Source organism: Ornithodoros turicata, chromosome 1, assembly GCF_037126465.1.
Source record: "Ornithodoros turicata isolate Travis chromosome 1, ASM3712646v1, whole genome shotgun sequence".
NCBI classification, from domain to species: domain Eukaryota; kingdom Metazoa; phylum Arthropoda; class Arachnida; order Ixodida; family Argasidae; genus Ornithodoros; species Ornithodoros turicata.
Window position 1 is genome coordinate 50509798 of NC_088201.1, and position 72089 is coordinate 50581886.

At 47.4% G+C, this 72089-nt stretch overlaps 2 protein-coding genes across 2 annotated transcripts; both read left to right on the top strand.

Annotated features, from left to right (window-relative positions):
* The first annotated feature begins 22825 nt into the window (after positions 1 to 22825).
* Positions 22826 to 26682, top strand: LOC135398848 (uncharacterized). The gene is made up of 4 exons (XM_064630371.1): positions 22826 to 26045; positions 26158 to 26214; positions 26304 to 26403; positions 26521 to 26682. The coding sequence occupies exons 1-4, from the start codon at positions 25966 to 25968 to the stop codon at positions 26614 to 26616; spliced, it is 333 nt and encodes a 110-aa protein (XP_064486441.1). The 5' UTR covers positions 22826 to 25965; the 3' UTR covers positions 26617 to 26682.
* Positions 26683 to 37086: 10404 nt separating this feature from the next.
* Positions 37087 to 50605, top strand: LOC135398856 (uncharacterized). The gene is made up of 7 exons (XM_064630383.1): positions 37087 to 37275; positions 39268 to 39338; positions 42806 to 42832; positions 43212 to 43286; positions 46144 to 46191; positions 46273 to 46311; positions 50464 to 50605. Exons 1-7 carry the CDS (start codon positions 37164 to 37166, stop codon positions 50542 to 50544), a joined length of 453 nt encoding a protein of 150 aa, XP_064486453.1. The 5' UTR covers positions 37087 to 37163; the 3' UTR covers positions 50545 to 50605.
* The last annotated feature ends 21484 nt before the right edge of the window (positions 50606 to 72089 follow it).

Consider the following 72089-nt stretch of genomic DNA (forward strand, 5'->3'; position numbering starts at 1 on the left):
GCAGCACAATGTACTGGAAGTCGAGTGCATTAGGGGTGGACGGTATGTGTCTTATCAATGTTCTGTAGTTTCATGATTCTGTTCAAGGCCTTTCATCTACCCGTCCCCTATTGCACTCGACTTTCAGTGCATTTTGCTGCTTGGGACACTTAACTGTTCAACGATAACCTGTGTAAGATTGGACAATGATAACTATAAATGATGACTAACAATGATGGGTAATTTACGTAAGGCATGCTGCCCACATTCAAAGACCGCACAAACGTCAAATAGATCCGATTAGTTCCAAGCGTAGTCTGCAGGGTTTCTGCGTATTTCAAACCGAACTCTGAACAGCAATACGCCATCAGCGATGTACTCTTGGATACATCGAAGCTGAAGTCACGGCTGAGCATGACGGGCGTCGTGGTGTTAGAAGTTGCGCGTTCGGTGTCAGCGATGTGTCGTACGATCGTATGTACCAACTGGTTACAACCACAGAACGATTGGAAGAGGAAGGTTTCGATATTGACGCCAGCATGGACGTAGACAAAGGCTGCAAGAAAGTTGGGTGGTCTGACTGAGACCTCGACGAAGCTTATGTCGTCGATGTCGATTAGCTCGATCTGGCTGAGAGTGTGAGCGATGTGCACACATGCAGGGCACACAGTGGCACTCTTGCCGCTGTTGTAGCTCGCTGCAGTGGCATCACCCCGCGCGATTCTGGAGGAAATAGACAGTTTGTTAGCAGAGATTGTGTTTCTCGACACCTGCACCTCGAATCGATCACGCTCGATGTGGTGGTTGTGGGACATCCAAATCTCGTTGCACATGAGGTAGTCTGGTTTTCGGAGGATCACATCTGTGCAGATCTCTTTGATGCGTGCTACTAGACTCTGCCCAATTATGCTGGTGACTATGATAGCCATCACAGTTATATCGACCACAGCGGCGTTAGAGAAGGATTCGAGTGTACTGGTTTGCGTGGCCAGCTTGTGATTCACTAAACAGCAGTACTCATCGCGCAAGTCTTTCACGTCTGAAGTCGTACTGCCGAGACTGTTGTGGAATTTGAAGACTCCTCTCCGGTTCGTGACACATATCTCGCCTATAGATGTCGCTCTTCTCAGGGTGATGTACACGACTTGTCTCCGCGGAGACTTTTGGTATTCAAACACGATCTAATCAAAAGTGCCATACTGCTACTTGCGTATCGTGGCAGCACAAGCGGGCACCAGAGGAACTCTATTAGTCTGCACATGACGTAACTGCCTAGCGGTGCGCTGATAGTTCGCTCGCATGGCTATGGGAGTCCAAGTTGGGCCCAACGCAGAAGCACTTGAGAGCAGGAGCAGTCGCACCTTCACTCTGGCTGTGGCGTGCGTAGTGGCGTCTGGGAAAGCGAGACACAAACGCACGAGGCCTTAATGTCCATCTGTATCCCTGCATAACAGCGCGGCTTCGATGTGCTTAAGAGTGCCGATCGCTCTGTCGACGACTCCCTCCTCGATGTATATGTAGACACTCGCTTCACAAGGTAGGGGAACGCACCACACTACCCCATTCGTTCCGTGCAGTTTATGCTGACACGCAGCCGTCAGAGCATCGTCTCTGTAACCGGTGAACAGGTCCGCGGTCACACTTTCTGGCTGGATTGTGATAGCCCGAGAGTTATAGGCGTGTACATTGTGGTTTTAATGAAAGAGACGCATCCCGTTGGGCACGAAGCTAGAGACTGGCTAGAGCGGAGGCGCTACTCGATCGCACTTATCTCTTCCGGAGTTCAGCGACACTCGTTGTCTATCACGGTGAGTGGGCCGGAGAAGCGGGTCTTGGTCTGTCTCACGACATGATCCAAAGGGTACTAGTGCAACGTGTTGGTGGATCTCATGGGCTCTTCGCAGTCTTGCTTGCCAATTACGTTGCTATCCTTTGCGAACGACTAGTACACTGGTCTTATCATTTACGATTTCGAAGTCATCATGGTTTGCTACAAGTACGGTATGTTGAAAAGACAAGTTGCCTCCTTCGCTGCCGGTGAACGTGTGCATGTGAACCTGATTTTGGTACAGCTCGCCGGCGGACAGAGGACAGATCGTTGACCAGGTAGTCTCAGGCATGGAATCGCCTGTCACGTCGTCTGGGTCTCTTTGGAGCCACAGCAAATATGCGAGCGTGCAGGCTTGTGATTTCGGAACTGTATGGAAAGTGGAAAGTTCCTGTCTGTATGTTCCTGTCTGTAAACTGTATGGAACAGTTGGAAAGTTCCACCCGGTGCACGTGGTAAAATTGTTGAAGGGCCGATTGTACTGACCCTGGATATGTTCAGGCACTGACCCTCATTCCACAGCATAGTGTACTGGCGAGCGGCCAACGCCTCCGACTCGTGTTCGCTCAACGCCTCCTCGACACCCGCGCAGCTGTCCATCCTTCGGGTGTGCTCTAGTCCGCTCCAAATAGCCCTCTCGTTAACGTCGTCCAATGCTGTAAAGTCCACGTTTATACCGTACTGGGGACAGAGAGGCTGATCCCTTAGGTATCTAACCCACTGCTTGACAAACGAAGCCACTCCGATACGTAGAACGGTGTATAAGGCTCTTGTTGGTATTAATATCAAGAATTAACGTTGAAGGCATAATCACCTTCGAGCCTGCAGGGTAACTGCATGACCATGCTATTCACATCTACAGGCGCAATGACAACTAGCCGCATGATAGCATTCTTGCCCTCGTTCCTGAACCCCAATATTTGGATGAAAGGTAGCCGCGGAGAGATGAGTCCCGTCACGATCGAATTCAACGGTGGTAGGTGGTCTGGCTTAGGTGGGCACTTGAATCCATTTGTCGCCGACTTGGCCGGTAGCTTTCCAACGTCCAGTGACTTCTTCAGGTCACAGACACTGTGAGGCATCCCTCACGTCGTCGCTGCTCCCAGGAAACGCCTCCAGCAACACATCGCACTGACTGCTGGTGACTGTACTGAAATGGAATTGGAACGAGGGCACATTTGCATAAAAGTTCAGAATGAGTCTTTCACTAATTCTCAATAGCGGTGGAAGTGCACTGCCAAGGCTATTGAGAATGAGTCTGGGACTCGCATTCAACTTTTATGGAATTGGAACGGGTGTACATTTGCCTTAAAGTTGAGTACGAGTCTTTCACTCATTCTCAATAGCCTTGGCAGTGCACTTCCACAGCTACTGAGAATGAGTGAAAGACTCTTACTCAACTTTTATGCGAACGAGCCCTGATGCCATCACCTACGCTACAAGCGTGCCCGTACTTGTTGTGGGTGCAAGTCAACTCGTGTCAAATCCTGGTGTTTTCTGTGCTTTTCGTTCGTCTCCTCTTTCTCATGCGATAGCCTTCGCAGCTTTTCGCATTGGTCATAGCCGGAGCCACGCCGGAACAGTACCGTTTTTTAGTCACAGACAGTCACGGACACAGTTTATTAGACAGGGCATTTCGAGCTGATGCCCTTGTCGCCACAGACGAGTCCTGCCCTTTGCTACAGGTAACCTCAAAGTGTACCCTATAGTGCTGTGTACTTTTGGTAACACGAACGAGACAGCTGCGCTCAGCACGAGGAGAGAGTGAATCACATTTTGACACCAACTTCGAGGTCAAGCGCGATCTGGTTATGACTTTCAACCTTCGAGATACAACAGATTACCACGTACAGGGAACGCGGGGCCCTTTTCTCGTGAGCCCCTGTCCACCGTTCTTGCCACTTCGTCTTTCTTCATTTTGACCCTTTCTCGTCGTTCTTATTGCCATGATGGGTGGGGTGAGGTTTAGGTACCTGCCTCTAGGCTTGAGTTTTGAAAATGACAGTTTTCAGGTCGCTCGGTTTTCCAGGATGACACCTTATTGCCGACTTTAAATGTGTATTCACGTCAAAGGATATGTGTGTTGCAGATGTGGCTTCTTTCTGTCTGCGGAGAGGCGTACTCGGGAAATGATGTTGGAAGTTGCTGTTTACGTGTATGAGTTCTAGGTGCTTGCGATACCACTGTAAGTACCTGACTTCTTGAGGGGCGGCCATAGCGTGGATTGCGTGACGTACGTAGTCATCGTTGTAATTACCTCATTTATGGCAGGGACTGCCACGTGTTGGAGTACGTTACTGAGTGTGTTTTCAAGGGGCACTACGCCTAGAGGGCGAGGGGGTATTTTTTGCGTATTGGCTGGCTGGAACCCTCCTTTTCTTCGCTCGTGAAAGTGGCAGTAGGTGTGCGCTGAAAAGTTGATCTCTGTAGACGGTGCGCGTCACATGTGGGCTCCTGAAACCTTTACACAGTGTGTTTACAGTGCAACAAGTTTTGTGCATGTTGAGTCAGTGTACGCATTAATCTATAGATTATTTACAGGTCGCTGAAATCGCGATTGCGCTGGCGGTAGGCCTGGTTCGCACAGGTGGCTGTTGCCAAAGTGCTATCCCCTGTACGGAAGTGCCTGGGGACGTCGGCGATATCTTTTCGTTCGGGAATCTCTCACATAAAACTATTCCCCCAATCCCGATCACAGATTCCTTCTTTCAAACTGGTAACTTCTTGTGTAAAAGGTTTACATCATGGAGAAGAATGGGGGCTGCAAACATCCAATGAGATTTAGAATGCTGAAAATCATAAGCTGTAGGGAAATTGCGACAGAAATCGCTGTGCAGATTGTCATTAAAATGTGATAGCATCGAAGGGTATTCTCCTACAATGGATAGTACAGGTCTGTGGAGTGTCTGACATACTTGGTAACCACTAGCTCGTCTATGCCCCTCATGAAGGCACAATATATAACGCTTTCCTTCAGGAATTCCAGGAACCAGTTTTTCTGAAGCTTCTTTGTGTCTGTAGTGAAGTCAAATGACATTCATGAGCCTGTTCGTTCCTTGAGGTTTTCTAATAAGGTGATGCTTGTGGAGTAATTGAAGAGTTTGGCTTGAAGGGATCCTGTTGATCGTGTCATTAGAGGATCCCGATGTAATGTAACCCAGCACGATCAGGGTGTGGGTGTCCTGTATGGTCGACTTCAACAACGCATATGAAGATAGATCTGTAGCGCAGCTATCTAAAGATGACGACGAGCGCTCAGCTAAGGTGAGCGCGAGGAGCGACAATAAACCTTCCAAACCTTCGCAGGCTGCGGTAGTCCCTCCGCGTTGCCTGCCTCAGACCAAAAGCCAGACACATCATGAGGAAAACTTACACACACTGGCTTAACGCAACAATGAAACAAAATGTAATATGACGTTTCTGGTGATAACGGAACAGGCATTTTGTTGTTGCGTTAAGCCGGTGTGTTTAAGTTTTCTTCGACAACGCATATGTGGAGTAATTCGCCAAACATCCTGGCACTCACCATGGTACATAGAACGTCCAAATGAAGGCTATTGAGTGATGCTCGTGTGTTTTGCATTGTAGGCAGGCCTCCGCGACTACCCAGAGCAAAGTTATCCGATCTTGCTGAGAACGGGAGGCGTACCATTCGTACCCTTCGTACGATTCGTACCGTTATCAACCAAGCAGATCAGGAGAAAGAGCAGTGAGAATGGTCGATTTTGAAGAAGCGCTATGATTGGTCAATAGAAATCAAGAAATGGTAATGTTGCACAGAAAACAAGGGCTCGGAATGAAAACAATCAGTGGGAATAGACGGTAGAAACGAAGGGCTGGGAACGGACGGTAGCAAACAGGCGCTATAGGAATGGTGGATAGAATGAGAGCGCTAGCAACGTCCGATAGAAAACAAGCGCCAGGATCGGCGGCGACCTGCGTGCACGTCAACTCACAACGGAACTGGAACGAAGCCATGCGGCCGCTAAGCACATCTCGGCCGACAACAACGACGACAAATATGTCACTCGAGGTCACACGACAGATCAGCGCGAAGGCCTCAGGAAGCCCGATGTGTCGAGGCTTCTCCCTGGGTCCTATACCTGTGGCCACAAGTGAGTTTCTACGGGCTCCTGAGTCGCATCTCTCTCACGCCTACGTTCGAACGCTATCTCCCATAGCTCCTTTCAGTAAAGGTTCACATCGTTATGATTTATGTCTCCCCAGCTCCCCATTTCCTGAGTGAATGTGACGCCCTACTCAGTGCAGGCTCCAGGGAGTTCGCTGCCTCCATGCTCCTTGCTGGGTCCTATTCCAGTGGTGAGTTTAGGAGGCTTCATGAGTTGGACCTGTTTCTCAAAGCTACGTTCAAATATTATCGCCCCTATATAGCTTCTTTCATGAATCATTCACAATGGGGTAATGTTTGTACAGCTGCCGGGGTCATTAGTGAATGTGACAGCTCTTTCCCGTGCAGGCCTCAGGAAGTTCGATGCCTCCAGGCCTATTCCAGAGGCCGGTTCCTCCAGAGGTGAGCTTCTCAGGCTTGATGAGTTGCATCTCTTTCTCACGGCTACGTTCGGATGCTATCGCCCCTAGCTTCGTTCATGAAACTTTCGTTCATGAACTTGTTTGGTAAAAATTCTAACCATGCAGCTTCCCCGTTCCTGAGTGAACGCGACGCCATCCCTGGTGCAGGCTCCAGGGAGTACGACGCCTCCAGGCTACTCCCTGGGCCTTATTCGCGTTGCCCGTTTCTCCAGAGGTAAGCTTCTAAGGCTTCATGTGTCGGACCTCTTTCTCACGGCTACGTTCGGATGCTATCGCCTCTAGCTTCGTTCATGAAACTTTCACAAAGGGGTGAACTTGTTTGGTAAAAATTCTAACCATGCAGCTTCCCCGTTCCTGAGTGAACGCGCCGCCATCCCTGGTGCAGGCTCCAGGGAATACGACGCCTCCAGGCTACTCCCTGGGCCTTATTCGCGTTGCCCATTTCTCCAGAGGTAAGCTTCTAAGGCTTCATGTGTTGGACCTCTTTCTCACGGCTACGTTCGGATGCTATCGCCTCTAGCTTCGTTCATGAAACTTTCACAAAGGGGTGAACTTGTTTGGTAAAAATTCGAACCATGCAGCTTCCCCGTTCCTGAGTGAACGCGACGCCATCCCTGGTGCAGGCTCCAGGGAGTACGACGCCTCCAGGCTACTCCCTGGGCCTTATTCGCGTTGCCCGTTTCTCCAGAGGTAAGCTTCTAAGGCTTCATGTGTCGGACCTCTTTCTCACGGCTACGTTCGGATGCTATCGCCTCTAGCTTCGTTCATGAAACTTTCACAAAGGGGTGAACTTGTTTGGTAAAAATTCTAACCATGCAGCTTCCCCGTTCCTGAGTCAACGCGACGCCATCCCTGGTGCAGGCTCCAGGGAGTAGGACGCCTCCAGGCTACTCCCTGGGCCTTATTCGCGTTGCCCGTTTCTCCAGAGGTAAGCTTCTAAGGCTTCATGTGTTGGACCTCTTTCTCACGGCTACGTTCGGATGCTATCGCCTCTAGCTTCGTTCATGAAACTTTCACAAAGGGGTGAACTTGTTTGGTAAAAATTCTAACCATGCAGCTTCCCCGTTCCTGAGTGAACGCGACGCCATCCCTGGTGAGGGCTCCAGGGAGTACGACGCCTCCAGGCTACTCCCTGGGCCTTATTCGCGTTGCCCGTTTCTCCAGAGGTAAGCTTCTAAGGCTTCATGTGTCGGACCTCTTTCTCACGGCTACGTTCGGATGCTATCGCCTCTAGCTTCGTTCATGAAACTTTCACAAAAGGGTGAACTTGTTTGGTAAAAATTCTAACCATGCAGCTTCCCCGTTCCTGAGTGAACGCGACGCCATCCCTGGTGCAGGCTCCAGGGAGTACGACGCCTCCAGGCTACTCCCTGGGCCTTATTCGCGTTGCCCGTTTCTCCAGAGGTAAGCTTCTAAGGCTTCATGTGTTGGACCTCTTTCTCACGGCTACGTTCGGATGCTATCGCCTCTAGCTTCGTTCATGAAACTTTCACAAAGGGGTGAACTTGTCTGGTAAAAATTCTAACCATTCAGCTTCCCCGTTCCTGAGTGAAGGCGACGCCATCCCTGGTGCAGGCTCCAGGGAGTACGACGCCTCCAGGCTACTCCCTGGGCCTTATTCGCGTTGCCCGTTTCTCCACAGGTAAGCTTCTAAGGCTTCATGTGTTGGACCTCTTTCTCACGACTACGTTCGGATGGTATCGCCTCTAGCTTTGTTCATGAAACTTTCACAAAGGGGTGAACTTGTTTGGTAAAAATTCTAACCATGCAGCTTCCCTGTTCCTGAGTGAACGCGACGCCATCCCTGGTGCAGGCTCCAGGGAGTACGACGCCTCCAGGCTACTCCCTGGGCCTTATTCGCGTTGCCCGTTTCTCCACAGGTAAGCTTCTAAGGCTTCATGTGTTGGACCTCTTTCTCACGACTACGTTCGGATGGTATCGCCTCTAGCTTCGTTCATGAAACTTTCACAAAGGGGTGAACTTGTTTGGTAAAAATTCTAACCATGCAGCTTCCCCGTTCCTGAGTGAACGCGACGCCATCCCTGGAGCAGGCTCCTGGGAGTTCGACACCTCCAGGCTACTCTCTGGGCCTTATTCGCGTTGCCGGTTTCTTCAGAGGTGAGCTTCTAAGGCTTCATGAGTTGGACCTCTTTCTCACGGCTACGTTCGGATGCTATCGCCTCTAGCTTCGTTCATGAAACTTTCACAAAGGGGTGAACTTGTTTGGTAAAAATTCTAACCATGCAGCTTCCCCTTTCCTGAGTGAACGCGACGCCATCCCTGGTGCAGGCTCCAAGGAGTTCGACGCCTCCAGGCTACTCTCTGGGCCTTATTCGCTTTGCCGGTTCCTCCAGAGGTGAGCTTCTAAGGCTTGATGAGTTGCATGTGTTTCTTACGGCTACATTTGAATGCTATCGCGCCTAGCATCTTTCATTTTTGTCATTGGGGTGAACTTTGTTTGGTCAAAATTCTAACCGTGCAGCTTCCCCGTTCCTGAGTGAACGTGACGCCATCCCTGGTGCAGGCTCCAGGGAGTACGACGCCTCCAGGCTACTCCCTGGGCCTTATTCGCGTTGCCCGTTTCTCCAGAGGTAAGCTTCTAAGGCTTCATGTGTTGGACCTCTTTCTCACGGCTACGTTCGGATGCTATCGCCTCTAGCTTCGTTCATGAAACTTTCACAAAGGAGTGAACTTGTTTGGTAAAAATTCGAACCATGCAGCTTCCCCGTTCCTGAGTGAACGCGACGCCATCCCTGGTGCAGGCTCCAAGGAGTACGACGCCTCCAGGCTACTCCCTGGGCCTTATTCGCGTTGCCCGTTTCTCCAGAGGTAAGCTTCTAAGGCTTCATGTGTTGGACCTCTTTCTCACGGCTACGTTCGGATGCTATCGCCTCTAGCTTCGTTCATGAAACTTTCACAAAGGGGTGAACTTGTTTGGTAAAAATTCAAACCATGCAGCTTCCCTGTTCCTGAGTGAACGCGACGCCATCCCTGGTGCAGGCTCCAGGGAGTACGACGCCTCCAGGCTACTCCCTGGGCCTTATTCGCGTTGCCCGTTTCTCCAGAGGTAAGCTTCTAAGGCTTCATGTGTTGGACCTCTTTCTCACGGCTACGTTCGGATGCTATCGCCTCTAGCTTCGTTCATGAAACTTTCACAAAGGGGTGAACTTGTTTGGTAAAAATTCTAACCATGCAGCTTCCCCGTTCCTGAGTGAACGCGACGCCATCCCTGGTGCAGGCTCCAGGGAGTACGACGCCTCCAGGCTACTCCCTGGGCCTTATTCGCGTTGCCCGTTTCTCCACAGGTAAGCTTCTAAGGCTTCATGTGTTGGACCTCTTTCTCACGGCTACGTTCGGATGCTATCGCCTCTAGCTTCGTTCATGAAACGTTCACAAAGGGGTGAACTTGTTTGGTAAAAATTCTAACCATGCAGCTTCCCCGTTCCTGAGTGAACGCGACGCCATCCCTGGTGCAGGCTCCAAGGAGTTCGACGCCTCCAGGCTACTCTCTGGGCCTTATTCGCTTTGCCGGTTCCTCCAGAGGTGAGCTTCTAAGGCTTGATGAGTTGCATGTCTTTCTTACGGCTGCATTTGAATGCTATCGCGCCTAGCATCTTTCATTTTTGTCATTGGGGTGAACTTTGTTTGGTCAAAATTCTAACCGTGCAGCTTCCCCGTTCCTGAGTGAACGTGACGCCATCCCTGGTGCAGGCTCCAGGGAGTACGACGCCTCCAGGCTAGTCCCTGGGCCTTATTCGCGTTGCCCGTTTCTCCAGAGGTAAGCTTCTAAGGCTTCATGTGTCGGACCTCTTTCTCACGGCTACGTTCGGATGCTATCGCCTCTAGCTTCGTTCATGAAACTTTCACAAAGGGGTGAACTTGTTTGGTAAAAATTCTAACCATGCAGCTTCCTCGTTCCTGAGTGAACGCGACGCCATCCCTGGTGCAGGCTCCAGGGAGTACGACGCCTCCAGGCTACTCCCTGGGCCTTATTCGCGTTGCCCGTTTCTCCAGAGGTAAGCTTCTAAGGCTTCATGTGTTGGACCTCTTTCTCACGGCTACGTTCGGATGCTATCGCCTCTAGCTTCGTTCATGAAACTTTCACAAAGGAGTGAACTTGTTTGGTAAAAATTCGAACCATGCAGCTTCCCCGTTCCTGAGTGAACGCGACGCCATCCCTGGTGCAGGCTCCAAGGAGTACGACGCCTCCAGGCTACTCCCTGGGCCTTATTCGCGTTGCCCGTTTCTCCAGAGGTAAGCTTCTAAGGCTTCATGTGTTGGACCTCTTTCTCACGGCTACGTTCGGATGCTATCGCCTCTAGCTTCGTTCATGAAACTTTCACAAAGGGGTGAACTTGTTTGGTAAAAATTCAAACCATGCAGCTTCCCTGTTCCTGAGTGAACGCGACGCCATCCCTGGTGCAGGCTCCAGGGAGTACGACGCCTCCAGGCTACTCCCTGGGCCTTATTCGCGTTGCCCGTTTCTCCAGAGGTAAGCTTCTAAGGCTTCATGTGTTGGACCTCTTTCTCACGGCTACGTTCGGATGCTATCGCCTCTAGCTTCGTTCATGAAACTTTCACAAAGGGGTGAACTTGTTTGGTAAAAATTCTAACCATGCAGCTTCCCCGTTCCTGAGTGAACGCGACGCCATCCCTGGTGCAGGCTCCAGGGAGTACGACGCCTCCAGGCTACTCCCTGGGCCTTATTCGCGTTGCCCGTTTCTCCACAGGTAAGCTTCTAAGGCTTCATGTGTTGGACCTCTTTCTCACGGCTACGTTCGGATGCTATCGCCTCTAGCTTCGTTCATGAAACTTTCACAAAGGGGTGAACTTGTTTGGTAAAAATTCTAACCATGCAGCTTCCCCGTTCCTGAGTGAACGCGACGCCATCCCTGGTGCAGGCTCCAGGGAGTACGACGCCTCCAGGCTACTCCCTGGGCCTTATTCGCGTTGCCCGTTTCTCCAGAGGTAAGCTTCTAAGGCTTCATGTGTTGGACCTCTTTCTCACGGCTACGTTCGGATGCTATCGCCTCTAGCTTCGTTCATGAAACTCTCACAAAGGGGTGAACTTGTTTGGTAAAAATTCGAACCATGCAGCTTCCCCGTTCCTGAGTGAACGCGACGCCATCCCTGGTGCAGGCTCCAGAGAGTACGACGCCTCCAGGCTACTCCCTGGGCCTTATTCGCGTTGCCCGTTTCTCGAGAGGTAAGCTTCTAAGGCTTCATGTGTTGGAGCTCTTTCTCACGGCTACGTTCGGATGCTATCGCCTCTAGCTTCGTTCATGAAACTTTCACAAAAGGGTGAACTTGTTTGATAAAAATTCTAACCATGCAGCTTCCCCGTTCCTGAGTGAACGCGACGCCATCCCTGGTGCAGGCTCCAGGGAGTACGACGCCTCCAGGCTACTCCCTGGGCCTTATTCGCGTTGCCCGTTTCTCCAGAGGTAAGCTTCTAAGGCTTCATGTGTCGGACCTCTTTCTCACGGCTACGTTTGGATGCTATCGCCTCTAGCTTCGTTCATGAAACTTTCACAAAGGGGTGAACATGTTTGGTAAAAATTCTAACCATGCAGCTTCCCCGTTCCTGAGTGAACGCGACGCCATCCCTGGTGCAGGCTCCAGGGAGTACGACGCCTCCAGGCTACTCCCTGGGCCTTATTCGCGTTGCCCGTTTCTCCAGAGGTAAGCTTCTAAGGCTTCATGTGTTGGACCTCTTTCTCACGGCTACGTTCGGATGCTATCGCCTCTAGCTTCGTTCATGAAACTTTCACAAAGGGGTGAACTTGTTTGGTAAAAATTCGAACCATGCAGCTTCCCCGTTCCTGAGTGAACGCGACGCCATCCCTGGTGCAGGCTCCAGGGAGTACTACGCCTCCAGGCTACTCCCTGGGCCTTATTCGCGTTGCCCGTTTCTCGAGAGGTAAGCTTCTAAGGCTTTATGTGTTGGACCTCTTTCTCACGGCTACGTTCGGATGCTATCGCCTCTAGCTTCGTTCATGAAACTTTCACAAAGGGGTGAACTTGTTTGATAAAAATTCGAACCATGCAGCTTCCCCGTTCCTGAGTGAACGCGACGCCATCCCTGGTGCAGGCTCCAGGGAGTACGACGCCTCCAGGCTACTCCCTGGGCCTTATTCGCGTTGCCCGTTTCTCCAGAGGTAAGCTCCTAAGGCTTCATGTGTTGGACCTCTTTCTCACGGCTACGTTCGGATGCTATCGCCTCTAGCTTCGTTCATGAAACTTTCACAAAGGGGTGAACTTGTTTGGTAAAAATTCTAACCATGCAGCTTCCCCGTTCCTGAGTGAACGCGACACCATCCCTGGTGCAGGCTCCAGGGAGTACGACGCCTCCAGGCTACTCCCTGGGCCTTATTCGCGTTGCCCGTTTCTCCAGAGGTAAGCTTCTAAGGCTTCATGTGTTGTACCTCTTTCTCACTGCTACGTTCGGATGCTATCGCCCCTAGCTTCGTTCATGAAACTTTCACAAAGGGGTGAACTTGTTTGGTAAAAATTCTAACCATGCAGCTTCCCTGTTCCTGAGTGAACGCGACGCCATCCCTGGTGCAGGCTCCAGGGAGTACGACGCCTCCAGGCTACTCCCTGGGCCTTATTCGCGTTGCCCGTTTCTCCAGAGGTAAGCTTCTAAGGCTTCATGTGTTGGACCTCTTTCTCACGGCTACGTTCGGATGGTATCGCCTCTAGCTTCGTTCATGAAACCTTCACAAAGGGGTGAACTTGTTTGGTAAAAATTCTAACCATGCAGCTTCCCCGTTCCTGAGTGAACGCGACGCCATCCCTGGTGCAGGCTCCTGGGAGTTCGACACCTCCAGGCTACTCTCTGGGCCTTATTCGCGTTGCCGGTTCCTTCAGAGGTGAGCTTCTAAGGCTTCATGAGTTGGACCTCTTTCTCACGGCTACGTTCGGATGCTATCGCCTCTAGCTTCGTTCATGAAACTTTCACAAAGGGGTGAACTTGTTTGGTAAAAATTCTAACCATGCAGCTTCCCCGTTCCTGAGTGAACGCGACGCCATCCCTGGTGCAGGCTCCAAGGAGTTCGACGCCTCCAGGCTACTCTCTGGGCCTTATTCGCTTTTCGGTTCCTCCAGAGGTGAGCTTCTAAGGCTTGATGAGTTGCATGTCTTTCTTACGGCTACATTTGAATGCTATCGCGCCTAGCATCTTTCATTTTTGTCATTGGGGTGAACTTTGTTTGGTCAAAATTCTAACCGTGCAGCTTCCCCGTTCCTGAGTGAACGCGACGCCATCCCTGGTGCAGGCTCCAGGGAGTACGACGCCTCCAGGCTACTCCCTGGGCCTTATTCGCGTTGCCCGTTTCTCCAGAGGTAAGCTTCTAAGGCTTCATGTGTTGGACCTCTTTCTCACGGCTACGTTCGGATGCTATCGCCTCTAGCTTCGTTCATGAAACTTTCACAAAGGGGTGAACTTGTTTGGTAAAAATTCGTACCATGCAGCTTCCCTGTTCCTGAGTGAACGCGACGCCATCCCTGGTGCAGGCTCCAGGGGGTACGACGCCTCCAGGCTACTCCCTGGGCCTTATTCGCGTTGCCCGTTTCTCCAGAGGTAAGCTTCTAAGGCTTCATGTGTTGGGCCTCTTTCTCACGGCTACGTTCGGATGCTATCGCCTCTAGCTTCGTTCATGAAACTTTCACAAAGGGGTGAACTTGTTTGGTAAAAATTCTAACCAAGCAGCTTCCCCGTTCCTGAGTGAACGCAACGCCATCCCTGGTGCAGGCTCCAGGGAGTACGACGCCTCCAGGCTACTCCCTGGGCCTTATTCGCGTTGCCCGATTCTCCAGAGGTAAGCTTCTAAGGCTTCATGTGTTGGACCTCTTTCTCACGGCTACGTTCGGATGCTATCGCCTCTAGCTTCGTTCATGAAACTTTCACAAAGGGGTGAACTTGTTTGGTAAAAATTCTAATCACGCAGCTTCCCCGTTCCTGAGTGAACGCGACGCCATCCCTGGTGCAGGCTCCAGGGAGTACGACACCTCCAGGCTACTCCCTGGGCCTTATTCGCGTTGCCCGTTTCTCCAGAGGTAAGCTTCTAAGGCTTCATGTGTTGGACCTCTTTCTCACGGCTACGTTCGGATGCTATCGCCTCTAGCTTCGTTCATGAAACTTTCACAAAGGGGTGAACTTGTTTGGTAAAAATTCTAACCATTCAGCTTCCCCGTTCCTGAGCGAACGCGACCCCATCCCTGGTGCAGGCTGCAGGGAGTTCGACGCCTTCAAGCTACTCTCTGGGCCTTATTCGCGTTGCCGGTTCCTCCAGAGGTGAGCTTCTAAGGCTTGATGAGTTGCATCTTTTTCTTACGGGTACATTTGAATGCTATCTCGCCTAGCATCTTTCATTTTTGTCATTGGGGTGAACTTTGTTTGGTGAGCTTCTAAGGCTTCATGAGTTGGACCTCTTTCTCAGGGCTACGTTCAAGTGCTATTGCCCCTAGCCTCTTTCATGAAACATTCACAAACATTCACAGTTTGTTTGGTAAAAAATTTAACCATACAGCTACCGGGTTCCTTAGTGAGCTTGACAGCTCTTTCCAGTGCAGGCCTCAGGAAGTTCGACTCCTTCATGCTCCTCTCTGGACCCTATTCCCGTGCCTAGTTCCTCCACAGGTGAGTTACCAACGTCTCCTGAGACACACCTCTTTCTCATGGTGACGTTCGAATAGCCTCCCCTAACTTGTTTGATTAAAGTTTTACAATAGTGCGACATGTGTGTGATTAAAATTTTAACCTTGGAGCTTTCCAGCTGCGCTGACTATACCCTGTGCAGGCCATAGGGATTCCGACACCTCCAAGCTCCTCTCTTGGCCCTATTCCCACGGGTGTCTTCTCCACAGATAAGTTTTTAACGGCTCCTGAGTTGCTTCACTTTCTAACGATTATGTTCGAATACTATATCCCCTAGCTTCTTTCGTAGTGGTGTCATCTGTGTCTTATCAACATTTTAACCATGCAGCATGCCATGCGTTTTTTGTGACACCTATGCCGTGCATAATTGTCACACAAAAGGCGTACGCCTTCCGTTTTGAGGCATGAGGGCAGATAACGACATTCATTTGAGTGCAGTTCATTTTAAGAGTGTGGTCAATAGAAAACAAGACCCAGAAATTGAATGACGAAATCGGTGTTTGATAGGAGAGAAGGGCTAGGAGGAGTAGATAGAGAGGAAGATATAGGAATGGTCTATCAGGAATGTCTGTAGAAAACAAGCAATACGAATGGTCAATAGCAAACGATTCCCAGGTAGGTGGATGGAAAACGAGAGCACGTAATGTGAACGAGTAATGGGAATGGTCAGTAGAAAACGAGAACCAAGAATGGTCATGAGTGTAAGCGTTCATGTTAGATGGGTCTCTCTACGAGTGACAAAGATACCCAAGGTTTGCAGGCGCTCTTTCAGTGTTGAACCTTGTTTCATGTCAATGGAGCGTCTAACGGCACACAGGTCTACAGGAAACGGGACCTGGGAGTGAAAAGAAGCAATGGAAATGATCGATGGAAAAGAAGAGCTAGGAATGGTCGATATGGAAAAAGCGCTAATGTTGGTCAATAGAAAACAAGACCTAGAAATTGAAAGAAGAAATCAGTGTTTGATAGGAGAGAAGGGCTAGGAAGAGTAGATAGGAGAGGAAGATATAGGAATGGTCAAGCAAGGTGTGGTGGTGTTCAGTAAGATGAAGATAAGAAAGCGAGGTCTGAGTGCTTGGGAATGGTGGGACGTCTCGCTTTCTCGTGGAAGAGAAAGGAGGAGTTGGTAAATAGAAGACAAGCGCTAGGATTGGTGAATAGAAAACAAGCAATAACAAATGATCCATAGTAAACAAGGAGTGCGAATAGTCGATTTTGAACAAGCGCTACGTTGATCTACAAATCATGGAATATGAATGTTCTATAGAAAACCAGTGCTATCAATGGTCGATAGAAGGCAACCGCAAGGAATGTCTGTAGAAAACAAGCAATACGAATGGTCAATAGCAAACGATTCCCAGGTAGGTGGATGGAAAACGAGAGCAGGTATTGAAAACGAGTAATGGGAATGGTCAGTAGAAAACGAGAACCAAGTAAGGTAAGGAGTGTAAGCGTTCATGTTTGATGGTCCTCGCTACGAGTGACAAAGATACTCAAGGTTTGCAGGCGCTACTAGTGTCGAACCTTGGTTCATGTCAATGGAGCGTCTAACGGCACACAGGTCTACAGGAAACGGGACCTGGGAGTGAAAAGAAGCAATAGAAATGGTCGATGGAAAAGAAGAGCTAGGAATGGTCGATATGGAAAAAGCGCTAAGGTTGGTCAATAGAAAACAAGACCTAGAAATTGAAAGAAGAAATCAGTGTTTGATAGGAGAGAAGGGCTAGGAAGAGTAGATAGAGAGAAAGAATAGGAATGGTCAAGCAAGGTGTGGTGGTGTTCAGTAAGATGAAGATAAGAAAGGGAGGTCTGACTTGCTCGAGAATAGGAGCACGTTTCACTTTCTTGGGGAAGAGGAACAAAGAGGAATGAGGAGTTGGTAAATAGAAGACAAGCGCTAGGATTGGTGAATAGAAAACAAGCAACAAGAAATGATCCATAGTAAACAAGGAGTGCGAATAGTCGATTTTGAACAAGCGCTACGTTGATCTACAAATCATGGAATATGAATGTTCGATAGAAAACCAGTGCTATCAATGGTCGATAGAAGGCAACCGCAAGGAATGTCTGTAGAAAACAAGCAATACGAATGGTCAATAGCAAACGATTCCCAGGTAGGTGGATGGAAAACGAGAGCACGTAATGTGAACGAGTAATGGGAATGGTCAGTAGAAAACGAGAACCAAGTATGGTCATGAGTGTAAGCGTTCATGTTAGATGGGTCTCGCTACGAGTGACAAAGATACCCAAGGTTTGCAGGCGCTCTTTCAGTGTTGAACCTTGTTTCATGTCAATGGAGCGTCTAACGGCACACAGGTCTACAGGAAACGGGACCTGGGAGTGAAAAGAAGCAATGGAAATGGTCGATGGAAAAGAAGAGCTAGGAATGGTCGATATGAAAAAAGCGCTAATGTTAGTCAATAGAAAACAAGACCTAGAAATTGAAAGAAGAAATCAGTGTTTGATAGGAGAGAAGGGCTAGGAAGAGTAGATAGAGAGGAAGATATAGGAATGGTCAAGCAAGGTGTGGTGGTGTTCAGTAAGATGAAAAAAAGAGAGGTCTGACTGTTTGGGAATGGTGGCTCGTCTCGCTTTCTCGGGGAAGAGAACGGAGGAGTTGGTAAATAGAAGACAAGCGCTAGGATTGGTGAATAGAAAACAAGCAATAAGAAATGATCCATAGTAAACAAGGAGTGCGAATAGTCGATTTTGAACAAGCGCTACGTTGATCTACAAATCATGGAATGTGAATGTTCGATAGAAAACCAGTGCTATCAATGGTTGATAGAAGGCAACCGCAAGGAATGTCTGTAGAAAACAAGCAATACGAATGGTCAATAGCAAACGATTCCCAGGTAGGTGGATGGAAAACGAGAGCAGGTAATGTGAACGAGTAATGGGAATGGTCAGTAGAAAACGAGAACCAAGTATGGTCAGGAGTGTAAGCGTTCATGTTAGATGGGTCCTCGCTACGAGTGACAAAGATACCCAAGGTTTGCAGGCGCTCTTTCAGTGTCGAACCTTGTTTCATGTCAATGGAGCGTCTAACGGCACACAAGTCTACAGGAAACGGGACCTGGGAGTGAAAAGAAGCAATAGAAATGGTCGATGGAAAAGAAGAGCTAGGAATGGTCGATATGGAAAAAGCGCTAAGGTTGGTCAATAGAAAACAAGACCTAGAAATTGAAAGAGAAATTGAAATTGAAATAGTGAGAGAAGGGCTCTGGAGAGTCGATAGAGGACAATATACAGGAGTGGCCACTAGAAAACGAATGTTAAGCATGGTGTGGTGGCGGTGGTGTTGAGTAAGATGAAGAAAAGAAAGTGAGGTCTGACTTGCTCGAGAATGGGAGCACGTTTCACTTTCTTGGGGAAGAGGAACAAAGAGGAATGAGGAGTTGGTCAATAGAAGACAAGCGCTAGGATTGATCAATAGAAAACAAGCAATAGGAAATGATCGGTGGTAAACAAGGAGTGGGAATAGTGGATTTTGAGCAAGCGCTACGTTGGTCGACAGATATCACGGAATGGGTATGTTCGATAGAAAACAAGTGCTATCAATGGTCGATAGAAGACAAGCGCAAGGAATGTTTATACAAAACAAGCAATACGAATGGTCAATAGCAAACGATTGCGAGGTAGGTGGTGGAAAACAAGAGCTCGTAAGTAATGGGAATGATCAATAGAAAAGGAGAAATAAGTATGGTCCCTAGAAAACATAAGTGGAAAAATTCGACTGAAAACACGCGATAGGAATGTTGGGTAAAAAGCAAGCATTAAGAGTGGTCGACAGACAACAGGTCCTACTATTGGTGGCTAGAAAACACGGTGAATAGTCGATATAAAACAATGATTGGGAATGCTCGATATAAAACAAGGGCATGTCCTGGTCGATAGAGTACAATCGCTTGGACTGGTACAAGGAAAAGAAGAGCCGGGAATGGAAACTAGCAATAGGAAAGGTTGCTGGGAAACAAACGCTAAGACTGGTCAATAGAAAGCAAGAACTGGGTTTCTTCCAATGATGCTAGTAGGGTGCTAAGAACTTTGCGGCGTATAGTCAGCGTTCATTTTGGATGGGTACCCGTCATCGTTGAAGACATAGTCATGTCTCGATTATCCGGACACCTCGGGAGTCGTCCCTTTTCGTCCGGATAATGAATTTCCGGATAACCAAACCAAGCACACTTCCGGGGGAACACGAAAAATTTTGGGAGACCTCGTCACAGCCCCAGAAAAGGAAACATGTAAAAGATCGTTTCTTCAAAAAATGTATGCCAAGTGAGCTGCTTGAAATTAGTAGGCATACCTGTGACATAATTTTTTGCCACAGCCACGGCGCCCCCTGCGCCGCAATGCTGTTCAAAGAAGGGCAATGTCTCAGTCTCAGAAAGTTGGTCCCGCGCACATGTTTTTGTCTTTTTGCAAACGCCTTTGACATAGGCCAAAAGACAGGTGACGCTCAAGGACGGCCTGGACATGACGTTCACATGTGGATTTCCCGCACTTATCGTGTGTCCGCACACACCAAAAGGGAAATGAGATGTGACCCTTTTCCGGAATAGTGCGAATACAGCACCTGCCAGGGACAGAGGACGTTGACACTTCTCCGGATAAGGGAATCCGAATGACCTATGTCCTGGAAGATCGTTCCTCGTACTTGCTGTCCGGATACGGATAACGAATTCCCGATAACAGAGGCATGACTGTATTATATTTGCAATCTGTTTCATGTCTGAGGAGTAGTGATGCTACTAGTAAATATATCGATTCAAAAATATTCCAGAAGCCAGGAGAAGTCACGATGAGAAAACAACGAAGTTGCACATCCACTTGACACAACAAACAACAATTTAATGCAGACGTTTCGTCTCCCATGCGGGGTACATCATCAGTGAAAGCAAAATGAGAGACGACCGCAACCAGCGGATTATTTAACCAGGTCTTCGAACACTTGGGGGAGAGGGTCGCGATTGGTATTACACACTGAAGGTTCTCCTCGCACGTGCCATGACTCAAGCAGTTTCCTGGGACTCCACCTTTGTTCCCTCGCTAAGGTCACAGCATTCGCGTTGTCAAAAGAGTGATCTGTTTTCAACAATGCTCGGTCTTAAATCGCGTTGCGTTTGTTGAGTTGCGAACATCACGTTCATGCCTTTATCCACAACACCCGCCTGGGACTCAGGGGGAATATGGTCTTTTGGCTTAGAAATGAGGCAGGGCTTGAATGCAGTCTTGATTTTTAACGGGAGGAGGGCTCGCCGAATGGACTCTGATACACCTTTGGCGTATGGGATGGTGACGATGCCGTGTCGGAAATCGTCTTTCCTTCGGGTCCTTGGTTCGTGCATTCGTTTTTGTGTGTTCTCAAAGAAACGTAGCGGGTACCCTCGTTTCATGAGTGACTCCTTGATTGTCAACTCCTCGGACGTATGTTGTTCCGGGCATGAGGCGAAATCTTCACGGCGCTGAAGCAGGGTTCTCACTACACTGCGTTTGTGTTCAATCGGATGCTAGGATTCGAAATTTAAGAAGTTACGGTCCACGTTGTTCGTGTGTTCACCTCTGTTTGCCTTCCTCAGAATGAAGGATATGTTACTCTGTGTAACTAGTTGCATTCTCCAGCTGCGTACTACATTACCCCTTTTCTTCTCCAAAAACAGCGAGGCATACCAAAACAGGATGTTTTCCAATGTCTTTCACCTGAGTGACAGGCAAGAACAAATCCAGTGAATGGCCTGCAGTCCACCTCTAAAATACAGCAGCCTCCATTCGATGCACCACATCATCAGGTGATTTCGTTCCTATTACAGTTCCTAGTACTTGTATAGTATGGCTGGATCACCGACTGTCGCTTTGTTGTTTGATCCTGGGTCCACGTGCATAAGGTCATTTTCCATTTTGTTATGAGACGCAGCTCTTAGCTGCTTCAGTTTTTAATTTTGTTGTATTTTAGTTATTACACTTACTAGCTGATTTAAATGCCGACATAACGGCTGTTTGAGCACAGTCCTCTCGTCCTCGACACATATGCAAGTGGGCCCACATCCTCGGCGGAGCCTGCACCGCTAGAGGACGCTCTGTCCAGGTGGCGGATAGGACAGTTCTTCTTTTATGAAGAAGGCAGACTTCTGCCAGCGGACCAACAGGCATTTCAGTTAGAATAGGACCAATTTCTGCTGTCTCTTCTTTGTTGCATTAAAAAATGGGACATACAGCAATGACTACTGGAGCTTTTACTTCCTTTCCAGGTGCCTTCATTGGTGACTTCCAGCCAAGGTTAAGTATCTTCTAATAGTAGTAGTAGTAGTAGTATCTTCAATTCGTTAAGTTTGTGCAGACACGCTTGTTGTTAGTACAATGCTCACATTGATACTGAGCTTGCTCAGTACTAAATGCCCATAACGAATTCTTGCGCGAAAGAAACGTTGGTAGGATAAGCCCTCCTAAGGAACGCAAAACGGTGAGCCAGCCGCTGCTGTAGATCAGTGCAGAAGGCTCAGTACCCGTCGAAAACGTGAACATCAAAACAAGGACGAGCAGGAAGAACAAAATATTAGGCAGTCTATATTTGTAACGTGTACAAACGAATCCAGCAACGAAGGGAGACAGCCTACAAAAACAACACCGCACTTCACAAAGCGCTTGCTTTGTTTCCAAAAACAAATACAATGATTTTATTTTGCCTGCATGTTATTTGCAACACCAGGTAACTACCAGACAGTTTTCATCGGTATCCCAGCGAGTGTTGCAATGAATCCCTGCGTAACTCGGTCACACAGGGGTGACACAAACCCGCCATTGTTGTAACTACCCCCAAGCGGTGCTTTTGGCAAAACTGCCATCTGGTCCTGGTCGCACGTCATAAAAAACGTCATTTTAAGGTCATATGACTTTGTTTACATGTCGTTTTGCCGCTTACACACATCTCTCCGTCGTCATAAAGCCAAGAGATGAACGTTTTGCTAGCGTAAACTATGCGCGGCTTCTTCCGCAACATGATAACCCATTTCTCTTTAGTTTAGGTACATCGCATCGGCTCAGTGAATCTTAACGCGCGGTCGTCATTACATCTTTGGACGTCGTCGATATTATGAGGCCATATCAAGAAACCCCAGCCATAAGAATTGATCATTTGTACGGATTCGAAGTCGTCGATCCAAGCAATTGACAAGCGATGCGACAGAAACATCCACGCCGACAAAATGCTCCCGACCTACAAGGATGTCGCTGAACTGGGTCACCATGTAGCAGTCCAGTGGGTCCCACTGTAGAATACCAGGAAATGAAGCCGCGGCAAGGCGAAACAAGCACACAACAAGACAAAGGAGAGCGCCATATCGTTTACCAAAGGCGACTCCAGCGTTCCTCAAACGCAAGACCACAGAATGCTCCAGAGTGGTCTGGAAAACAAACCTACTTACTATCTGTGCTACATCGATCCTGAGCTCACAGCATCCATCCCATGGAACTTGGATAGACCTTTCCAAACGATCCTCCACAGGAACCGCCTGGGAAAACTATATTCACAAACAATTATCGATTAAATGAGGCGGCTTTCACCATCTCCAAAGTGCTCCGCCTGCAAAAACTCCTCATCACACGCTGCACGTTATCAGCAGCACGACACCCGACATGGTTGTCAAAATCGAACTGCTGGTTCGTAAGGATCGACGTCGTATAACAATTGGAGACATTGCTGATGAGGTGAGAGTTGGTTACGGGACATGCGAACGTGTTTTGCCGACGTATCCGTCCCAAACTTCGGCAACAGAAGAACTGGCTGCTGCAGGCTGCTGGCATTTGAGATGATGGTTGGCTAGGAGCATGCTGTGTGGTAAAGTCCATTTTTACGCGTGTGGACCAATCATGGTCATCCACCAAGTGTACAAGTGTACGAAGTTGGGGTAGTTGGTATCTTGACATATTGTTGAATGCAGCAAGAAAGAACACAAGGAAGAACGAAGTTGACACCACGGCTTCATCCACCAAGCAGATAAAGAGAAGAAGGAAGAGTGAGAATGGTCGAGTTTGAAGAAGCGCTCGGATTGCTCAAGAAATGGGAATGTTGGACAGAAAACAGGCGCGAGGAATGGTCGACAGAAGACGAGTGCTAGCAATGGTCCATAGAAAAGAAGCGCTAGGATTGTTCGCAACCTGCGTGCACGTCAACTCGCAACGGAACTGGAACGAAGCCATGCGACGACAGACGGGCGAGAATTACGTAGTATGGGGACGCAGCAACGAGGGACTTGGCGGCTTCTGATCACAGCTCTATACCGACAACAGCAACGACGACTGTAGGCCACACGACGGATCAGCAGACAGGTCACCAATTCACTACGACACGCAACGGACAGGCACAGGAAACAATGAGCGGCAACGCTCCTCTCAAGACCACTCTCGCCCAAGCTTGTGGGCGAAAGAAACCACGGTGACATCACCAAACTATGTCGGATTCGTAGACGTTCACGATATGGACAACCTGTGTTCGAGAATACCCAGGTCATTAACAATTCATTTTTGGCGGCGTGCTGCAAAAGATTAAGCACGACGAATAAAAACGACGAGTCGTTAACCAGGACGTTACGACCAGGAACTATGTGTCAACGAAGGTGAGAGGGTCGTGCGCGTGGAACCTCGCGCATGGAGGACGATGTGGCCTCCGAATCAAACCCTATTCTCTGCAACGGGGCTGCACGCGGGATTTCATCGTCACTGTAACTGAGCTTGACATAGGAGCATACGCTCTCCAGCATATCCAGCATACTCAATTTTTACGCATACCACGGCGCTCGAATCACTCTCAACACGCCACGGTCACCGCGACGGTTCTCCTCGGGCTTCCAATAGTGACACCTTTCCAAGACACACGTTCCAGTACCGGTCGCGGCTGTCTACCGCACCAGATGCATCTCCTATACCCCATGCAGTCCAGCAACGCAGTCCACGTTTCCTTCCTACCTGGCATATCCTATCGGTTCTGATCTTGGCAAAGCCAGCAGGCAAACACCTCCTGACAGAAAGGTGTCATCGGGACCACTGTTCCACCGGGGACCACAGTAAGCTCCGTTCTCGACATCCACCTGCTGCATGACGTTCCTCCTCGGCACTTCCCAGGCGACAACCCTACAAGATCACCGGTAGCTCTGGAGCCCAGATTGCTTTAGCTCCTCAGTTACATCCTGTTCTACCCCCTGCCATAACCACAAGGCGTGTTCCTTATCTACGTGGTGTGCTCATTCTCCACCTCCCCGTAACCACTGCAAGCATCGGTCAGCTTCTGCGGTTGGTAGCGTACCCGTGGACGATGACGAAGCGCCACCCGGAAGTTTCCATTAAAGGGACTGAGCTCTACCGTTGGAGCCGACTGTGTCGGCTCCACACGGCGATTCCAACTTGGATGTCACACCCACACCTTTTGTGTCGATGAATCTGATAGGTCCGTATCTTCATCACACATAGCACACTGCTAGCCAACCATAATCCCTAATGACAACGTACTCACTCCTTTTGAGTGAACGAACAGCGTTGCTACCTTGGTTTGTGCAGCTACTTCAGACATTTCGTCAAACTGTTCTCATTGATCGCGGAGTCTCTACAGCTACTGCTCAGTAAAAGCAAGACAAGGCGCTAGACGGATCATAAACAGAAGCGTTTGAAATGCTAAAATGCCAATTGCTATGCATGTTGACGTTGGCACTTTACTCATCCATGGCCACAACTGTCATGGGAGGAGCCCTCTTGCAACAGCAGGAAGACTGACAGCTTCACCCAATTATTTACAGCCGGATGACGAAACAGGACCGGGAGAAATGCCGCTCCTATGTGCCTGAAGCTTTATCAGCAGTTTGGACGATAGAAAAATTGTGACCCTCTCTTCTGCGCTTAGATTGCACTGACCCCACCGACTACGACTGAATTGGAGGTTGGTGTCTCCGGCGCCTGCGGAAGTTCCGTTTCGGCGTTTAGCACCAGCGCTGCGAAAGGATGAGCCACGTGGATCATTTGGCGAAAAAATGGATGTCGTCGATGGGGTACAGCCATAAAGGTCCGAGACTGGCCCGCTGCAGCTCAATATACTGACCCCCACATACAGGAACTAAAAGAAGCTTTGAACAGCTGGTATAGAGAACAAAAGGGAACACATGAAGCTAGAATTTCAGCAGAGGATCTGAAGCGTTTTAAGCAAGGAACGTTGCAATGAGAAGGAAGGTCTACTGTGAGCAGTCCCATTAGGGGTTGCAAATATTGTGCAGATGTCAATATGAAGCTACCACTTCGACCTTGAGAAGAGAATGGGAATGCTACAGAGAACGTATTGGGTCTCCTCGAATGCGCTGCTGCGTTAGAAGGTACATTGACTTATGCATAGAGTGCCTCTATCACCAGGTGAACTACACAGCATTGGCAAAGTGTCTGTGTAAATGAGCCACCAGATACCTTTCGTGAGAAGCAAAAAGGGCAAAGCTTACAGTGGTCACTGCAGGACATTGTAGCGATCTTGGGAGCCCTGCTAGAATCATTACGGACCGAGGGCGCCGCTGCTACACGAGTTCTGTGTTCAAACTGTACTGCGCGGCACAAAACATCACACATTAAAAACACCACAGCTACCTTAAGAGACGACGGCCAAGTGACAACACGTCCTAATCCTTGCCCGTCTTTGGGGCCCTATCTTCTTCTACTTCGCAATGGCGTGATGAAAATTTCAACCATGCTGCTTCCCAGTTCCTGAGCGAACGTGACAGCTCTTCCCGGTGTAGCCTCCAGGGGGTCGACTCACATGGCGGATGGCCCTGACAAAGATGAGTTTCTAAGGCCTCCTGAGTAGCACTTCATTGGCTACGTTCGAATAATATCTCCCCTAGCTTCTTGCATTAATCTTTCACAATGGCGTGATCTGTGTCTGATGAAAATTTCAACCATGCAGCTTCCCAGTTCCTGAATGAACGTGACAGCCCTCCCTCGTGAAGACTCCAGGCTCGTCTATGGGCCCGATTCGCATGGCGGCTGGCGTTTCCACAGGTGAGTTTCTAAGGCTTCCTGAGTAGCACTTCATTCTCATGGCTACGTTCGAATTATACCTCCCCAAGCTTCTTGCATTGAACTTTGTCTGATGAAAATGTCAACCATGCAGCTTCCAAGTTCCTGTGACAAATGTGACAGCCCCCCACCGTGACTGGTCCCTGCACAGGTTAGTTTCCAAGGCTTCCTCGGACAAACCTCTTTCTCACGGCTGGAATGCTATCCCCTTTAACTTTTGTGTGTGATCAAAATTTTCAGCATGCAGCTTCCCAGGTCCTGGGCGAATGTCACAGCCTCCCTCCCTGCCCCTGCCGTTCTCCCTGAGCCCTATTCCCGTGGCGGCTTAGCTACTGCACAGGTGCGAAGGCCTCGTGAGACGCACCTTTTCCTCAGAGAAACTTGTAGCTCTGTAGCTTCACGGTAGCTTCTTTCACAATGGTGTGATGTGTGTCTAATGAAAATTTCAACCATGCAGTATTCCACTTCCTTGGCGAACGTGACAGTCCCCCGTGCAGGCCCCAGCGAGTGCGACGCCTCCAGTCTCCTCCATGTGCTCCATTCCCGTAGCTAGCGCCTCTTTCTCACGGACAAGACAACTGGGACAAGACAGTTTTGCAATAAAAAGACTGCATATATATCATATAGCTCGGACATTTTGCTTGACCTTATCAATATCCAAAGCAACCTTGATCAAATGTTCGATGCTGATGCTCGAACTGAGTTTTGCCTGACAACTCTAACGAATACCGTACCATTGTACCGTATCATCTTGGTTCCTGTGGCCTTGCGCGTGTCTCCTCACCAATCCAACCATACCACTCCTCCAACCATATCACTTTTTTTCAAAATCACCACGATCAACCAAATCACTACGATTTTTACAACGCCTACCTAAGCTACACTACCCTGGTACCTAAACTGGAATATACCACGCAATTGTCATAAATTATATCGAGACCTTCCAGAATCGCACCGTACGCTTTACTTTTTCAACGACTACAGCGACTACAGCCTACGTCGTCCTTTATCCAGACTTTCCGATTTTTCATAAGATATTTCATAACACGTTTCATAACGTTTGCACTCTTCAATGTTAAACTGAACGTCTCGATTATCAATTCAAAGTTCATTCCTTCAGGAGTAATTAGTATTACGAATCCTTCATCCCTCGCATATCTCGACTCTGGAATGACCTCCGCGGTGAGTGTGTTACCAGTGATGAGCTGTAACTACTTCGAAAGTACAACTACTAACTACTTGAATTAATAGTAATTGTAAATACAAACTAACAACCTTTTTAAAACAGTAATTACACTACAGCTCCAACTACTACAAGGTAGTTTCAATTACTTTTGCAACTACATTTTCGGTACAAATCATTCAGTCTCACTCTTCAAATAAGAACACCAATGCGGAGATAAACGTGCACTAGATTATGGCGCAAGCAGAGAGAGAGACCAGAAAAGGAGGAGGAGGAGGAAGTGTTTAGGTGTATTAAAGGAGCCGTAAACAGGCCACCAAACATTTCTGAAATAATGATACCACATGAAAGAACGCATCTCATAATACCCAAATATACATTTCATTCGGCTCGTGCCAGCTCATTAACCCGTATAACTGCTTTCAAAGATGAGTAACCAGCGAGCCTCTCTCCACAACGCATACGTCACATGGCTACGTAGCGTTTTACCGTCCAATCGGGCGGCCCAACTGCGCACATGACGTTTCAAATTACCAGCCAATAACATACTTCGTTATCAGCTGTGAGTCGGAGCGCTCAGTTTGTTTGTGTGAAACGACGTTTTGCGCTCAGTGGTTCCGAAATTCAACGACATGACATCTTCAGCATCTCCGGCTGGCGCAAACGTCAACAGCTGGGCTGCTATCACATGACGCGATTCGAACCCGGGTTCCTCCCAGTCACGACGTGACATGGCCAGCACGCTATCCACTGTAACACGCGAGCTGGTGACGCGATGCCGCGTGGATCAAATCAAAGTACGGCAGCCCAGTTGTCGGAACCATTCGAAGATGACGAAGATGTTCCGTCGCGCACCTGCCTAAGATTCCGGAACTGTAGTCCGGGATATTCATTCGCGCAGGTGGTGTGTTGCGTGCTACTGCCCAGAAAACGTAGTGCGCGTATGATACCTAAATTAAACGCATTTCTTTCTCAGTTTGAGGCTGTAACTGTTTAGATTTTGAATAGAAGAGGATTCACGCTCATCTAGTCCAATTCCGCATTTGAAATAAAATCATATGTGGAACACTCAATCGTAATTGGTGGGGAAAGCGCTACGTCAAAATGACGTAAAGTTAGAGCGCGGGGCGGAGCTAAAATGCGAAAGAGTGCAGTGAATATTTCATCCGTATGCAAGCGCCTTTTGTTTTTGAGCGTTAGTAATTGCAAGGAGTTTTCACTGACTAAGTTCCAATAATATAACACAAAGAAATGTGCACCTTTTGTACCTGTTTACGGCCCCTTTAACGCCTGTGACCACCTGTGACACACATACGTTATGCTGAACACCGTGGAATATCAAGCAGCTTGGGCAAAGACAAAGGGGCTACAAAAGGTAACAAAATGTGTCTGGCGCTAACGAAAGCCATTCACACTTTTCCTTAAACCTTATGTGTCATCTTGGCATGACTGTGTCTGTGGCGTATTAGTGTGTGTGTGTGTGTATTAGTGTGTGTTACTGTAGAACAGAAACTCATGCCACACAGACGCGCGGATGCCACAGATAGGATGCGATGAGGGCAGAACCTGCAGGCTGCAGTGAAGTTTTTGCTTCCTGCTCTCACGTTGACATCCTTATAGCAGTGTTCAATAACGAAAGTACGAAAGTCGTGTTAAGTACGAAAAATGTAGTTGAATAGTTGCAATCACCTTGTAATTACTACATCTTTTTCCGGCGTTATTAATCCTCTTGTCGTACATTTTAATCCTTATGCCATGACATTTAATCCTTTTGCCATCGGAATTAATCCTCCTTTCATTATTTTTAATCCTCCTTTCACATAATTTAATCCGTTTCTCATGCAATTTAATCCAAGTGACTATGTGTGGGCTACATGACTTTTTTTGTGTATTTCGGGACAATTCCCGTGTGTACGCATATTGCACATGCTTTTCACTGATATTGTGGGTTTCTGCACCATAATGGGATAATGTGGGACTGTCAATCTGGATTACGGTGTTGTGGGACTATTCCCATGTCATGTCGAGTATTACCCATCGTTTTCATTAAAAATGTGGGTTTCTGCATCGTAATGGGATACTGTGGGACTCTGTATATGGATTACGATATTGTGACACTATTCCCACGCTTTTCATTAGATATGCGGGTTTCTGCACTGTAATGGGATAATGTGAGACTGCCAATCTTCATTACGATATCCTGGGGCTGAAACGCGTTTTTTGCACTGTAATGGGAGACTGTTTGACCGTCAATCTTAATTACGATATTTGGGGACAATTTCCATGTCTATGGGTATTACTCATGCTTTTCATTCAAATGCAAGACAGTGTGGGAATGTCTCTCTGGTTTAGGATATTGTGGAACTGTTCCCGGGTATTACCCACGCTTTTCGTTAAATATGTGGGTTTCTGCACTGTCATGGGATACTGTGGGAGTATTCCCATGTGTGCGGGTATTACCCATGCTTTTTGTTAAATATGTGGGATTCTACACTGTAATGGGATAATGTGAGACTATTCCCATGTGTGCGGGTATTACCCATGCTTTTCGTTAAATATGTGGGATTCTGCACTGTAATGGGGTACTGTGGAACTATTCCCATGTGTGCGGGGATTACCCACGCTTTTCGTTAAATATGTGGGTTTCTGCACTGTAATGGGATACAGTGGGACTATTCCCATGTGTGCGGGTATTACCCATGCTTTTTGTTAAATATGTGGGATTCTGCACTGCACTGTGGGACTGTGTGCGTGTGCATTACAGTGCAAAAACGCGTTTCTAATGGAAAGCACTGGGAATAACCGTAGACTTGCTTATAGTCCCAGGATATTGTAACGAAGATCGACAGTCTCACATTATCCCATTACTATCCCATTATCGTTATCAACTGTGGGTTACTTATTTTATTGGGATGGTTTCATTTGGGTTTGGTTTGGTTTGGGATGGTTCAACATGAAGCCAGTGGAATTAAAACTGATTGATCTGATGCGCTCATTCCGGTGATTAATCATATCCATCGATCACGGTCTACGTTATTGGTACTTTTCACTAATTACCGAGAACCAGAAGCCGGCAAAGAGCTGCCGGCAACACTGCCTTGAGTACTCGGTAGAGTGTTTTGTATAAAAAGCATAAAATTTTAATTTCCTTGTCGCTCTCACACTGATCATGCATTGAGGCTTAAAAAAACAAAAGATAAACAATGCGGAATATTCATTGTGTTCCTAATCCGTTTATTAAAATTCAGAACCGTATACCCTGCCCGTATACATACCCTCTAGAACACTGCCCCTGCATGACTTTCAGTCTCGATCAAGGTTGCTGCAAACAAGCTTTGTCATCTACAGCTTTTTCCGGCGTTATTAATCTTCTTGTCGTACATTTTAATCCTTACACCATGACATTTAATCCATTTGGCATCGGAATTAACCCTCCTTTCATTATTTTTAATCCTCATTTCACATAATTTAATCCGTTTCTCATGCAATTTAATCCAACTGATAATGTGTGGGCTACATGACTTTTTTTGTGTATTTTGGGACAATTTCCATGTGTACGCATATTGCACATGCTTTTCACTAATATTGTGGGTTTTTGCACCATAACGGGATACTGTGGGACTGTCAATCTGGATTACGGTGTTGTGGGACTATTCCCATGTCTACGAGTACTACCCATGGTTTTCATTAAAAGCGTGGGTTTCTGTATTGTAATGGGATACTGTGGGACTGCCAATCTGGATTGTGATATTGTGGAACTATTTCCATGTCTACAGATATTACATATGCTTTTATTAAAAACATGGGTTTCTGCATTGTAATGGGATACTGTGGGACTGTGTATATGGATTACGATATTGTGGGACTATTCCCATGTGTACGGATATTGCCCATGCTTTTCATTAGATATGCGGGTTTCTGCACTGTAATGGGATACTGTGGAACCGTGGATCTTCATTACGATATTGTGGGACTATTTCCATGTCTATGGGTATTACCCATGCTTTTCATTCAAAATGCAGGTTTCTGGAGTATAACGGGATACTGTGGGATTGTCTATCTGGTTTAGGATATTGTGGAACTATTCCCATGTGTGCGGGTATTACCCATGCTGTTCGTTAAATATGTGAGTTTCTGCACTGTAATGGGATACTGTGGGACTGGCAATCTTGATTACGATATCCTGGGACAATAAGCATGTCTATGGGTATTCCCCGTGCTTTTCATGAAAAACACGGGTTTTTGCACTAATGGGATACTGCGGGACTGTCAATCTTGATTAGGGTATTTTGAGACAATTCCCATGTCTACGGGTATTGCACATGCTATTCATTAATAATGCGGGTTTCTGCACCATAATGGGATACTGTGGGACGGTCAATCTGGATTGTGGTATTGTGGGACTATTCCCATGTCTACGAGTATTACCCATGGTTTTCATTAAAAATGCGGGTTTCTGTACCGTAATGGGATACAGTGGGACTGTCAACCTTGCTTACGATATTGTGGGACTATTCCCATGTGTGCGGGTATTACCTATGCTTTTCGTTAAATATTCGGGTTTCTGCACCTTAATGGGATACTGTGGGACTGTTGATCTTGATTACGATATCCTGGTACTATATGCATGTCTACGGGTATTCCACTTCCTTTCCATTTAAAACGTGGTTATTTGCACTGTAATGGCATACTGCGGGTCTGTCAATCTGGATTACGATATTGTGGAACTATTTCCGTGTCTATGGGTATTACCCATGCTTTACATTCAAAATGCAAGTTTCTGTATTATAACGGGATACTGTGGGATTTTCTATCTGGCTTAGGATATTGTGGGACTATTCCCATGTGCGCGGGTATTACCCATGCTTTTCATTAAATATGTGCGTTTCTGCACTGTAATGGGATACTGTGGGACTGGCAATCTTGATTACGATATCCTGGGACTATAAGCATGTCTATGGGTATTCCCCGTGCTTTTCATTAAAAACGCGCGTTTTGGACGCGCTAATGGGATACTGTGGGACTCTCAATCTGGATAGCGGTATTGTGGGACTATTCCCATGTCTACGGATTTTACCAATGGTTTTCATTAAAAACGTGGGTTCCTGCACTGTAATGGGATACTCTGGGACTGTCAATCCTGATTACGATATTGTGGGGCTATTCCCACGTCTACGGGTATTCCCCGTGCTTTTAATTAAAAACGCGCGTTTTTGCGCTGTAATAGGATTCTGTGGATCTGTCAATTTGGATCACGATAGTGTGGAACTATTTCCATGTCTACGGGTATTACCCATGCTTTTAATTCAAAATGTGGGTTTCTGCACTGTAATGGGATACTATGGGACTGTCTATCTGATCACAGTATTCCATTACAGTGCAGAAATTCGCATAATTAATGAAAAGCATGGGTAATACCCGCACACATGGGAGTAGTCCCACAAGATCCTAAACCAGACAGACAGTCCCACAGTATCCCGTTATACTGCAGAAACCCGCATTTTGAATGAAAAGCATGGGTAATACCCATAGACACTGAAATAGTCCAACAATATCGTAATCCAGATTAACAGACCCGCAATATCCCATTACAATGCGAATAACCGCGTTTTTAATTGAAAGCAAGGGGAATACCCATAGACATGCATATAGTCCCAGGATATCGTAATAAAGATCGACAGTCCGGCAGTATCGCATTAAGGTGCAGAAATCCGCATATTTAATGAAAAGCATGGGTAATACAAGCACACATGTGAATAGTCCCACAATATCGCAAGCAAGGTTGACGGTCCCACTGTATCCCATTACGGTACAGAAACCCGTATGTTTAATCAAAACCATGGGTAAAATACGTAGACATGGGAATAGTCTCAAAATACCGTAATCCAGATTGACAGTCCCGCGTATCCCGTTAGTGCAAAACCCCGCCTTTTTAATGAAAAGCAGGGGGAATACCCATAGACACGCTTATAGTCCCAGGATATCGTAATCAAGATTGCCAGTCCCACAGTATCCCATTACAGTGCAGAATCCCACATATTTAACGAAAAGCATGGATAATACCCGCACACATAGGAATAGTGCCACAGTAACCCATTACAGTGCAGAATCCCACATATTTAACAAAAAGCATGGGTAATACCCGCACACATGGGAATAGTCCCACGGTATACTAACCCAGACAGTCAATCCCACACTGTTCCGTTATACTCCAGAAACCTGCATTTTGAATGAAAAGCATGGGTAATACCCATAGACATGGAAGTAGTCCCACAATATCGTAATGAAGATTGACGGTCCCACAGTACCCCATTACAGTGCAAAAAACGCGTTTTTAATGGAAAGCACTGGGAATAACCGTAGAGTTGCTTATAGTTCCAGGATATCGTAATGAAGATCGACAGTCCCACATTATCCCATTACAGTGCAGAAACCCGCATATCTAATGAAAAGCATGGGTAATATCCGTACACCTGGGAATAGTCCCAAAATATCGTAATCCATATACAGAGGCCCACAGTATCCCATTACAATGCAGAAACCCACGTTTTTAACCGTGGGTAATACTTGTAGACATGGGAATAGTCCCACAACACCGTAATCCAGATTGACAGTCCCACAGTATCCCGTTATGGTGCAGAAACCCACAGTATTAGTGAAAAGCATGTGCAATATGCGTACACATGGGAATTGTCCCAAAATACAAAAAAAAACACACATTGCGGCGGAAGCTCCGCCTTCGTCCTGACGAAGGCGGAGCTTCCGCCACAACGTTGACTTCCCCCTTAACTTTCCACTAGTAAATAAATAACTCCCCCTTTTTCTACTTCCTACATCTTCGTTGTCTGCCTCATATTTTGTTAGTACCTATTTAATTTCGCGGTCACCCGAACCCCTTTCTTCCAGTATATATATATATATATATATATATATATGCTCCTTGATTTCGTGATCGTGAAAGTGCGATCAGTCATAGTGACCCGTGTGAGACACGCATGGCGGCTTGTCAGTTTTTGTAGTCTACAGTGCGCGATATTCAGGTATCGTATCGTATCACTTCACCTGGGTTCAAAGTGACTGAGGTCGATACGCCTGGTGATCGTGAGTCGTGACAGTTAGTCGACCAACCGTCAGACCGTTAACGAAGGTCACGTGGTTTTCTAGTGGTTTCCTACGTCGTGCATTTAATGCCGTCTTCCTCAATTGACTTTGTTGTTAGCTCGCAATTGATTGACGATATTTGAAGCGTGATTGTCTGCGTCATTGTGCGTGAGTTAATGTGGTGCACTGAAAGAAGACGAGCGGGCGTTGCAACACATCGTGAAAAACGACATTAATAGTGATTGCTAGAATGCTGAAGAGAAAAGATTTATTCTTCTACGTGTCGTACTTAGCGAGAAACAAGCTACAGAGTTGCGTCAGTAGCGGTTCTCGTGCGAAGGCTGGATCGCGGAAGGGCGAGGGTATCGCGGGAAAGGGTACGCCAACCGGCCGCCATATTGCGGTGCTCAAAAGAGCGATTACAGCCCATAGGAATGCATGTCAGCTGTGACATGTTTTGCTGCATGTGAGCGCTTCCCTTGCTGCTTCGCTAAAATTTTGCCGCGGATCGCTGCAAAAATTCCTCGTTCCTCGTTCGTGTGACGCTCCAATTTTGTACTTTTAACTTCTATTATGTGATTTGCTGGTTTCGTGTGGAGTTGTATTTGTTGTGTTACGTTTCTTTTGTGGTCTGTCATCGTGTGCGCCTGTTACTTCTCGTGTTTCTCCCATTTCCTTTCGGTTTGAGTGTCTGGAGTGCTGGGGAGCCGTATTCTCAGAATTGAGTCGTGGCATTCAGCAGTGTTTGGCACGGTTGTTTATGAAACTACCTTAATATGCACAGGAAGTTTAGATATGACTTAGTGACAGGAAGGGCCGAAAAATGTGCACTAGTGCACTCAGTGACGGCAAAATGACTAGCAAAATGAATATGCAGTTGCAAAGGCAAGTTTGAAGCAGTCGACCAGGCTTGTTTCCTGTCAATCGAATATCGTCTATGAAATTCCTTTTAAATGTGGTTTTTGTTATATTGGGCAAAGTAAGCGTTGCTTAAATGATCGTCTGCGTGAGCATGCATTGAAGGTGAGGAACAAAGACCGTGTGTCAGAAGTAGCTAAACATTTACAAGATTGTAACAACTGTGAACCCTTATGGAATCGAACAATGGTGTTGGCCAGGGAGGCTGACCTTCATAGAAGGCTCATTCGGGAAACTCTTTGTATCCTCAGTTATGGGAACCGTGTCAGCAAAGCTTCTCTGACCTTTGAAGAACTTGTTAGCTTACCCCCACTCTCCCACCTAGTGTCTATTTAAATGTTATTGTGCAATAAACCTGTCAGCTGAGTCTGAGACCGTGTTTGTGTTTGTCTGTTTTTGTCCCTACCTTGTCTCGGGTTTTCAAGTCATGGATCGTCACCACCAGCTCGCTTGCTACCTAACTGTCCTTTCGTAATATTTTGAGCTTCGCAAGATGGGGGGGGGGGGGCGGTGACCGTCCGGCGAGGGCTGTGATGTCACAGTCTCGTGAGTTTCGGTATTCGCGGTGCTCATTTTCTCCACTTCTATCTATCTCCTCTCTCTTCTTCTTCTTCTTCTTCTTCTTCTTCTCTCTTCTCTGTGAAACTTTCAATGCAGGTTCACACCGGCACAAAGAACCGTCTTTACGTTTAGCCTGCGTAACCTGGGATGATCTGTCGCAACCCCTTCGAAAAACGATGGCGCTGATCAGGATGACGAAAATGAAACCGTGAACCATGTACGGCCCTTCACTGGGATGCAGTCCAGCATTCAACTGTTCTACCATTCGAGCGTAGCGCCATCTTCCCAAATGCGTAAGAATACTTCTGTCGTTGCGACATGTCAATCATATGATTTTGGGAAGATTCACCGGCTTCACGCACGGTCGGCACGGATACTGCCATATTGTCGGTTACCCAGCACAAACCGAGCTTGCCAAGTGTGGTTTACCCTAACCGAGGCTAATCTGGTAACTGCGGTTGCGTTCGCCGTGTAACTGCAGCAAACCGTAGTTACCTCGGTTAGCTTAACCGCGGTTAAGACTGCCCGTGTAACAGCCAAAATGCCAACCTGACAGAGTTTTAGCAACCCGTCTACAACGTGGCTTGCGTCGAACCGTATCAACCTGAACCAATCAGTGGGTAAGGTTCTGAGTCACACACGACTGCCACTAGGCACGATAACTTTATGTATGTATTGAGTGCTTGTCCCGTCTCCCTCACTTGTTCCGTATGTGCAATGCTTGTGTGATTCTTTTTTATTTTCCCTCGTTTAGCTTTTGTGGGAAGAAAGCACGAATTCTCTTAGTGTGAACACTTCGGCACCTAAAAATGCACACACATACATAGTTTGCAGTGTGAATGTGGCAATGCTGCTATCTGTGAACAGCGAAGCATTGATTACGATCGCGTTATGCATACTAGCTTCCGCCTTTCCGACGTAAACGTTTGGTGAACTTCGTGCTTTTCGTGCGGTTTCCTGTTCGCCCCTCCACCTAGCGGACCCCACCAGAACTGATTCTGGTCATCGCACGCCTCCGCGACGTCGCGTAGATGTGATGCAAGAAAATATCAGTGTCTATTTTGCGTCTGTATTCCTCGCCACAAAATCCTTCAGAAACTTGTGCACAGAAAGGGTCGTTAGAGCTCGCTTAATTGGCATCCGTTATTACTTAACCAATGGCTTGAACGGACTTGCGGCATGACTGCACAACAAGCTTTCAACAGGTGGCTGCCAGCACGAAGTTCGTGTGTACCAGAACGCCATCAACTCTAATTGGTCAGGACGATTTCAATAGAACACTCCAATTCCTCGAGTTCGTCGCTGAGAGGCATTTTCTTGTTCCCTGAACTCTAAACATGGCGACGGTATTGCCACTTGTAGTACTTCTAACTGCACACGTTGCTTCGGGTGAATTTTGGGCTTCGTTTTTCTCGAGACCCACTCCCGGATGCCACTCAGATGACATGGGTAAGTTTGACTTTCGGGCAGAGAATCACAAAATCGTTCCACCCATGATTGCACGCTCCTATGATCCAAGGATCAGACGCTCGACATTACAGTATACACAGAGCCACGGTTTCTGAAGTACTATACGGGGTGTTTCCTTTTATCTGCAACAAATTTTCATAGAAAGGGGAGTTGCCTTAAGGCGGTTTTACTTTTGGCATTGGATTACTCGACGGGGCTGCTACCAGGAAACCAATTTTTTTCTCAATTAGGGAACTAATTAACAGATATATTTCCATCAACTTTGTAAGTATTGCCTTTAGGGAGCACATTGCAATTGCAATATTAAACACCACACCACATGATCCGCTCGAACCACTGATGAAGCACTAAAGTAGTATGAGTGCGTGCTATAAACAAAGTGCTGGAAACAAAGTGATCGCAAAAAGAGCGACTGTAACGTCGATATCTCCGCCTTCACTTACCCTCACAGAAAAGTGTAATGGTTCACGATCTTTGTTTTCTTTTGTTTTTCTTTTTGCTTGCAAGAACTCTGCGCATCACCACTACATATCAGCGCTTATCGCACCGGGGAAGAGCAAGAAAGAACTGTGTACGGTAGGACGAAATGAAAGCGCGCCAACATCGCGTATGCCGTTTTTCTGAGGAAATAAAGCACAACAGACATGTCAAATCAGGTTCCCGTTCGTGTGGTATATATTGCTTGAAGTGAAGTGCAACGACTGTTGACGCCTTCCTGTCCACTTCAAGCAATATACATATACCACACGAACATGGAGATCATGGAGCATATCCATGAATTACCAGTTAGGGTTGACTGCGACAACACGTAGCTCGTGTCGCGGTAATTAACTGACCCACCGGGTTGTTTACAAAATTTCGGCAGGAATATAACAGTCAATTAACCAAGCCTGCTCCCTTAGCCTTTTAAGTAATTGAAACTATTGAAGTATTGAAGTCAGCGAACGACGCTTCATGACAGCAGCTGTACTTTCGGCAGCCTCATGACACGACGTTTCATTCTTTCGACGCTTCATTGGCTCATTTTAGCTCCCAGGCATGGGGGTTGACGTTTTTTTAATTAAGTTTGTTTTGAACGATGCCATTGTGAGCCCGGGGTCTTTATGTAAAAGGAGCGTTAACGTGTTATCACTGACCGCCGCCGTGCTACCATGTCGCCGTAGAGTGAAGTGTCTGTGGAACAAAGAAGACGGGCAAAGTAAGTGCAAACAGAGAAGATCGACCCATTTTCGACGCGTTAGCGACGCATATATCTGTTTTCACCTCTTTAGCTTCAGATGCACAAAGAAAACTAACTTTGGTAACTTTAATGTTGTTGTTCATTCTCGCCACCATGAGGGTGGCTGACCCTTTACTTTGTAAGTGGCTTATGTAAGCTCACACGTAGTATGTGTCAACGATCAGTTCTGAAGTTTTAAAAGTCCTACCACTTTTAAGTTAAATATATCTCGCGACTCCAGCAAATCTAGAGCATTCCTGCATGGCACGACTTTTTCGGCGAGCAACATAATGCTACGAAGCCAATAAAAGAAGAAAAAGTAGTTTTATGTTCATACACAATATGCAATGTTCCGCCCTTACCAATTAAAATATTTCCAGGCGTTTGATGCTTGTCTGTGTCGTCCCTAATTGTGGTCTGCCTCGGCCAATTCTCGTTGCTTTGTTTTTTCCGCCCGTTATTCCAACCGGTTACCGGTATTTTTTAACGGTTCAGTTTCGGTTCAGCTCCAAAATGGCGTCGACTGCTTCGGTTCAGTTCCGGTTCGGCCAAAAATAACGGTTAATAAAGGTTTTCGGTTCGGGTTCGGTTCGACTCTCTGCGACAAAGCGTGCCGCCATTACACTCGGCCATATGTTCAGAGACGTGTGTGAGTGTCATTGCAGCCAGAAGGGATGAAAAGACGACTTTCTTTGAGACATTCGGTGCTGCAGCATTGCCGTTAACACTGAATGTTGACAACGTCATTACAGTTGCATCGAAGCTGGAGCTATACGCTACCATGAGGGCTTGGGTATTTGGGAAGTGGGCATCACAAGTTAAGGTAAGAGAACCTTGCTGTCCACGTAATGGCGTGGATCTGCTGCACACGTCTTCGTACCTGTGTGTCCTTTATGAAAAAGGCGTTGGCGTTCTGTTACATATGGGTTCGTTTGCATAAAAGTTGAATAGCATAGTTCTGGATAGCTTTGGCAGTGCTTCCCGCACGAGCAGCGAGCGCGTACTCAATGCTCTCGCAAGGCCATAGATATCGAGACTCGTATTCAGCTTTTATGCAAATGGGCCGTGATCTGACCAGTGAGAACAGCACTTTACAGTAATGCCTATCACCTAACCGCTCATGTGTTGAATCTAGAACGGCGAGTCAAATTTTCATGATATCTTGCGGACACCTGAGTGACTTGCAACGGATTTTTTAGTCACTTGCGACTCGCCAATTAATTAATTAGGAATTTATTAGCAAGTAGGAAGTTTAGTTTCGCACCGTTAAGCGCCCCCAGGCAAGAGCGAAGTGGCCATGTATCTGGCTTTTATAGCAATTAGTAATGCAAATTATATTGCCAGAAACGACTTTTATATTTTGTCTACTACACCAACGCCTGCGACGGCGCTCTGGGTTAAGGTGCATGCTCACGAAAATGATGTAACTTGTGAGAGTTTTCTTTTGTGAAATACCTTTTGTTTAAAAGCCACTGGTCAACATTCCCCTTCAACCATCATATGGCCCCTATTTGGATTCACGAGCCGTGATCAGTTGAGTCTGAACCTGGAATTTTGCTAAGGTCAAAAGTGATGTTTCATTCCCATGTGTTGAGAAGCAATACATGAGCATCATTGGCACACGTCTAGGATCATTGAGAATAATCCTTAGTGCCATCTGCAATAGCTTAACCAGTGCAAGGATCTAGCACCGTCATCGCCTTCCGAGCAGAAAATAGATATCATATATTACTTGACTTTCGGGCTTCCGCAAATTCGAGTGCCCTGCTTGCCTCTGACGTACGTGTCAGAATGAAGGGTGAGGTGTTCCAGCCTAATTCAATTATGCATACATCTAACCCCGAATTGAGGAATTGCTTGGAGTAGTAACTCAACACCAAGATAACGCTTGTGTTTGTAACTGCTTTCGGTCTGAGACATTCAGTAGGTCCATTGAAAGTCAAACTTGTGCAGTGCATAGTTTCCATGCAGGTTCACATTGATGCAGGTAGCATTCTCACTGCATAAGTTTCACTTTCAGTGGACCTACTGAATGTCTCAAACCGGAGGCAGTTACAAACACAGGCGTTATCTTGGTGGTGATTTAATACTCCAAGATATTCCTTACTTCGGTATTGGATGAATGCGGAATCGAATTAAGCAGGGATACCTCACCCTTCATTCTGACTCAGAGGCAAGCACGACACTCGAATTTGCGGAAGCTCGCAAGTCAAGCAATATATGGTATCTCTTTTCTCTTAGGGATGCCAATGCTACATGCTCAGAGGTGGGCGTCCTGAAACCACTAGAATTAAGTAATTGCGAATGGCACATAATGATTATCCACCATGACCCTGGACATGTGCCAATGACGGCCATGTATTCCCTGTCAGTATAGGTTAAAAACATCAATACATATTCACACAACAGGGACTCAACATAATTACGGATTCATATTCAACATATTACAGTTCATGAATCCGAATTGGGTGAATATAATGATAATAGAAAGGCAATCGTGGATCAGTGGCCAGTCAATGGACTATAGAAAGTCAATAGACAGACAATGGCAGTTGATCATTTCCTTTCTATAGTAGGTTGTCCTATAGACAGTTGCTTCCAATCTCCCATTGACCGGCTATGGGAAGGAAGGAGGTGTGAACAAAGGTGGTCTATGGGAAGGCAATGGACCGTCTATAGCTTCAATGGACGTTTTGTCCATGGCTTGTCTATTGGCTGCCCAAATAATTTTTCACAAGGGCGCGTCGAGAAAGACGTAGAGGAAATGAGTGAAGAGCGATCTACTCTCTATAGAATCATTTGTGGTTAGTCAAAATATGACATTGTGTTCGAAAGGCCTTACACTTGTCCGCCAGGTGAAACTGAATCGTTGGTAACGGAGGTGGCGGCGGCGGTGGTGGTTGTGGTTTGTGGTGATGTTGTGTTCCCTTGCCTCACGTTGCTGGGCAAAGTCTCGACATACGGGAAGATAAAAGTGACGAAGATAACCAACAATCAGGGATCCTACTTTTTAGTGCAAAAAGCTTGGAAATCTCGCGTTTTCGTGCTTCAACGATAGGCATATGCGGTTTGATAATCATAGAGAAAAGATCTCTGAGAGTCACCTTGTTTTCTTGTGGAAGATGTTTTTTCGCTTGCTGTGCTCGACTGTTTCGCTTTCGTTACACTGTTCCTCACCCTGGATTATCTTATTGGTGTACCTTCTGCAGCAATTGCTCGGCTAGTGCTGTCCCCGTCTTGAACCTGCGGAGAAGCGACCCTGTCTTTCTGTCTGTGGAGACGATTAGAATGTGACGTCTTGGTTCCTTTACCGCTTTCATTTCGTCTTGCTGAAAAGATCGATGATACGTTACTTCCAGAGTTACGCCGCTGTCATCGGGTGTAGACATGACGTAACTTCTAAAGACAGAAATTAACACGTCTGTCACACTTGGCACTTTGTCTTCTTGGCACGCCTTACGAAGGTTTCGCAGCGTTGTGGAGCCCGTTAGCTTACGGGGAAACACGAGTACGATGCGGGTATACCCGCGGATACCCGCGGGTACCGGCGTGAGTTTGTTCTTCGCGGGTACACATTTCTGTGCAATCTCGGGTTGCGGGTAGACCCGCACTGCCTCTGCCGATTACGCGGGTATACCCACAATACCCGCAGGAGCAAAACCAACCCGTCGGCTTCAGGTGTACGACCCGATCTATAGCGAACATTTGGTCCAAAATTCTTTCCAAGACGTTTCATATCCAGACCTTCTGTGGTGTGTGAGACATTTACCGCGTTCTATGCAAGAGAGGGAGTGACAGAGTCCAGCTGATTAAGAGACCCGGAGAGTGCGGTGCGGGAAGGTTAGTATAGTGTGAGCAATGAAGAATGTGATAGGGTACCGCCCTTGGCGATGATTCATTATCTCAAAATAAAATTGTTGTTGTCGTTACTCTTTGACTGTGTTTGTCACATATAGGGCTATCTTTCAACACCACAACTGGTAGTATGCTGGCAACCATGTCAGCAGTCGCTACCATTGGAAGAGTGGCTCGCTAACGCACAGTGTCCCCAGCAACAATATATAATTTCTTGCTATGACGATCATGTGGAATAACTGAGGGTACATTGGCGGGTATGCGGGTACGCTTCGGTATGTGCTGGTGCGGGTTGCACCAATGACATTGCTACGGACGCGGGTGCGGATGCGATCGTGCTCCCGCACTTATCTCTACCTATAGGTGCATCAGGTAGATAATTTTTGGACAGCTTATGTATACTCTGAACCTTGTTTATTTTATTTTATTTTATAGGATCATGAAGCAATTAAATATGCGAAGGTGAGTCTTAAATCGACAGCAATTGTTAAGTAACAGTAAGCACGTGCACATCTTCCCAAATCAAGAAACAGAAGGTAAGGAGATTATCCAGCTCGACTTGAAACGTGTTCAGACATGCGACCTTTAAACCCACACAAAAATATTGAAATAATATGGAAATTGTTTGGGTCGAACGTGTTAGTCAGGCAGTGCACGTTTTAAAAAGGCCCATCAATTACTAGATTAAAAAGTTGCATCGCAACACTAGCCGCAGCCAGATGCCGTCATGGGTTAGGTCACCTTTGCTTTGGGGAAACTGAAAACAGTTTCTAAGCCATAGATGTTATTGTAGTTTTGCGGCGCCAAGTGGTTCTTTAGAATGTGAAGCTTTTTTCCGCAGGGTGACATCTATGACGCGATGAGGAGCTGCGCTGGCAGATATCACATCTCCTGGAGCTGCGTATACCAGAACCAGGTATGTCAAGACAGACGTGCAAGGTTTAGAAGTCCAGGGTGGTATGAAGGTGATCCGAAGCAGCATTTGCACATGTAACTCGTTGTCTATTTGTCTAACGAACTTCCGGTGGCGCACGATAGCTAGTTTATGCGTGCGAAAGCTATAGAAAAATCGTGGAAGTCATACTCAGCGTTAGAAAACAAAAATTGAAACAGAGCGATAAAAAACAGGCCATAGCAAAATTCGGCAATGGGCATTTAGGCACTCGTGCCCGTTTCAGGATGTTTTAAAAATGGAATGACTTTCAACGAAGATTGTCTCCCATTCTTCTGTCTCTCCTTTGCCCGAAGGACAGTAATTACAGAGTTAATTAATGAATTTTAGGTAACTAGTCCTCTAGCAGTCTCTTCGAGAGAATGTCTCCGTGATCGCATGTAATCCACTTGCAGAAACGCCATATATGCTGCTGCCATAACTTTTTTCTTCTAAAATCTTCTAAAAATCTAACGAATACAAGACCATCCTGCATATATAGTGTTTAGCTGACGACGCGGAGTTGTTGAAACACCTCATCATTATCACAATAGAGTTTTCTTTTTTTGGCGAAGCGGTGGAGGAACAGGTCACCTTTGCCGATGGTTCACTAAACAAGCTACGCTTATTTAGTGACTCTAGTTCGGCCAACTAGTCGATTGATTACCCTGCTCTGCGCCCACTCTCAATAACTGCTTCTCTCTGTATCTCTTTTGGACCGAAGGCTGCACTCTTAAAAGTGAACACCATGGGCCTTATCCTCCTCAAAACTAATCGACCTCGATTACTTTACGTCACGAGCTGTAGAGCGCGGCTGCCACCAAATACGCCGCCCTTAGATCCCGCCTGTTTCAATTGAAATTTATACACAGTTTTCCTTCGCAGCCTCTCGGTCCTAATCTCGGACCGTGACCCTACGTCATTTTAACGTAACAATGACGTAAAAGATTAGCTTCAAAGCTTAAAAGTAATGTAGCGAAAGGGGGTCGATTACTTTGAGCAGCAAAGGGTTTCGTGATCAGTGCGGATGTACATTTCCATTTATTGTGTTGCATAAAGTCTGTATGTGCTCGTCACAACAAGAAATTCATATCTTTCTTTGTTTTTGTTTCATAATGATAGAAAGCACCGCTGCACAACGCGCTTCACCGCGTAACACAGTTCCGATGCGCGGATCGCCGCCTCGTATTCGTGAGAGTGGCGCACTTTTCGAAGCGTCGTCAGGGGCGTCGTACAATCAATGTTCTTGCAACATAGCGGTGTGCACACAAAAAACTCATCGATCAAAGTGCACTGTTTGTTGAGTAAAACTATCAACGCTCATTTGCGTTACCATTACAACCTCCACATGCTCACGAGCAAAAGGAGCATATTGAAATGCGGCTTATCATTTCGCATATCAAGCACACGAACACACACAAAAATATTTAAAAAGCCCATAAATAAAGCTCAAGATTTAAAGCACGGACCGATTTCACATAAACGCGTTTACGGCTCGCGCCACACTGTCTGTTCGATCCTTTGCATGATCCTTCGCGGTTTTATCGTTTTGTTGCCTGCCATCAGCGCCATCTCACGGCCACATACCGCAATTATAAATGCCAAGTACAATCACGGTGTCACACAAACATTGCCGTCTTGCACACCTGTACGTCATGGAAAATGACAAACAGCAAAAAGATATTACGAGCGTGCTTTTTCGCGCATTTTCTACTAAATTTAGTTTTACGCCGGTAGAGTTTTCCGTTTCTGACACCGAAAAACCGAAGCAACAAGGCAGGCCGGGCAGATCACAGGTGTGGCCTTCGGATTCTCAGGAGGAAACACCGATAAGGCAGGTCGTTTTCCAAGATAACACGTTGGGCGATTGGTTGATAAAAGGTGACAACCACTTTTATTATTCCCGTCTTTTTCGATTGTGCATCAATGACAGAAGAGATTTAAAGTAATCGACGTCAATTACTTCGACGAGGATAGGGCCTCATGTAGCACGTTCCTAGCCAACCATCATCTCGAATGACATCGTTATCTGCCCCGATTTGTTGAAGACGGGAGGCGTACGCGTTTTTGTGACACGTGTGCAGAAATGTTAAGTGTCACAAAAAGGCATACGTCCCGCGCTCTCCACAAATCAAGCGTGCTACACACTCTTAAAATGAGTTTCACCGCATAGCACGCTCCTAGCCAACCATAATCTCGAATGACAACGTTCTCGTCCCTGATTTGTTGAAAACGTGGGGCGGAGCCTATTTTGTGACACTTATGCTGTTCATAATTGTCACAAAAAAGGCGTACGCCTCCCGTTTTCAGCAAATCAGGGACGATAACGATATCATTCGAGATTATGGTTGGCTAGGAGCGTGCTATGCGGTGAAGTTCATTTCTAAGAGTGTGGCTCTAGCTTCCTGTCTGAATATAGATTCACTCCTTTCGTTGACATTTTCGCAACGAATGAAGTTCGGCAAAACTGATTTCTGCTCGCCCACGCTCAGTTTTTTTATTATTAGTATTATGATAGGTTTCAGTAGGAACGGTACCCCGTTTACTTGAGCATCAACACATCTGCACCCGCAGCAAATCTTGGACACTCTTAGAAATGAACTTTGCACGCACAAATGAACGCATAGCACGCTCCTAGCTAACCATCATCTCGAATGATATCGTTGTCTACCCTGATTTGTTGAAAACGGGAGGTGTACGCCTTTTTTGAACATCATAAGTGGCAGTGACAAGTCATTTGAGATGACGGTTGGCTAGGAGCGTGCTATGCGGTAAAGTTCTGTTATTGGAGTGTGGCACGAACCGTACTCATTCTGCATCACGCTTTCGTTTTGGTTTTCAGTGCATCCAAGTGTTCGACTGCTTACGAGGCGTCTTGCACGATCGAGTGGTAAGTGTGTTCTTGAAACAGAGTCTGGGGAACAACGTATACCAAGAATATATCGGTAGAATAATATCTTTTACACCGCAGCCAGATGAAGCCTACTCGGACCTGACAGATGAGTTCATTGTAAGTACCACACTCTAAAAACAGAACTTCATCGCATAGCACGCTGTGTGCCAACCATTGCCGCGAGTGATAGGGTTATCGCTGTTGATTTGAGGAGAGAGAGAGGCGTACGCATTTTTGTCGCAATTATCATATATCCAAATTGCCACAAAAAGGCGTACGCCCTCCTCTCTCCTCGAATCAGGAGTGATAACCCTATCATTCGTGGCAATGGTTGGCGCACAGCGTGTTAGTGACGTTCTGTTTTTAGAGTGCAGCTGGAAAAGCTGAAATATTTGTGCATCCTCCAATATACGAATAACAGTTCAATTACGTGACTACACTCTTAGAAATGAACTTCACCGCATAGCACGCTCCTAGCCAACCATCATTTCGAATGATATCGTTATCTGCCCTGATTTGTTGAAAACGGGAGGCGTACGCCTTTTCTGTGACACTTATGCTGTTCATAATTGCATTAAGATGCATAATCACACGAGTGGCAAACAAAAAAGACTAGCACCTTGTCTCACCTAGCAACCGACGGTGAAAACCTTAGACGAAAAAAACAGAATACTCGCTTGATTCAGTTGGGCGCAAATGGTTCTTGATGATCCACATTGAGTTTGCGTGCCCGCACGCATTTTTGCTCGTACATGCGCGGAATATATGCATTGAACAGTCACTTTCAAACGATTTTGGACAAATGCATGGTACGATCATCTGCATGACTGTGGTCCTACAGCCCAAGTTTGACAGTACAGGATGTAATTCGCTGCGCCGGACTCACTACCAGAACGTGTTGGTGGCCGAGCTGGTGGTTGGTGGTGGGGTCACCTGATAAATTTCAGGGGGGGGGGGGGGTGTTGCAAAAATGCAGGGGGGGTGTAGGGAAATCCCTGGCCCTCACCACCCCATTTGGCCTGTTTGACTTCTTACGGATGCCCTTCGGGTTGCGCAATGCGGCCCGAATCTTTCAAAGGTTTATAGATTCTGTCAACCGCGGGCTCCCTTTCCTGTACGCCTATCTAGACGATCTGCTGGTGGCCAGTCGCTCTGCAGAAGAGCACGCCCGACACCTCCGCGCCCTCTTTGCACGCCGGAACATCATGGCATCGTCATCAACGCCGGAAAGAGCGAGTTCGGAGTAGCAGAGCTCGATTTTCTCGGCCATCGCATAAACAGCGCGGGAATCTTACCACTACCATCCAAGATAGCTGCCATTCGCGATTTTCCCCGCCCAACTTCAGCCACCACCCTCCGGCAGTTTCTCGGAATGGCTAACTTCTATCGCCGTTTTGTGCCTGCCTGCGCTTCTACGCTCCAGCCTCTGGAAGCGCTTCTCTGTTCACGCAAAAGTCCGCCACCGACCCTACAATGGACAGCAGAGGCTACCAAGGCTTTTGACAAGATCCGAGAGGATATCGCCGCAGCTACGCTCCTTGTCCACCCTCGGCCTGACGCCCCCACGAGCTTAATGGTGGACGCCTCGGGTGTCGCGGTTGGCGCCGTGTTGCAACAACAAGTCTCCTCCGTGTAGCGACCTCTCGCCTTTTTCTCGAAGAAGCTGAAATCACCTGAGACTCGATATAGTACCTTCGGCTGCGAGCTGCTGGCCGCTTACCTCTAGGTAAAGCACTTTCGACACTTTCTGGGAGGACGCTCTTTCATCATATTCACTGATCACAAGCCCCTTACGTACGCCGTGTCATCCGCCAGCACCAGTTATACGCCACGAGAAACCCGACATCTGGCCTACATTGCTGAATTCACGTCAGACATCAGTCACGTCACTGGCACCAACAAACCAGTCGCTGACACCCTCAGCAGGTCCGTCTCAGCCGTGGACTCTGCCAATTCCCCGTCGACGCTGTCCTTGGACACCCTGTCCGAGGCCCAATCCATGGATTCCGAACTCGCCACGTTCCGCGCCAACTCATCGTCTGGCCTGGTCATCCAAGACCTTGCGTTGCCAGGCGCGTTGAAGCTCGTGGCCTGCGACACTTCCCAAGGACGTCCCCGCCCTTTCCTAACTCGGGCCTCCCATCGCGCCGTGTTTGACACATTCCATGCTTTGTGCCATACCGGCGTCCGGGCGACGCGAGCGGCCATTTGCGAGCGCTACGTCTGGACGCGTATGAACAGCGACATCAGCCGTTTGGTGAAGGCCTGTTTGCACTGTCAACGAAACAAAGTTCAGCGCCACACTCGCCTGACGCCTTCTCCTTTTCCCCCGCCTGATCAACGTTTTGACCATATACATGTGGACCTCGTGGGCCCGCTTTCACCAGCCCAGGGTTTCAGATATATACTCACGATCATCAACAGATATACCCGCTGGCCGGAAGCAGTTCCTCTCTCCGATTCCATGGCCCCAACTGTCGCAGCGACCCTTCTCCGTGAGTGGGTCTCCAGGTTCGGAGTCCCGTCGATTATCACCACTGACAAGGGGCCCGCAATTTGAGTCGGCGCTTTTCTCCAGCCTTACCGACGCTCTTGGGACTCGCCGCATCCAAACAACCGCTTACCATCCTGCATCCAACGGTTTGTGGAAAGACTACATCGGCAGCTCAAGGCGGCATTGCGGGCATCACCCGAAACCCCTTGGCCTTGGCTTGGTCTTGCTGGGAATCCGCTCTGTGTTCAAGCCCGATTTCGAGTGTTCCTCGGCAGAGCTCGTGTATGGTATGGAGCTCCGGTTGCCCGGTGACCTCTCGTGTCACCTCCATCTACTCCTGCCGTACTCCCACCATCCGATTTCGTCACCCGCCTGCGCAGTGCCATGGCTTCCTTGCGCCCTGCACCTTCCCGTTCCTACTCTGGGCGTCCCTACCAACATCCCGACCTGTGCAGCTCTACACACGTTTCCATTCGCTGTGATAGAGTGCGAAAACCTCTGCAGCCCCCCTACACCGGCCCGCATCGTGTTTTGAGCAGAGCATCCAGGTATTACACCGTTCTCGTTAACAGGAAAGAAGAAAACGTCAACATCGAGAGCCTAAAGCCTGCTTTTCTCGACACACATCCACCTCTCGAAGTCGCCCTCTCAACTTCCTTGCCCGTTCCAGGCTTATCCCCTCCACCGACCTTACGCCGCTCCGCACTTTTAAAAATGAACTTCACCACATAGCACGCCCCAAGCCAACCATCATCCCGAGTGACATCGTTCTCTCACATGATTTGTGGAAAACGGGAGGCGTACGCCTTTTTGTGACAATTAACATTTCTGCATAAGTGTCACAAAAAGGCGTACGCCTCCCGGTTTCAACAAATCAAGGAAGGGAACGATATCACCCAGGATGATGGTTGGCTAGGAGCGTGCTATGTGGTGAAGTTCATTTTTAAGAGTGCGTGACCTGGTCCAAAAACCTAGCCCGCACTCGTCGCCTTCCAGCGACGCGCTAGGAGGGGGGGGGGGATTTGTGGCGACTTTGCCATCGACATCGCGGCGCCGCTGCCTTGAGGCGCGAGCAAAATAAACAGTCGTTCTCTTGCTCCCTTGCGAGCTACCAGGAAGGTTGTTCTAGCTGTCTCCCTTGCCGCTACACTTTCAAGATTCGGGTCCCGGGTCCCATATAGGAGCTGCGTACTCAAGCTTTGGTATTACAAGTGTTCGGAATAGCGTGAGTTAAGACTAAAGTTACGCCTGATGTAACCTAGGATGCGTGTAGCATTGTTAGAGATGTGCTGGATGTGTGGGCGCCAGGAAAGGTTAGAGGATATATAAACGTCAAGATATTTATACACTGGAACTGTTTCAAGCACCGTATTGCCCATCAGATTGCAAGTGCTTGTACCGTTATTTCGTGATATCCTCATGTGTTTGCATTTAGTTAGATTTACCTCCATGCGCCATGTTGAGCACCAGGTTAATAATGAATGCAGATCTAACTGAAGGGCGTTAATGTCGGATGCACTGGTTATTTCGCGGTAAATTACACAATCATCAGCATATAAACGAACATTACTGGACTTGCACAAAGAGGCGTTCGCCACCCTCCCAAAGTGTACATTTATCGGACCACGTGGCAGTGACCACGTGATCAATACTTCACGAACACAGAGGACCCTATAAGGCAGCCAATTTACAGATACGTTTTTTAAGAAATCTAGCTAGCAAGTACCTAAAGTTGAATTATTTGCGCTTTCCGTCTATTTCGTTCTATTTTTCAGACGAAACTTTGCAATCCGAAAGCGAAGACAACGAAGCAGCTCATATGGTACCTGGATGAAGCCTCAGAGTACCAAGACTAGACTCCGTCAAGTGTTACTAAGTTCTGGCAGAATGCAATACACAGGAATTGAAGAAGGGCAATCTTTGTGCGTAAATACTGTACGGCCGAGCAGGAACATTTAAAAATATGGACGGGTCAATAAACAACTGTAAAATTTTGAGCTTCACGGGGCAACAGACGGCTTCAGAAAATCCCAGAGAGCTTAGCGCCGATTTGAACTATGGGACCTTGCTCATAACAAAGCAGTACAAAGGTCCCCAAGCTGTTTCGGTTCCTCCCCTCTCTGCGGTTGTCCACGAGGTGTCGAGGTCAGCGAAAACGAAACGTGTAGTACAGTTCTCCTTTCCACATTCCAGACACATCCCATTATACAACGCGTGCGCTTCAAGGAGCACTGGGATTTTCTGAATTCGTCTACTGGACAAAGACCATTAGAGCTAGTGAGCTCCTCACTTACCAAAGACCAATAAAGCTAGGAAAGCTTATATCGAAACCGAACCTCCTGAAGACTCCCTCTCCAGCCTCCTGTACCTTGCGTGATGTCTATTGGGCCGCCTGCTGTCTACGTAGTTTTGGGCACGCGCTTGCTAACTTCTTCGTGCGACACGGATCACGAGCCACCTGCATCCTCGATTTCGCTGTAAAGTACTTCCCACTGGCAGAAGAGAACCTACAAAAAAGGACACATGAGAATACTGGTGAGGTGAAATCTAGTGTTGCTAGACTGCTCTTCCGTGGAGGAGCGCCGAGTCACTCATAGGGAAATATTCATTTTCTGATTATCTGTGCTACCTAGGCATGAGAAATTGCGTTCACTAAAACATACGGTATGGATCGGTAACTGTTACTGCGCTGCACTGTTACTTCAACACGTTTTTGGTGCGGAGTCTCCCTTCAAAGAGGATGCGACAATGAACGCGAAAATACTCCAAAAGCCGGGAGATGACATAACGAAAGAAAGAGAGGACTCCGACTTAACGTAACAAATAACAACTTTAAGCAGACGTTTCGCCTGTCATACGACGGGCATCATCAGTGCAAGACTGAGCGGGAGAGCCAACAACCAGTCGCTACTTAAGGAGATGACAGTATTGTTCGGGAAGGGGGCCACGGTTTTTGTTACAATGCAAGGGATCAGCGCGTATGTGCCACGATTCCAGGAGCTTCCTCGGTCCCCATCTTTGCTCGCGTGCCAAGGTCACCGCGTTATCGTAGTCGAAACAATGCCCAGTGTTCCAAGAATGCTCGCTGAGTTCGGTCTTAAGTCGCGTGGCATGTGTGGCGTTCCGGACGTCGCTCTTGTGTTCTTTTATGCGGGTCCTTCTTTTTCGTCGTATGACAGGCGAAACGTCTGCTTAAAGTTGTTATTTGTTACGTTAAGTCGGAGTCCTCTCTTTCTTTCGCGACAATGAACGCTTGGAAGAATGGACGAATGTATAAATCACATAAAGCTAAAATTCTCTCGCTCTAAATGGTGCACGCACTAAATAAAAATGTGGAGTCGCATGTTAAGTAGGACAGAGTGGGCCTTCTGAAGGGCTTCTCCACATAACACACTCCTAGCCCACCATCATCTGGAATGACATCAGTCTTTCTTCTGATTTTTTGAAAGCGGGAGACTTACGCCATTTTTGCAGTTATGATCGTTGTCACAAAAAGGCGTATGAACCAGGAGTGTTAACGGCAACTTATTAATGCAAGAGTCGTGTGTGCTCGACGCATTTTGCGTCGGAATGTCATGAGGTTGTTCACCTGACGGACTCGAAAAGTCGCTGAAAAGGGATGCGGTGTTCGACGACGACAAAGAGGATAGCACCAAAGTTGCACGTAAGTGTCCGCACGAACTTGCATACAGTGTCAACATGTGAACGACAAATGTGGATCTACCGAGACCTATAGACCGCAGTTGCATGTAATACTACGTAATTTCTCAGAGAAGCAGGTTGCGAAATTATATGAGTTTGCAGAAGCCTGAGCTTGGGCACAGACAAGACAATACAGTCACAGCAGCTGAAATCAGCAACAACTTGGGGGTTCCTGTTTCGAGACACTCTGTGTCCCTCTGGATTTCAGTGTGATCACACTCAGCCTCTTTTTTTTTCCCCAACAATGGAACTACCCAAAATCCCACATACATGGTAGCATATTGTTGTCCCTATTTAAAAGCCGGGCTGTGTCTATGAGTGCTGTGTATTCCAGTTGTAATGCAAAGTTATTACGTGCCACAAATTCCGTTGTGTTCTTAAGATACAACTGAAGTCGACTCCAACGACTACAGGCCTTCAGAAGGTGCTCGAGTACCTTGACCAGCAAGGGATGACGGTCAGCATGCTCATCACCGATTGGCACCTATAGGTGAAGTCATGAAAAAGACTCATCTATCTGTGATTCATCGTATTGACACATGGCACGTTGCAAGTGAGCCACATTTCCTTTGTAGCGCACACCGTCATAACACATGCATGCACTCCAGCCTTTGTACGTGGGTTGACAACATATTTCCCATTAGAAGGGATACAGTTGGATGCAAGCTATGCTGTTAACATTGTTGATCACATTTGTAGCTTAAATATGTAGATGCTTTTTCCACATTTCCTAGCAATATTAGCCTTAAGGCTACGGTCTCACGGTAGCCATCTTGAATTTACTTACGGACTTCCTACGGCGGGGCGCCACCGTCGCGGTTTCCGTGGATGACCCCGTTAGGGAGAATCGCGCGTGCGGACAGCTGTCCCACGCGCGATTCTCCCGAGTGGACCCTTTGACCTTGAGTCTCTTCTGTATGCCATTGTTCCCGGTGTGTATACGTGTGTAGAAGGGAGGATTATCTCGTAAAAGTCTTCTGAAACTGTCGTGCAAGACGGCGAGTTGATTTTCCTGCTTTCGTGGTTTGAGTAGCACGGGGGTAGCTGCCGCGCACGTAGCGTGTGACGAAGACTGTGCAAAATATAATATATTTGAGATATATAAAAATATATATCTCAAATGCAAAATGGTCAAACAACCGTCATAAAAAATGGACGCAAATACTAAATAATTGCAGTCAGCTGTGAAGAGTCTGTTCACGTGCCGATCGGTAGCAGTTTTATCTCAATACAGCTTACAGAAACAAGATTTCTTGAAATGAAGTATGAAATTACCACTTCTGTTGAAACTAGAAGTTCAACTCACAGTACGCACACAAAATGATAAGAATCAAAGGAATGGCATAACCGAAGTAAAATAGGGAAGTCGAGAATTATACGCTATGTAACCTCTCCGTATTCCGCATAGTAGCGGCCGTGACTAGTAGGTGAAGACAACTTTTTTTTTTTTCTATTTGGCTGCGATTCGTGTTATCGCTTTGTGAGATGACGAGAGGTGTGATCTTTCGCCACGAAATGTGGTCATTTCACTGGTTTATTTCAGTCGTCTCCATCGCATTACGCGGCGCTGATTGCCCACAATTTGCCGTGAGACGATCGTTGTATTTGCGAGTAAACGGAGGATCCGTCTACAGATTTCAGAGTTCAATCCAAGAAATTGCATTTGCATTGCAAGATAGTTACACAAAGTTAGACAAAAATTCCTCGTAGCAAAATGGATGCGACAGCACTCCTTCCCCTTGCCTACATAATAAACATTTACCGTCCTTCCATGCTCTGGTTCTTCGTTCAGTTCCCCCACATGTAGAAAACAAAGAAACTAGTTGCAAAGAAAAAGAAACGAGACAAAGACGCGCGTGCTCTGGGGGAACCGGAAAAAAATGTTCCCGGAAGAAATATCCCCTGGAAAATATGTCCCCCGGAAAAAATGTGCCCTGGAGAAACATCCACTTTTGGTACGCGTGGAATTTTTGCGAAATCCCCGGTTGCGATATTGCAGGTCTTGAAGTCCTCTGGTTCAAAATAAATACTAAAATTCCTAACCACTTACTAAGGATTTTTACTTTGAAAGCTCGACCTACTTTCACTTGCGATTTCTCGTAGGGAATACACTGCAACCAATTTCACGTTCGTTGATACAACGTGACACGGGTTCGAATCCTGTCACCAGGTGTGCTCTCTGAGGTTTTCCTTGGGTTTTCCGTCGGACTTTCCTGACGAATGTCAGCTCCCTTAGCCCTGAAGTCAACCCAGAACGCATACTAGCCCCCTGTCACCCTCCCTCCTGCTGTCCTCTGTCCACGCCTGTACACCGCGTACAGCAGTAGTTGCTTCGCAGCGCTAACACGGAAAAACATTTTCTCTGCTAATTAGCACAAATGTGAAGTGTCACAGAAAGTAGTACGACGTCCAGTTTCAAGAAATCAGGAGAGAAGACGTCATTCGGAATGACCAGGAGCATGTCAAGTTCTTTTTTAGAAGTGCGCAGAGCGACGTACACGGTGATGTGTAAAGAGGGAAATAAAATGCGGGGGGAAAGCAACAAAATTGACAGAGAAAAATATATTTCAATATGTCTAGCGGTATCACATCTCGGGAGCCCCATGACTCTACAGGCCGCATTGTTGCAAGACACAAGGAAGTAAATTCACCAAAACTGACCCACAGCGACTACCTAGGCAAAGAAATGCTATGTGTGAATAGTCATTTTAAAATGGAATTGAATAGGAATAAATTAAGCTACTCGTTGAATAACCGTAATTGGATACATATACAACATATATTGGAAAACAAACATGTACGGTACGTATATGTATGCGTAAGTATAGCGCTTACTCTTTTTTTGTTCTCCATGTGCCGGGTCTCTTCAAATATATTCAGTTCAGTAGAAGCATCAATTCGATTTGGAATTCGAACATTGAATTCCATATTTGATTAGGAAATGGAATAGGATATACGATTACTCGCTTCGGTGCTCAAAAATCCAAACATTCACACCGTCCTATATAGTAAAAAGTCAACGTCCGAAGTCAACCAGTACACGCGTACCAAAAGTGAATTTTCCTTAGGGGACATTTTTTCTGGGAACATTTCTTCCTTGACCCGTGCTCTGGGGAAGGGGATTGGCTTATATTCTTTTCTCTCTGAGCAATAGTATTCACGCCTAGCACTGACAATTGTTTTGTAACAGCCTGCTTTCCGCCCCTAACAGGCTTCCCTGTCATAGAAGTTGTCAGTGGCACTGGGAGACCGAATTTGATTCGTCATGCGCAGCGAAGGGCGCAATTGTTATGATTCGAGCCTATTGTGATAATTGCAGTTTAATTGTGATAAGTATTATAATAATAACGAATACAGTTCTATGACATTTGACAGCAGGGCTGCTTGTCCGTCGCGTAGCGAAAAGATTGCAACGAGACAGCTGTTGTACGAAATGCCGCAAGCGTTCATTGTACACACACGCATTGCTTACTAGGGGCAAAAATAGGATGCTACGATTTTTAGTTCTGTACACAACAGTTGTTTCGATCCAAAGCCAATATGTTCCAAAAGAATGTTCAAAAATAAGAAATATGTTCAAAGCCAAAAGAATGTCAGCAATACAAGCGAAGAGACACTCAAGAGCCAAGCTCTAAACAACAGTTCCTGCATAAAACAATATTTTATTGCCTAAGCGTTGTCTGGGCTCTACTCATCATGGTTACATGTTCGTCATAAAAAAATATCTTACGAGGCAGCTTGGCAGTAGCGCCGGTACATATTTCCTTCCGGTAGCCGTACCGCGCTACGTTTCGGAATGAGTACCGGCGTTTCAGAGGAGTAGCGAATAGCGGTACTCCGCTACCTAACTGCCGACCGAAGGGACAGGACGCAGACAAGCTGGTGCATAACCCGGTTCCTTCCGTTCGATTAGAAACAATGAAGCAAAAAATAGAAAAATAAAGGAAGATGATGTGTTTGGGAGACGGAAGATAATTAGCTCGTAGCCTTTTCTGTGTTCACATTCATTGCCTACCAGTGACAATTCTTTTGTAGGAGCCTGCTTGTTGCCCCTAACAGTTTTATCTAACACGCAGGATGTCAGTGACACTTGCAGCAACCGAATATGATTCAGCGGCGAGGTGCGCAATTGCTATTATTCAAACGTATTACGATAATTAGGTTCATTACGACAATTATGTTGATGATATACCGATTACAGTTTTATATTGCCTTGAGACCATGGCTGCTTGCGTACCGAAGATAGTGCTGCACGAAATGCTACAGTCGTTCATTGTACCGCTAGATTTGGTCCACAGGCAGACTACACGCAGGTATTGCTCTCTAGTCGCAAACATAGGGTTCTACGATTTTTAGTTCGTTCACAACAACGATTATGAGCCAAGGCCGGGTGGCAATCATAAGGCCGAAACTCACAAGGCCGAATTATCAAAAGACCGAAACTCAAAAGGCCGAAAAATCAAAACATCGAGCAATCATAAGGCCGAAAACCAGAAGGCCGAAAAATCAAAACACCGAAATATCACAACGCCGAAAAGTCACAAAACCGAATTATCGAAACGCCGACAAATGAGGAACCCAGGATAAGAGAACTGGTATTCCAACTGCGATAAAAAAAATAAAAAAATAATCTCTACAGATTAAATAGAATAAACTTGTTGGGAATTAATACAGCAAATAAATCGTTTCATCGAACGTCGCATTAATAAAGTACTTTCGATAACTTAGGGCAAAACAAAAAGGAAAAGCAGAGATATGAACCACTGTGTTATTGTGTGTTTATTGTACACGGTGGCAATCAGGTTCGGGTTACCAAATGTAGAGAAACACCATCTCCTCTACAATTGATTCAGTGGGTGGTTCAAGTCATTCACTGGCATTCACCTACCACACACTTTCTCTTTGTAATAGACGTGTTATAGATTATTGCTAGATTAGGGTGGCGATACGAGGTTATAGTTTATTGCTTTTTTTTTTTTTCAAATGAAAAGAGCAATTCCCTTCCAGTGGTCGTTCACAGGGATGCTTACACTAGGTCTTCTGCTTCTTTGGCCGTTTTATTTCGGTGTTCGGTTCAGTGTTCTGATTTTCGACCTTTTGACTTTCGGCCTTCTCATTGCTCGGCCTTATTATTTTTCGGCCTTTTGGCTTTCGGCCTTCTGACAGTTCGGCATTATGATTTTTCGGCCTTTTGGCTTTCGGCCTTATGATAGTTCGGCGTTCTGATTTTTCGGCCTTTTGACTTTCGACCTAAGCACACAAGAGACACGTTTCCAATAACAGCCTTATGCATTCCCCCACGATTTTCTTTTACAATTAGACTGGTGGTACAACAACCGAAGGAATGTGAACGGGCGCGCTTTCCCATTATTTGTCTCGGTCATCTGTCCTCCTCTGGCCGTGTGCCATGCTAACCCAATTGCAGCGTCAGTGGTCGGAAATCTTGTGCAAGTTGGTCTATTTCCTGCTCTTGCATAACATATTCCCAGTGTTAGAAGACTTTTGTGGGAGAAGAATCTATCCGATAACTTTTCATGAGACCGCAGGACGTTGGAGAAGGTAAAAAAAAAAAAAATGACAAGAACATATAGTGAGACTAAAGGAGTGTACGGGTCAAATTTCAGGTATGTTAGTACAAGCTACTTTAGTGGGCAAAACAAAAGACGTAACTCGTATTCCACGCCATTTCACTTCGACAAGGCGGTATCCGTGTCTGAAGTCTCAGCATCCGGCATGATCAAAGTGACATTTTCTAATATCTGTGCCAACTTATCCTGCCTAGAATAAAGTTTTCAGAGCTGGTTTCGACAGTTCTCGTGCTTGTTGTTCCTGCATAAAACAATGTTTTATTGCCTAAGCGTTGTGTGGGCTCTACTCATCATGGTTACATGTTCGTTATAAAAAAAATATCTTACGAGGCAGCTTGACAGTAGCGCCGGTACATATTTCCTTCCGGTAGCGGAACCGCGCTGCGTTTCGGAATGAGTAGCGGCGCTTCAGAGGAGTAGCGAATAGCGGTACTCCGCTACCTAACTGCCGACCGAAGGGACAGGACGCAGGCAAGCTGGTGGATAACCCGGTTCCTTCCGTTCGACTAGAAACAATGAAGCAAAAAATAAAAAAAAAAGAAATAAAGGAACAACACGAAGAAGCGTTTGTTTGGGAGACGGAAGAGAATTAGCTCGTAGCCTTTTCTGTGTTCACATTCATTGCCTAGCAGTGACAATTCTTTTGTAGGGGCCTGCTTGTTGCCCCTAACAGCGTTATCTAACACGCTGGATGTCAGTAACACTTGCAGTAACCGAATATGATTCAGCATGCACGGCGAGGTGTGCAACTGTTCAAACGTATTGCGATAATTAGGTTCATTACGATAATTATGTTGATGATACCGATTACAATTTTATATTCCCTTGATACCATGGTTGCTTGCGCACCGAAGATAGTGCTGCACGAAATGCTGCAGTCGTTCATTGTACCGCTAGATTTGGTCCGCAGGCACACTACAAGCACGTATTGCTCTCTAGGCGCAAACATAGGGTTCTACGATTTTTAGTTCGTTCACAACAACGATCATGAGCCAAGGCTAATATGTTAGGCCGAGGACACGTTGCGAGAATGCGAGAAAGACAAACAAGGAAGCACAAAAGAGACACGTTTCGAATAACAGCCTTATGCGTTCCCCCACGATTTTCTTTTACAATTAGACCGGTGGTACAACAACCGAAGGAATGTGAACGGGCGCGCTTTCCCATTATTTGTCTCGGTCATCTGTCCTCTTCTGGCCGTGTGCCATGCTAACCCGATTGCAGCAGGTCAGTGGTCGGAAATCTCGTGCAAGTTGGTCTATTTCCTGCTCTTGCATAATGTATTCAAAGTGTTAGAAGACTTTTGTGGGGGAAGAATCTATACGATAACTTTTCACGAGACCGCAGGACGTTGGAGAAGGTAAAAAAAAAAAGAAGACGAGAACATATGGTGAGATTAAAGGAATGTACGGGTCAAATTTCAGGTATGTTAGTACGGGCATTATGATATTGCTATGAACATGCCCATGCTGAGTTCATCGTACTGAGTTCATCGTGCAGTAGCGGCCATTCGCTTGGCGAGGGTAAGAGAACGGGATGAGGCAGTGAGGAAACTGTAGCAAACATAGAAAAAGAGCAGATGGAACACAGCTATTAGAAATTGGTAAATGCATATATTGTTTATGATAACATCCAAGTCGACCTGAACCGCATCACATCGTACGCTCTTGGATAGCCCCAAGTGAAAGTTGGCACCACTGTGGTAATCTGAAAAAGTCAAAATGCACAAAAACTTGGCAATGCTCTCATGGGCAGAAATGAAATATCGAAATGAGATAGACAGCAGAAGATAGTTCCAAACCTAGAGAACGCTGTCCATCCTCACCCTTTCACTCCTGTGCTGTACCTCAGACTATCAAAAAAAGAAAGTTAATCGGGGAGAGTCGTAATGCAGGTGCTTCTCAGTCTTGCCCCCAGAGTCAAGGCAATGACACTAGACTAAGACCACTGATGCCTAAGACCATACAAGGGGGCAAAGACCACAGCTTGGATTGCCTACGGAGAATAACAAATAAATAAGAGCAAGCGCACTGCACCAGTACAAAGTTACAATCACTTGGTTACAACTTACCGTTTCTCTCTCGCCAGCCGCCGACGCAGCTTGCGGACTGATTTCCGACCGCAACTCCGCGGTTTCCGAGGATTCTTGCACGGCCGTGTCATTGCCGCGCGTTCCCAGTTTGTACGAAGCGGCAGCAGCAACGATACTATGAACGTGCAGCCTACCGCAGTATCAACAGTTCAAATCAGAACACGACAGTCAGCACCTGTCAAAACGGCGTAGATGAATGCGTCCCGCAGCACAGCCAGTCGGCCCACAGCGGCACAGCCAGAGTGACGTAACGAACGCAAGTGACGCAAGGGCCACCTTTCGCAGAATACTGGAGTTGATCACACGGTAGTTACATGCTCTGCCACGATGTGGCCACCGAAAATCCTGTATAGTTTCGGTTTGGTCGGAATGTTTCGGAATGGCTTGGGAACGTAATAACCTGCGCTGTGCTCTTCCAATCATGCTGAAATTTTCAGCAATTGTTTTGCGCATAATTGCCCATCCACTGCCACTTCTAGGCTGTTGTGGTGACATTAGAACACCTCGAAACAGGAAGCCAAAGAAAGGCATTTTTTCATGTTTTTCTGAAGGCGCTTCCGGATTATCGGCGTCATATATCAATAAGAGCGAGACGGTCCACCCTCCACGTATCACAGAACAATACAACGCAACAAATTGTGCGCCGCTATCTGCTCTCCCTTTTACGCCAGTTTCGTACAAAGACCACCCATAATCGATATATTGGCATGTTCCAGGCCTTATGGCGCCGCAACCGCATGCCTGGCCGAAAATCGGAAGACGGTCCCCCCGAGTCAAGAATCATAGCTTCCGAATGGCACCAGTTTCACCACAAACAGACGAAAATGAGAGCTACAGGTCTGGTACAAAGTTGCCTCTTTTTAAGAGGGGAGTGAGACCATAGCCTTAAAGCGGTCGGAAAGGCTCCTATGGCGGTGCAAGAACGATATCTGTAACCATGTATGACACTTTCCCACAGGGTCTTTGGTAGTGTTGGTCGCTAATTCCCGAGGTATACAGCACAGGAGCCCTTTAAAGCGGTCGGAAAGGCTCCTATGGCGGTGCAAGAACCATATCTGTAACCATGTATGACACTTTCCCACAGGGTCTTTGGTAGTGTTGGTCGCTAATTCCCGAGGAATACAGCACAGGAGCCCTTTAAAGCGGTCGGAAAGGCTCCTATGGCGGTGCAAGAACCATATCTGTGACAATGTAGGACACTTTCCCACAGGGTCTTTGGTAGTGTTGGTCGCTAATTCCCGAGGAATGCAGCACAGGAGCCCTTTAAAGCGGTCAGAAAGGCTCCTATGGCGGTGCAAGAGCCATATCTGTAACCATGTATGACACTTTCCCACAAGGTCTTTGGTAGTGTTGGTCGCTAATTCCCGAAGAATGCAGCACAGGAGCCCTTTAAAGCGGTCGGAAAGGCTCCTATGGCGGTGCAAGAACCATATCTGTGACAATGTAGGACACTTTCCCACAGGGTCTTTGGTAGTGTTGGTCGCTAATTCCCGAGGAATGCAGCACAGGAGCCCTTTAAAGCGGTCAGAAAGGCTCCTATGGCGGTGCAAGAGCCATACCTGTAACCATGTATGACACTTTCCCACAGGGTCTTTGGTAGTGTTGGTCGCTAATTCCCGAAGAATGCAGCACAGGAGCCCTTTAAAGCGGTCGGAAAGGCTCCTATGGCGGTGCAAGAGCCATATCTGTAACCATGTATGACACTTTCCCACAGGGTCTTTGGTAGTGTTGGTCGCTAATTCCCGAAGAATGCAGCACAGGAGCCCTTTAAAGCGGTCGGAAAGGCTCCTATGGCGGTGCAAGAGCCATATCTGTAACCATGTATAACACTTTCCCACAGGGTCTTTGGTAGTGTTGGTCGCTAATTCCCGAAGAATGCAGCACAGGAGCCATTTAAAGCGGTCGGAAAGGCTCCTATGGCGGTGCAAGAGCCATATCTGTAACCATGATTGACACTTTCCCACAGGGTCTTTGGTAGTGTTTTCCGCTAATTCCCGAAGAATGCAGCACAGGAGTCCTTTAAAGCGGTCGGAAAGGCTCCTATGGCGGTGCAAGAGCCATATCTGTAACCATGTATGACACTTTCCCACAGGGTCTTTGGTAGTGTTGGTCGCTAATTCCCGAAGAATGCAGCACAGGAGCCCTTTAAAGCGGTCGGAAAGGCTCCTATGGCGGTGCAAGAGCCATATCTGTAACCATGTATAACACTTTCCCACAGGGTCTTTGGTAGTGTTGGTCGCTAATTCCCGAGGAATGCAGCACAAGAGCCCTTTAAAGCGGTCAGAAAGGCTCCTATGGCGGTGCAAGAGCCATATCTGTAACCATGTATGACACTTTCCCACAGGGTCTTTGGTAGTGTTGGTCGCTAATTCCCGAAGAATGCAGCACAGGAGCCCTTTAAAGCGGTCGGAAAGGCTCCTATGGCGGTGCAAGAGCCATATCTGTAACCATGTATGACACTTTCCCACAGGGTCTTTGGTAGTGTTGGTCGCTAATTCCCGAGGAATGCAGCACAAGAGCCCTTTAAAGCGGTCAGAAAGGCTCCTATGGCGGTGCAAGAGCCATATCTGTAACCATGTATGACACTTTCCCACAGGGTCTTTGGTAGTGTTGGTCGCTAATTCCCGAAGAATGCAGCACAGGAGCCCTTTAAAGCGGTCGGAAAGGCTCCTATGGCGGTCCAAGAGCCATATCTGTAACCATGTATGACACTTTCCCACAGGGTCTTTGGTAGTGTTGGTCGCTAATTCCCGAGGAATGCAGCACAAGAGCCCTTTAAAGCGGTCAGAAAGGCTCCTATGGCGGTGCAAGAGCCATATCTGTAACCATGTATGACACTTTCCCACAGGGTCTTTGGTAGTGTTGGTCGCTAATTCCCGAGGAATGCAGCACAAGAGCCCTTTAAAGCGGTCAGAAAGGCTCCTATGGCGGTGCAAGAGCCATATCTGTAACCATGTATGACACTTTCCCACAGGGTCTTTGGTAGTGTTGGTCGCTAATTCCCGAAGAATGCAGCACAGGAGCCCTTTAAAGCGGTCGGAAAGGCTCCTATGGCGGTCCAAGAGCCATATCTGTAACCATGTATGACACTTTCCCACAGGGTCTTTGGTAGTGTTGGTCGCTAATTCCCGAGGAATGCAGCACAAGAGCCCTTTAAAGCGGTCAGAAAGGCTCCTATGGCGGTGCAAGAGCCATATCTGTAACCATGTATGACACTTTCCCACAGGGTCTTTGGTAGTGTTGGTCGCTAATTCCCGAAGAATGCAGCACAGGAGCCCTTTAAAGCGGTCGGAAAGGCTCCTATGGCGGTCCAAGAGCCATATCTGTAACCATGTATGACACTTTCCCACAGGGTCTTTGGTAGTGTTGGTCGCTAATTCCCGAAGAATGCAGCACAGGAGCCCTTTAAAGCGGTCGGAAAGGCTCCTATGGCGGTGCAAGAGCCATATCTGTAACCATGTATGACACTTTCCCACAGGGTCTTTGGTAGTGTTGGTCGCTAATTCCCGAAGAATGCAGCGCAGGAGCCCTTTAAAGCGGTCGGAAAGGCTCCTATGGCGGTGAGCCATATCTGTAACCATGTATGACACTTTCCCACAGGGTCTTTGGTAGTGTTGGTCGCTAATTCCCGAAGAATGCAGCACAGGAGCCCTTTAAAGCGGTCGGAAAGGCTCCTATGGCGGTGCAAGAGCCATATCTGTAACCATGTATGACACTTTCCCACAGGGTCTTTGGTAGTGTTGGTCGCTAATTCCCGAAGAATGCAGCACAGGAGCCATTTAAAGCGGTCAGAAAGGCTCCTATGGCGGTGCAAGGACCATACCTATAAGCATGTGGGAAACTGTCCAACAGCCACATCGCCAGCGTTGACAGTGAATTCCCAAAGAACGCAGCAGAGCAGCCCTTTAAAGTGGTCGGAAAGGCTCAGATCCTTGTGCAAGAACCATATCTATAACCATGTGGGGGTTCTTTCCCAATGGGATATTGTCACTGTTGGACGAAGAAGGGCGGCACAGGAGCCCTTTAAAGCGATCGGGAAAGCTCATATCGCGGTGCAAGAACCGTATCTGAAACCATTTGTGAGACACCATCGACCTGGGATATTGTTAAAGTGAGCAGAGCATTCCCAGAAACTGGGCGCAACAGCCCTTTAAAGCGGTCAAAACGGCTCTGATCGCGGCAGAGGTACCACATCTGTGGCTATTTGGGGGCGGTCCTCCAAACCGTAATGTGAGCACCAGTCCCAACGTGAAGGTGAAGGGCACTTGAGGGTGAGGCCTGTTAAGAGAAGGGCAGATGTATGAGGAATGGACATGAGGGTGAAGTGATGGTCAGACCCTTCTGGGCGATGAGGTGCGTGATGGTGATGTCCCGTACGTGGGGCCACTGATTGCACCATATCACCAAGTAATCCGTCAGTTCAGGACGCTTCGCTTTGTTCCCGGCGCGACATAGACAAAATTGCTAAAAACATGCACACTACCCCTTTAAAGTGCACCTTGCCAGTTGGGTCACTGGCACCATATCACCAAGTAATCAGTGAGCTTAGGACGCTTCGCTGTGTTCCCAGCGCGACATAGACGAAGTTGCTAAAAACGGGCACACCAGCCCTCTAAAGTGCACCCTGCCGGTAGCTGTGTTGCTGGAACCATATCACCAAGTGATCAGCCAGCTTAGGACGCTTCGCTGTGTTTCCAGCGCGACATAGACAAAATTGCTTAAAACCTGCACACCACTCCTTTAAAGTGCAGCCTGCCGGTAGTTGTGTCGCTGGAACCGTATCACCAAGTGATCAGCCAGCTTAGGACGCTTCGCTGTGTTTCTAGCGCGACATAGACGAAATTGCTTAAAACCTGCACACCACCACTTTAAAGTGCACCCTGCCGGTAGCTGTGTCGCTAGAACCATATCACCAAGTAATCAGTCAGCTTAGGACGCTTCGCTGTGTTTCCAGCACGGCATAGACAAAATTGCTTAAAACCTGCACACCACCCCTTTAAAGTGCACCCTGCCGGTAGCTGTGTCGCTGGAACCATATCATCAGGTAATCAGTCAGCTTAGGACGCTTCGCTGTGTTCATAGCTCGACATAGACGAAATTGCTAAAAAAGGTGCACACCAGCCCTTTAAAGTTCACCATATCGGTAGTTGGGTCGCTGGTACCATGTCACCGAGTAATCTGTCAGCTTAGGACGCTTCAGCTGTGTTCCGAACGGGACATAGACGAAATTGCAAAAAACGTGTACACTAGCCCTTTAAAGTGCACCCTGCCGGTAGTTGGGCCGCCGGCGTTTCCTGCCCATCAAGTAATCACACGGAGAGTTATGATGCAAAAAGTTGTCGAAATTGCCGAAATTGTTGCATAGTCTGATGCATGCTTGGGATACTGGCCAGTTCTTGTATAATATCCTGCATACATTTTCTGTAACCTCTACTTACAAGGGGAACCATTTTACAGGTGGTAAGTACGGCTGGAATTTTTATACATGAAGTTGCAGAGTGGTTCTGTTTCCTTGGCATCCTGGGTTGCTCTGTGCACAGCACTATGCCCAGACTGCACTTTTAGGCGGCAACCGCATGGAGCACTTTTGCCAACTGAATGGCAGCAGAACTTGAAAGGAACGGTGACCTACTAAGCGAACAATAGACGACGGACCGATGAGCCGGTTTCTGCCAAGGATAGATATTTAGTCTGAGGAGAGGAAGTGACGCCACCCGACGGAACCGTGTGTGTCATTGAAAACACGCTTCACAGGAAATGCCACAATCATGTGACAGTCACCTGTGACCACTTTTCTTTTTTTTTTTTTTTTTTCGGGCTTTGCTCTCTTCGCCCTGCCTCCTAAGAAGGACACGCAGATGACCCGTCGCGCGGACTTCGACGTGGATATATTAATATCGGACGTTTCAAGGAGGCCACCCCTTTGGAGCCTCAAACTTGTTCATATTAAGGACATCAACTTAAAATATATCATTTGCAGGAGGTGGCAAGGTGTGTGCAAGGCGAAGGTGGCTAAATGAAACATCCAAATATTATTTGTGGCACATGGCAAATCGGAAATGTGTGAGGGGATAACGGTAACAAAAATGCAGTCTGATATTTCTTTAGTGAGCATTGCTAGAAACACTCATAAGCCAACATTCTCTTCGTGTCTCAAAATTTCTTGTAAACACCTGATTTCTAGATGTTATTAGCACAGTGCTTTTTCAAGAACCGCTAAAATATAATTTATGTTACTAAACAATGCGTACAGCAGCTTACTACAATAATCATTGCCACATCGCGTGCAACAAGCGGTGGTAAACGCTAGGCCGACGCTTCGCCATGACAACCTCAACGTAGACATTCTGCTCCATGCGGTTGCATAGCTTCGATAGCGTTCCGTTCACGTTGAGTTGGCGCTCCGTTGGCCCAATTCAGTTGGCAAAAGTTGCTCCATGCGGTTGCCGCCTTACACACACGAAGGCTCGTGTGGGATGCAATCCAGACACTGAAGTGCTGTTAGTGGTGGTAAGTATGGGGCAAACAAAAACATAGAACTGAGCAATATTTTCTGTGTTCCTGTCGTCATACCTGCATGACCGCAGATGCAAAGATCAGATAAATAGAAAGATGCAGATAAGCAAAGATGGTGTGAGACCTGGCCATGCTCACTTGCTGCTACTCAAGGAAACAATGCAGGCCTATCGCATGAAGTGTACTACACGTTACTCGCTAACGTTTGATGCGTTTCAGTGTGCGGAGCTGTAATTTGTACAGTTTGAATGCCGCTAATCAGATTACGTGTGCTGGTTGTAGTATGTAGTTGTCTGTCACGTCGCAATTACTCATTTGCTGTGATCTACGAACGCTTGTGACGCGTGTGCTTTGATGTTCAAATAGGAAATCAGCATGGATTGCCCGTGCACAACGCCCACGGCTGAATGGCTTGGCAGACTCAGCTCTCAACAATAGACTGTTGTGCTGCGACCAGTTCACACTTGATTGACACAGTTGCGTTGAAAAGAGCAGCTCCCAGTGCGTTGGTTGCAAAGAAAGAGCTCAGTGTTCACGTGGACATCGCTGAAAACTTCACCTGTACCTATTGGATACGTGGACTACCACCGCCATCTTAGAGCTGAACCGGAACCGAACCGATTTAGAAAATTTCTGTTCCCGTATCAAAACTGATTTTAAAGCATCGAGTCTTCGAGACTGACCGTTTTTCAGCTTAACTACCTTAAGTGCCCCCCAACCTGTTCCAAAAGTGACCGGTATGCGACATTTTTTGCAACCCGAGTCTCAAATACAAGCGTAAATGCAAAGCTGGACGCCCGCATCGATGGAGACGACGTCGGACAACAGCGCTTTATAGTTTCGTTTTCCTGTGGACAAGCGTTCTTGTCACAGCTTTGCGGCCAGCACGTTGGAAGGATAGGGAACATCGTACCTGATCCGTTTGTAAAGTAAAAAGGTGATCTCATAGAAGGCCATTTGAGGATACAACAGAGTCTGTACTAATATAAAATCGCTAGCTATCTTGACTGTTTACTCTATGACATGCGAAGAGAAATAAAGCTTTCGAAACTTGCCTACCGTTCGGAACCGTTTAGAGCATTTTGAAGCAGTTCGGAACCGATATGTGTGTCCTCCTGGACCTGAACCGGAACCGAACCATTATGCCTGGACCCGGAAGCGAACCTAACCAGAAAAATTTCGGTTTGATGCTCTGGTTCAAACGCGTAATCCTTCAGTGAAAGGCTGTCGCAAGACATGTGTATGTAGTGTGCTGTGTGCCAGACATGCGGTTTAAAAGACGATAGTCTCGGCACCCACGGCAATGGTGCATTCCACACGGAGAGGCCCACATTCGGGGCGCCCATAACATCGGGTCAGAGTGCACCTCCGCTGTCGGGATTTACTCTCACCTCGTTTGGCAGTCGGTTTCCTTCGAGCATCGGAGCCACTCGCTCGTACTCGACATGTAGCCTTATTGATCAATATTAAATGTGTTATGTTGCTATAACTCACTCGGATACACTTCATAGTGTTAATTTTGTATAAAGTTTTTGAAAGCAAATAAATTCGTGACTCATAATCCATCACCGCTTTTCGTTGCTCGTGCACTTTGCGACGTTACTAGAAATCGCGCAAATAAAACGCGTGAAGTTGGCGGGGCGAGAGAAGACAACAAACCCGAGGAAAGAACGGGCAGGAGGTGAAGAAATGCGGTCGGTCTGCGCATGCGCACTGCTCTCGCGCGCTGGGACCCGAGACGCGCATTGAATGGCTCCTGGAGATCACGTGGTTTGGAGGCCCTCCGTTTGCCCTGGACCATTGCGGTTTGGGGTGCAACTTGCCGACTTCACCGAGCAGGCAGACCGCACATCTTTTCTCTCTCACGACTCCCCACCACCACCCCCTCCATTGCAGCTACCCAAGCAGCACAATGTACTGAAAGTCGAGTGCAATAGGGGTGGACGGGTAGGAGGAACGACCTTGAACAGACTCGTGAAACTAAAGAACATTGATAAGACACATACCGTCCGCCCCTATTGCACTCGACTTTCAGTACATTGTGCTGTTTGGATATGGGAGCTTCCGGCGGGTGGCTGAGTGGCCAAGTCTCTCTCTGACGGCGGGCGAGGAGGTTTGCTACAACAGAGGCGCCGCCGTATAGGAGCGGTCGGTGACGGGACTACATACGCTCACAGTATTGCCAGGCTCCAACAGCTCCCCATAGAGCCCATAGTTTGAGATAATTCACACAACACTGGGCACACGACCAATGAGAGTGCAACGTTGTAGATATTATGCAATGCCAGTCGGCCAATCAGGAGCCTTAACTTTGGCTGAGCTTTCGGCCGGTTCTGGCCTACCATCGACTTCTACCGGATTTCACTCCTAGTGCCGTTAGCAGATATTCAAAATAACTGAAGCTTCTTTTGGCTAAAAGAAATATTTATTTGACACAAAGCAGTGATTCAAAGATCTGATACATGGGTGCACTGTGAATACAAAGTCCATTGCGTTGTTGACGCACTGTAACTAAGTTCGAACTTGAAGCAAAACGAACACAGCCCTCGAAATCCGACACGGCCCGAGCGTGTTCTTCACTCGCCAACCGAACTCTCGAAGCATTCCAGTTCCGGAGTTGATAGACTGTTCGTGGGATAATAGTCGTATCCAGGAACAGCACAACACACGTTGAATCACATCGACGCATGAATAAACTAGCGAACACTTCTACAAACTGTTCTGCCGATTGACATCACTGAAACACGGAACACAAGAGGACGCCGTGCCGGCCCATTTTATGATGAGCATCTTCTTTCCTTGCTTGCAGAGCGGAAGGCACTTGTGTGGCACGTAATCATAATCCTGTCTTTGTTGTCAGCCCTCAAAATCCAACGGCGCCCGAACGCGTTCTTCACTCTCCAACCGCTCCAACCCACGAAGCATTCCAGTTCCGTAGTTGATAGACTGTACGTGGGATAATAGTCGTGTCCAGGAACAGCACAACACGCGTAGAATCACAAACTGTTCTGCCGATTGACATCACCGAAACACGGAACACAAGACGACGGACGCCGTGCCGGCCGATGCGAGCTATTTAGAAACTATGCTGAAACTGGTTGAAACGGCCGCCGGGACGCTGCACGCACATGCGCGCGTAGAAAATGCGATTTCAAAACATTGTCGACCAATCGGAGCGCGCACAGTGTATAGGCCAATGAGCTTGCAACGTTGTAGATTGGCGTAGTGGTACATACTCTACAGCCGCATCCTCGGTTACCTGAGGAGGACTGGTATTGCTGTGCGGATGGACCACACAACATATAGAAAGGAGTGCGCGTCACCTGCAAGCGTCTGGACGGAGCAAGATGTGCAATGCGTCCTCTGAGAGCTAATCTACATATGAGATAAGAGCGTGTTTACATATTTGATGGAAAATTGACTGCATGTTCGGGGATTGTGCCGAACGTGCGCGTTCAAGTGCTCTAGCTTTATCAGGTCATCACGTGACCATATCATGCGATCACGTGACTACGCCAGGTGCGAACTCTCAAATTCTTTAGCCCAGTGGTTCCCAAACTGTGGACCGCGACCACCACGAGGGGGGGGGGGTCGCTATGCGGCCGAAAAATTTAGAAAAATGCCAGGCCGTGCCCGCTATTCTGCGTTACCAGGGGGCCCGTGGTAGCAGACTCAGAGGTTTCTCATCAATGCTCTTGCATGTAGGGTACGCGGCGCTTTCGACGGGTCGCACAGCCTCGCTTTCACGCCTGCTTTGCCTCGTGCACGATGGCCAAAATCTATGTCGTGAGGTCCACACACTCCCATTAAAGGCCACGGCGTCTGCGTTTATCACGGCATACACGGACGCCCCGCCTTCACGGTGCACCGAGCAGTGGCGTCTTCTCGAACTAGAGCGGACACCAAAATCCTACAGAAACTGTTTCGCGTGCATTGTTGGTGAGCAACGCATGTAGTAGTTAGCAGATCAGGGCGCCATATTTGCTCCGGATTAAGCGTTCGTTCTTGCTTGTAGTTTCAGAGCTTTGCGTGCGTTCAGCTGTTTAATAATGGAACGATTTCTGAGCGCTGTCAAACGAAAATCATCTTTGGAGACAGAAAAGACAAGCGCAGCGTCAGAGATGGTGCTCCTGCCGTTGTGCAAGGGCGCGTTAAGTAACGGCTCCAAAGCGCCGGGAGCTCGCTCCTTTTTACTATACGCTGTTACTCGTTTTCCGGCGCGTTACGCTCTCGATGAACTGTCAAGCTCCAGCTTGCAGATCGGAGCACGTAAGTGCTGCTCTGCTTCGTGACGTATACGAAGGTAGGGGGAGGCCGTAAAACCAGTGGGCGGCCGCGGAAACTTCGCCTGGGATTGTATCGCGCTCGTGGACCTGAAAGACCGTTTAGTAGGCCACCGGAGTACAAGGGACAGAGTATACCGAGCGCGTTAGGTAGAGCCGCTATTTAACGCATACCAAGACTTTAGCTCAGAGAACTCCCTCTGTATTTAGCCCGAATAAAGTGTCAGTGTATCATTTTGGCTAACTTTCATGCGCTGAGACGGAAGACGCCCGGCATCTCGAGGAGGAAAAAAAAAGCGGGGGGGGGGGGGGGGGGTCACGACGGGGTCGTCTATATGTTTATGGGACGCGGGGTGATGAAGTTTGCGAACCACTGCCTTAGCCCATGACCACCAATATACACGGAAGCGGGAATGTACTGAGCGAAAAATGAAACTGAAACATGCATGAAGGTCTGCGCTGTTACACTTTTATTTTTCAATGTAGATGTCATTTCAAAAATAAATTGCCAATAGGTAGAAGAAAAGGCCTGATGTTTGTAGTCACTATGACACAATGACATCGGTAATCCTAGAGCGAAATTAAGTCACTTGATTCGCAGTTATGGCAATTCGCACGCCCCAAAAGAAATGCGTTTTGCAATTTAATTGCCACATGAAAGCCCTAAGGCATTTCCGCACTTGGAAATGTGCTCAACACGTAAGCGAGAGCTCTCCCTGTTATTAAACAAATGACGTCATAGTGTTCGACAGCGCCACCAATTTGGTAGAGTTGAACTACGTTCGAAGCTGGGGGCGAACAAGGTCACCCCCGAAAGCCACGGTCTTGAAGATATTACGATGGTACCTGAAAGGGACGCGACGTTCGGTTCTGCTTTGCTTTCAATAGGAGTCAGCGAACAAGTGCCCATTCGTGGAACCCAGCCCTCCCTTTCCGATTTGTTTCGGTTTCAGTCTGTCTACCAACGTCATGATGACGTTTCTCGGGTAGAGGTCACCCCCAGTAAGTCGTGTACCGCACTACCGAAATCAGTACTGGGTGTTACTTTTCTTTTTCGTTGTCATTACCCTTACTTGCTCTAATCTAGTTACAATACCGTTTCGATTTCTCAATTCGTTACCACTGGTGCCCTACCATACCGTGCCGGATCACTACTGCGACCATTACCAATTTCGCAGCTCTCAATGCATCCCATTAAACCTTCGAAGTCCGCACGCATG

What these genes read in the sequence shown, in the direction of transcription:
- LOC135398856 (XM_064630383.1), top strand. Translation starts at nt 37,164, where the DNA reads ATGGCGACGGTATTGCCACTTGTAGTACTTCTAACTGCACACGTTGCT. An exon ending in GCGTCTTGCACGATCGAGTG is followed by an intron (nt 46,192 to 46,272) that starts GTAAGTGTGTTC and finishes TTTACACCGCAG; the next exon opens with CCAGATGAAGCCTACTCGGA. An exon ending in ACCTGACAGATGAGTTCATT is followed by an intron (nt 46,312 to 50,463) that starts GTAAGTACCACA and finishes TCTATTTTTCAG; the next exon opens with ACGAAACTTTGCAATCCGAA.
- LOC135398848 (XM_064630371.1), top strand. Translation starts at nt 25,966, where the DNA reads ATGAACGTGACAGCCCTCCCTCGTGAAGACTCCAGGCTCGTCTATGGG. An exon ending in GGCGGCTGGCGTTTCCACAG is followed by an intron (nt 26,046 to 26,157) that starts GTGAGTTTCTAA and finishes TCAACCATGCAG; the next exon opens with CTTCCAAGTTCCTGTGACAA. An exon ending in GCGGCTTAGCTACTGCACAG is followed by an intron (nt 26,404 to 26,520) that starts GTGCGAAGGCCT and finishes TCAACCATGCAG; the next exon opens with TATTCCACTTCCTTGGCGAA.